Below are 72,089 nucleotides of genomic sequence, written 5' to 3' on the forward strand. Positions count from 1 at the left end.
ATATTTTACCTGGAGAAAATTAAAGCATGCTATAGAGTAAAAAGAGTGACATGTAGAATCAGAAGTCTTTCTCTTACTACCTTTGTGACTTAAGGAAATTTTTTGCCTTTCTGGGCCTTAGTCTTATAGATTGAGCTCTAATATAAATTTGTTTATCAAATCAGACCTTGATTTCATTCATTCATTTTTCAGTCATGTCTGACTCTATGTTACCTCATTGGAATTTTCTTGGCAAAGATACCAAAAAGATATATTTCTTTCTCAATCTCATTTTACAGATAAGGAAATTGAAGCAAACATGGTTAAGTGACTTGGCCAGGGTCATACAGCTAGTAAATGTCTGTGGCCAGATTTGAACTTAGGAAGGTAAGTCCCCCTGATCCCCGGCCCAGAATTCTATCAACTACACTATCTAGCTGCTCACTGATTTTGGATACACTTGATCAAGTTTTAAAAATTCAAAAAAAATTTACTCAACATGTATGTCCAATAAACTGTCATAGAAAGTAGGGGGAGTATAAACAGGAAGAAAAAAAAAACAATTGTTGCTATCAAGGAATTAAATGTAATAGAGGATAAAACATATATAGATAGATAGGTAGGATATAAGGGCAAAGAATAATTATGCTGGAAGAAATATAAGGAAGAAGATTTTTTTTTTTTAATCAAGAAAAGTGGGGAAAGTGGGAAAAAGAATCAGACTTGAAATCAGGAAGACCTGAATTTGAATTTCCACCTCAAACATTTACTCTCTGAATAAAAGCTGAGCAAGATTCTTAATATTGTCTAGCTTTTTCTCAGCTATAAAACAAGGATTATAATAGCACATACTTCACAAGGTTATTGTGAGGATCTAATAATATGTGTAAAACACTTTTAAAATCTCCAAACACTATATAAAAGTTAGCTAGTATGGATGAGGTAGCATTTAAGCTAGCCTTTTAAAAAGAAAATAATTTCTGTTGTTAGAGATGTGAGAAAAGTACATTCTGTTGTGATAAGTCTATATTATACCTTTAAAAGATCACACATCAATGGTCAATTGTGATGGACTTGCCAATTCCAATAGACTTGTTATGGAGAGAGCCATCTGAATCCAGAAAGAGGACTATGGGAACTGAATGTGGATCACAACATAGTATTTTCACTATTTTTGTTGTTGTTGTTGTTGTTTGCTTGCTTTTTTTCTTCTTTCTCATTTTTTCCTTTTTGATCTGATTTGTCTTATGCAGCCTGATAAATGTGGAAATATGTGCATATTTTGCACATATTTAACCTATATTGGATTACTTGCTGTCTAGAGGAGGAAGTTGGGAGGAAGGAAGGAAGAAAAATTTGGAACACAAGGTTTTTCAAGGGTGAAAATTGAAAGCTGAAAACCATCTTTGCATGTATTTTGAAAATAAAAAGTTATTATTAAAAAAAGAAAAAAACCACATATCTAATAAATGGCAGAGGGAGAATTCAAACCCATTTCCTCTTCCCACTAAGCAATGTTGATACAAGAATTCTCCTTGTATTTTTTAAAACAGTACATTATTAAAGATGTGCACTGTGCACTGGCTATCTTCCCAGAAACTTGTATACTAACGATATCATGAAGGAACAATTAAAACTTGCTTAATATTTGCCAGTAGAGTCATTTCTGCCTTTACTTATGAATAACTTATTGAATAAATGGCTTAGAGAACATTGTTCCAAGAAAACCAGCTGCAAATGCATCCACAGTAAAACTGTCTTTCTCTTTGGTAATGAACATCCAGTTCACTAAAACTAGTGATTCAAATTGCCAGGGACAGCTAGGTTACATAGTCAAGAAGAGCAGAATCCAAATCTTATCTCAGATGTTTTAACTAGGACAAGTCACATTATCTCAGTTTCTTTGTCTGTAAAATGCGGGTATTAAGAACACCTATTTTACAGAGTTGTTGAGCAGATCAAATTAGATTACATAGGTAAAATGCTTGGTCAACTTTAGCATGTTAAGTATATGTTAACTTTTATTACTGCTGTTTTAAGTCTCTTCCTCTCTTTAATTCCTGGTCTACTTATCTGTCAAATCAATCTTTCTAAATTTCAGGTCTAACCATGACACTCTTCTATTCAAATAAGTACCAGTAATTCCCCATGATCTTCAAGATCAGATATAAAATCCTGTTTGATTTTTAAATCTTTTCATAACCTGGCCCCTTCCTACCTCTCCAGTGTGTAGATAACAGTCTCCTTTCTGAATTCTATGATCTAGTGATATTGGTCTCCTCACTCTTCCTCTAATAAACTACTCCATGAACTTTCACTGGCTTTTCCTAAAGCTTGGAATCCTCTATATCCTGGCTTTCCTGGCTTCCTTTTACACAACTCTCTCTCTTTCTTTCCCAGTTGGGGTTAAGTGACACAGCCAGGAAGTAAGTAAGTGTCTGAGGCTAGATTTGAACTTAGGTCCTCCTGACTTCAAGGCTGGTGCTCTAACCACTGTACAAACTAGCTGCCCCCTCATAAATCCTTTCTTAGTACTCTTAATTCTAGTGCCTTTCAGATTCAAATATCTCCAATTTATTTATTCTTTATCTTATTTGTACATACAAAGACTGTCTTTTGCATTTCTTTGCATCCTCAATACTTAGCACAGAGCCTGACACATAGAAGACACTTAATAAACGCTTACTTATTTAGCTAAATTTGACCTAACTTTGTCAAAGGGGGTAGTAAACTGAAATTGCTTACTAGCCTAATTCAAAAGCTTTTACTAAGCAAGTGGGCTTAAAATTATGGTTCATGGTAACAATAACTGGGGAATATTTAGCACTTTACATATTTCTTCATATTCATTGTTATATATAATCCTCAAAATAACCCTATAAAGTAGTTAGGTCAAGTGTAATTATCCTTATTTTATAGTTTAATTATTTTAATTACTATTTATTAAGTAAATTGCTAGGTAATTAGGTACAAAAAATAAATAAGAAATGAATCCTACATGAACAGAAATTACAATATAGTAGAGAAAATAAAATGTATACAAAGACCTATAGTATAAAATAATATGTGATCAAGACTAGAATAGAAGTATATAGTGCTCTGAACATTCCAAGGGAGAGATGGCCACTTCTTATCAGAGTAGACTTCATAAAGGAGATTCCTTTAACATTGTGTATACAATGGAGGGTAAGAGCTCAAGAAATGTAGATAGTTGAGGTGAATCTAATACAGTCCATAGCTACTGTGATAAGACCTATAGAAAAAAAGAAATGAAACCAGTTCTTGAAATGGTGAGCCAGCCAGATTGACCAGACCATGGAATTGACAAAGTGTTAAGATGATAGAAATCAAGAAAACAAGTAGTATTAAAAAAAAAATGTATAGGAAAAGGAGTAAAATTTCAAATGCTATAGAGATATCAAGAAAATTGAGCAGTGGGAAAAATCCATTCCATTTATCAATGATAAACTTTGAAAGGGCTGATTCAGTGAGATTGTAGGAAATGGTGACAGATTACAATATTATGGAGTGAGTGGGTGGTGAAGAAATAAGGATACTGAACATAAATTATTCTTTCAGAAACTTTGACAAGGAAATAGAAGAGAGAAATAGGCTAGTACTATGAATAGGTAGAAGACTCAATGAGTTATTTTTAGGATAGGAAGACTGAAACATCTAGCAAACAAAGGGGAAAGAGTCAGGGGTAACAGAAAAGGATTGGAGATCCATGAAAGAATAACAGAAACCTAAAAGAGGTAGGTGTTTAAAAAATCAATCAATAAAGCCTTTATAAATTCCTATTACAAAAAAAATAAATAAATAAATTTCCTATTACACATAAGAGAGCAGAGAAGTGACACTGGACAGAGTATTAGACCTGGAGTCAGGAAGACTCATCTTCCTGAATTTAAATCTGGCCTCAGAAACTGCGTGACTCTGGAAAAGTCACTAACTCCTGTTTGCCTCAGTTTTTTTACCTGTAAAATGAGCAGAAGGAAACGACAAACTACTCTAGTATTTTTGCCAAGAAAGCCCAAATGAGATCCCAAAGAATCAGACACAACTGAAAAATGACTCAATAACAACAAATTATATACTAAGCATTGTGCTTGATATAGGGAATTCAAACACATAAATGAAATAATCCCTTCCCTCTAAACGCTTACAAGAAGCATTATTCTGATCAAGCCATTCTCCAATTGATAAATGGTCAAAGGTTATGAACAGACAATTTTCAGAGGATGAAATTGAAACTATTACCACTCATATGAAAGAGTGTTCCAAATCATTATTGATCAGAGAAATGCAAATTAAGACAACTCTGAGATACCACTACACACCTGTCAGATTGGCTAAGATGACAGGAAAAAATAATGATGAATGTTGGAGGGGATGCGGGAAAACTGGGACACTATTGCATTGTTGGTGGAGCTGTGAATGAATCCAACCATTCTGGCGAGCAATCTGGAATTATGCCCAAAAAATTATCAAATTGTGCATACCCTTTGATCCAGCAGTGTTTCTATTGGGCTTATATCCCAAAGAAATACTAAAGAAGGGAAAGGGACCTGTATGTGCCAAAATGTTTGTAGCAGCCCTATTTGTAGTGGCTAGAAACTGGAAAATGAATGGATGCCCATCAATTGGAGAATGGCTGGGTAAATTGTGGTATATGAATGTTATGGAATATTATTGTTCTGTAAGAAATGACCAGCAGGATGAATACAGAGAGGCTTGGAGAGACCTACATGGACTGATGCTAAGTGAGATGAGCAGAACCAGGAGATCATTATACACTTCGACAACGATATTGTATGAGGACATATTTTGATGGAAGTGGATTTCTTTGACAAAGAGACCTGAGTTTCAATTGATAAATGACGGACAAAAGCAGCTACACCCAAAGAAAGAACACTGGGAAACGAATGTGAACTATCTGCATTTTTGTTTTTCTTCCCGGGTTATTTATACCTTCTGAATCCAATTCTCCCTATGCAACAAGAGAACTGTTCGGTTCTGCAAACATATATTGTATCTAGGATATACTGCAACATATCCAACATATAAAGGACTGCTTGCCATCTAGGGGAGGGGGTGGAGGGAGGGAGGGAAAAAAAAATTGGAACGGAAACGAGTGTCAATATAAAGTAATTATTAAATAAAAATTTAAAAAAATATATAAAAAAAAGAAGCATTATTCTGAGCAAGAAGTAAGATCATCTCTTTATCTGAGATGAGGAAAAGGGAGGATGGTGAAAACAGAGAAGTTTTGAAATGTGAATGTGGGATTGAGGGAGGAAATTAAGTGAACGCTTGTCAAATGGCCTTGAAGTAGGAGACAAGATCATCTGATATAAGTTTAGTTATTAAAGATTCAAAGAGAGCTTGAGGAGAGAGAATTAGAGACTTTTTGAATCATAGATTTATAACTGAGACAGATTTTAGACATCACTTACTCCAATCCCCTACTTTTAGAGATAAGCAAATGTAAACCAGGGAAGTACATAGGAAATAAGGAATGACAGAACTAGGAGGAAAATTTTTCAACCATGATTGTAGAAAATATAAAAGAAAATCAATTAAATATGAATAAATAGATTGGTGAGCAGCACTCAAAGCCCAGCTGAGGTTAGGAAGCATTAATTTATAATTGAATTAATTCATCAAAATTTCATTACTTCTTCTAGCAATGTTTAGTTGCCTGAAAGCAAGAGTGAAAGCAAAGAAATTGGATGATGGGGAATTACTACATAGTGATAGTGGAATGTCAAAGACAACAAGGGATTATAAAATGATAGTTATTACTGAAGTGATTATAAGATACAAGTTTGGTAAGATCAATGAAGCTAAAAGGGAAGAGACAGGGGAAATGAAGGGAATAAGCATTTATATATGTGCCAGTCACAGTGCTAAGAACTTCAAAATTATTAATGCCTTTCATCCTAACAGCTTTTTGAGATAGATGCTATTATTATCCTCATTTTACAGTTGAGAAAGTAAGGCAAACAGAGGAGGTTAATAATTTGCCCAGGATCACACAGTCAGTATCTGAAGCTAGATTTGAATTCAGGTGTCCCAGGATCAATACTCTATCCATTATGCTACCTAACTATAAATGTAAGGAGAGGTTGAGGAACCAGAAGACACAATGATTAGTTAGAGAAGATTAAAAGGAAGTGAGAAACAAAACTGGTAAGAGGATAGGAGGCTATGAAAAGATATGTTAAGATCTTGGGAGGTGTATAGTGCCAAATGAGGGATAAGGTTCAAGGTATAGATATGATGGTGAGTGATTAAACTGAGATGGAAATGGAAGTTGTTGCAGTTATAAAGATTTAGAAATAGAAAGGTTTAAGATGATAGAAAGATCATTAACATGTATATTTTAGGCATAGAGAATGATGTCAGGGGAAGAGATAGAAAGGAAGTCTATGAACCAAATGGGTACAGTTAGTCTTGTGTTGATCCCAGATAAGATTCTGTCTCATATGTGTTGTAAACTTCTATGAATAATGAGAAACTACAGAATCTTAGTTAAAATACCTTCATTACAATTTTTTTTTTCTAGTGGAGAATGGGAAACAGAAAAATGGTTTGACACAATCTATTATGATGTGGCAATTTTTTTATCTGTGCATGTAAATATTATTTAAAAACTATAAGAACAAATGTTTGTGTTTCCAAATTTTTAATAACATTCAACAGTCTGTTGGAACAATGTGGAGAAGCTATTTAACATGGTGATGATTGTTGGTCTGAGTTAGAGCCTTGATTCACTTATAAAACCCTGAAGTCACTAGTTTCACTCTTGAAAACAGAGCCAAGGTAAAGTGACTGCTCAATTATATTTGTAAGGAAAAGACAAAAAGTCCCAGGATAGTAACAAATAACTAGCTAGCCACAGGGTCAAGTAGTTTTCATGTTTAAAGCCTTTAATTGCCAATGTATCTTGAAATTTCAAATAGCTATTTGTTATCTTACTGAGATCCACTCAGATGCCATCTCCTGAGAACCTACTAGAGCTAACTTACTTTATCAATAATATTTTATTTTTTCAAATACACATGTAGTTTTCCAAATTCATTTTTGTAAGGTTTTGTGTTCCAAATTTTTCTCCCTCCCTCCCTTACTATCCTCCTCCTCAAGACAGCAAGCAATCTGATATAGGTTAAACAAAGCTGACTTACTTTCAAAGAAATATTGGAATGTGATTTCATGTGAAACTTCCAAGGGATTCTAATAGTTAGCACTAGCCTTATCACTTATAAGATCTCTACCTTCCAGAAGACAGATTTGGCTCTACAGCTTTCAAAAATTACCAAATTGAAAAGGACCTCAGAGGTCTTTTAGTCCAACCTTTCCCTGGACAGAATACCTTTTACTATATTCCTGAGAAGGCATTTCTCTAATCCAATGGAGACACCTTCCCCTAAATCCCCCATGGAGCTGTGGAATGACTCCAAAGAGACCATAATATTATCCCAAAGGGCAAGTGATCATTCAATCAGAGGGTGGAAAATCAGGTCATAACCTATTCATACAGCCACAAATCTTGGGTTCGTTTCCAAAACCTACACTACTGCCTTTACACATTAAAGTTCAATACTCTCCCATTCAGCCTCTTCTCACTGCTGGCTTTCCAAGACCATCTTTGGCTCTTTGGAAAAGTTACAACCCAACCATCCCTCAGGCTTTAATAGCAGCTGGGTAGGTAAAATTCCTTTCCTTACTCCAAACATCCCCATTACCTCGATCACCTCATGGATGCCGCAAGTGCTCTTCAGTAATTGGTCTTTAGACTCTGGGGTAGTGACCAGTAAGAATCCTAACTCCCCTGTTTTGGTTTTGGGTGAAATGGAGTCAGTCAAATAATGAGTTATGATCTTTTTTAAAAATTTATTTTTACATTATACATGCGCATTCATTTTTTTACATATTTCTACATGAGTAATGTTAAGAAAGAAACTTCAGAACTTCAGGGTGAAGTCATAAGGAAAAAAATACAGGAGAAAAAAAAAAGTATAATATGATTCAATCTGCATTCAGTCTCCATAGTTCTCCAGATGCATATGGAATTTTCCATCCAAAGTTTATTGGAATTGCTTTAGATCACTGAATTGTTGAGAAGAACCAAGTCTATCATAGTTGATCATCACACAATCTTGTTGTTGCTGTGTACAGGTTTTCCTAGTTCTGCTTGCTTCCCTTGGTATCAGTTCATGTAAATATTTTTAAGCTTTTCTAAAATCAGTCTGTTGATTATTTCCTCATAGAAATCCCATTACTTTCATATACCATAAGTTATTCAGCCATTCCCAAAATGATAGGTATCCCCTCATTTTCCAGTTCTTTTCCAGTGGGTTATGATCTTTATTGAAGAATTCATTATATTATCTTCCCCCCCAAAAAAAAATTCTAGTTCTTTTCTAAACTTTCCTATCATGGTTGAAAGTATCACCATCCCTCCAAGTCTCCAGGTTCATAACTTTCAAGTATTCACTGTCCTTCACCTCACATATCCAACCAGATACCAAATTTTATTGATTTTACATCCCAACATCTCTGGCATGTTCCTTTCTCTTTACTTCCATGATCATGACCCAGGATCAGGACTTCATTCTCTCTTGCCTACACTGAAAATAGCCTTCTAAACAGTCTCTTTGGCTCAACTCTTCCACATAATTGTGAAAGTGATTTTCCTGAAGTGCAGGTCTAATCATGTCACTCCCATACTCAATAACGTCCAGTGGCTCTTCATTGACTTAAAAATGAAATAACATTTCACCTGTATCAAATCCTTTTTAAAAACTTCTAATTGTATATGTTTTATATAGTAAATAGCTTAAATACATGAATATATTATATAATTTATAAGTAAGTAAAACTTTTTTAAAAGTATAAACATAAGGGGAATATGTTATTTTTTTTTTTTACCAAAAAAGCATGTGATCAAAAAATTGTAGCTGCCTGGCATGATAAATTGTATCTGCCTGGAATGATAAAGATAGCACATTTATGTAGCTCTTCAGAGGTAAGAAATAATTTTCTTCACAACAATTCAAAGTCATGTATTTTACAAATATTATCCCCATTTTGCAAATTATTATACTGAAACTCAGAAAGGTTAAAAGCCTTAGCTATTGCCACCAGCATTTGAGAAGTTTGAACTTGCTAGGTTTAACACTCATGGAAAGAAGTTTCCTCCCTAAGAGAAGCAATCAATAAGGTACTCTTGAAATAGAGGAGAAAGGGAATTTACTCTTTCTTGAGGTACTTCATTCCACTTTTAAGGTAACTCTATATAGTTTTTCTTTATTAGCTAAAATCTGCCTCTTTGTAACTTTTGTCCATTGCTCTTCATTATATCCCAAAGAATGAAGTAGGAAAAGTCAAGTTCCTTTTCCATGCAATTTTCAATTGCTGCCTTCTTTCCATAGGGATGTTGAAAATTCACACACACACACACACACACACACACACACACCCTCCCCAGTCCTGTGGTCTAGTGCCATGATGGGAACTATTTGTAAGATGTTTTCATCATAGATGTCTTCAAAGCTAGTTTATGAAACATCAAGGGATTTCTCCCATTTTGGTTTGCATTTTAAATGGGCCTCTCTACATGATGGAGGAAGCCAAATTGATTCACCACCTACCTACATCATATAAAATATTTAGTTTCCATTAACTAACAAAGCTGTTTTGTGTTCTTTTGGCTCTCGTGATTACTGGAAAGAGATAGGCTGATTGTTATAAGTTACATTCTGCTTTCTAGAAGAATTACCTTATCTTTTTCCATAAAAAGAATTGTGACATAATTATGACCTCGGTATAAATAACAAAATGAGAGAAATATGGATTATGCATAGGAGATCTTTATTGCCTCATTCAGATTAAGCATTAACAAAAGTACCTTTGACAATAGAGCCATGAATTATATGAGTGTAGTTTCATTAATGTTTATGTTTTCAGTATGATGCCAGCACAAAAATCCTATGGAAATTGCACTTGTACAAGAAATGAGTGGTACAAAATGAATGTATGGGAATTTAGAAACCCTACTGACTTCACTTGTTTCAACACACTACATTAGGTGTTGAGCACACAAAGATGAATAACTAAAATCTTATCCCTGCCCTCAAGGATTTTATAATTATTAGTGGAAGCAAGAAAAGAACACCTATCAAAATAAAATAGAGATTCATAGAAAAACTACAAAGTGCTATTAGGGATTCAAAGAGAGAGACATAACTTCTATCCAGGGCAACAGGAGATCTTGGTATCTGATCTGAATCTTGAACAAAAGGAAGGAAGTCAACAGACTTCAATAACAGCTGGGAGCGGGAAGGGGAGAGGGAAATTGAAAGCTTCCACAATATTAAATCTGTGTTTTCTCTATAAATGCATTTTAGAACACACCATGACACTATAGCAACCACCTGATGACTTCATTGTAAATGTACCTGACAGGTATGCAGTAGAGAGCTTAACAAACAGATTGGAGGGCTTTCTGCAATGTAAATAAAGAGCTAAACTGCTTGGGGAAAATCCAAGTTTGAAATCATAAAAGTGGTGCCAAAGTTCTGCAGAGTAAATTAAATGAAGAGAGGTAGGACTGACATTTACATCTCCATTCTAGGTGCTATGCTGACACCAGAATGACTCACTAAATTCTTCCCATGGCTAGTTATGGTTATACAAAACAGTTCTTAAAGACAAACTATCTATTAAGCTTTCTGAACTCCCACCTCCACCTGCAGTCATGTAGAGATGAGTGCTCCCTGAATGAGCTCCATCAGTTATCCCTTCTATTATAACCATAGGATCCTACTTGTCATAGTTGTTCATTCTTCATTTTCAAAAAGGACCAATGACATCCTGTAGTAATATCTTGATTCCTTGGGAAATTGGATTAAAGTGAGGCAAATGGTCAGCCTCACTCTCTCTTCCTGAGTCATTGAAATCCAGTTGCAGAACAAAAGTCCTGACTACTGACAATGACCTGCCATGCAATGAATGACCTTGGTATCTTCATTGCTGACAAGCTCTCGGTATTTCCTAGTGCTTGCTTCAATCACGTCCATGGCCATTTAAATAAGTTGTCTTTATCTGCCTATTCCACCGGAGGAAGTTCTCACTTGCATGAGATAGACATCCCCCTAACTCACTAATGAATTTGAGACAGAGAAGTTATCCCCTACCTGGTTTATTCTGTCTGCCAAAAGGGTTTTACTGGGGATGTGACCACTGCACATGCTACAGCTTTTTGGAGCCACAGGTGAGAGGTAAGTGACAGGTGGACATCAAAGGTGGATGAGTAGCCATGAAAAAATGCTTGGCAGCCCTCACACCAGAGGTGTTAGTCCACTTCTAGGTGATCTATCTAAATGGGAAGTGGAAAGGCTCAGTACAGCTCTATAAAACATCAACATTTCCCACTGGTTTGGATTCAGAAGTGGACGGATTCCTAGAAGAAGCCTGGCTACTTTTATATCTCCATCCAGTCATCTTAACAGCTGATTTGAATCTCCATGAAGTCAATCTGACCCCACGGTAGTTAATGTGACTGAAAATTTGTTATCAATTACCCAGACTGATTTTTTCCCAACTTAAGTGTTCCCATTGATTGAGATTTTCAGGAGTTTGCAAAATACTTACCAGATATTTTCTAGTGGGATCTTCATAATAAGCCTATAAGGAAGTACTTTACTAAAGAGAAAACTAGAGCTAGTCACATTAAATCCATCCAGGAAGTATTTGAGGAGGCATTTGAATGCAGGTCTTTTTGACTTCTGGTATAATGTTACTCAGTTTTTCATTAGGAATGGCCTCAGTGTTGCTGTGTGATGGAAAGGAAAACTTCTTTAGATTTTACTTTTTTAAAAAAGATGAAAATTGTTTATTAGTTTATAGTTACAACCAAATACTTTTAAAAATAAATATCAAAACAGATTCTAACTAAATTTATTATCATTTGAACTGCTAATCTATGTGCAAAGAATGGAAAATTTACTTTTTAATTATAGAGCACTTGCAATTTCCCCCGTTCCTTTTTTTATAATAGATTTCTATTTTTCCAAATAAATGGAAAGATGTTTTCATCATTCACTTTTGCAAAACCTCGTGTTCCAAATTTTTTTCTCTCTCTATCCTATCCCCTCCCATAGGAACAAGCAATCCCATATAGGTTAAACATGTACAATTCTTCTAAATATATTTCTATATTCATCACACTGCACAAGAAAAATTAGAACAAAAAGAGAAAGGAAAAAAAACCAAGCAAACGACAAAAAAGGTGAAAATATTATGTTGGGATCCACATTTAGTCTCTATAATTCTCTCTCTGGATTCAGATGGCTCTTTTCATCACAAGTCTTTTGCAATTGCCTTGAATTTCCTCATTGTTGAAAAGAGACAAATTCATCATAGTTGATCATCACATACTTTTTTTTTAAATAACTTTTTATTGACAGAACCCATGCCAGGGTAATTTTTTACAATATTATCCCTTGCACTCACTTCTGTTCTGACTTTTCCCCTCCCTCCCTCCACCCTCTTCTCCAAATGGCAAGCAGGCCTTTACATGTTAAATAGGTTACAGTATATCCTAGATACAATATATGTGTGCAGAACCAAACAGTTCTCTTGTTGCACAGAGAGAATTGGATTCAGAAGGTATAAATAACCCGGGAAGAAAAACAAAGATGCAAGCAGTTTATATTCATTTCCCAGTGTTCTTTCTTTGGGTGTAGCTGCTTCTGTCCATCCTTGTTCAATTGAAACTGAATTAGCTCTCTTTATCGAAGAGATCCACTTCCATCAGAATACATCCTCAAACAGTATCGTTGTTGAGGTATATAATGTTTCTCCTGGTTCTGCTCATTTCACTTAGCATCAGTTCATGTAAGTCTTGCCAGTCCTCTCTGTATTCATCCTGCTGGTCATTCCTTACAGAACAATAATATTCCATAACGTTCATATATCACAATTTACTCAACCATTCTCCAATTGATGGGCATCCATTCATTTTCCAGCTTCTAGCCACTACAAACAGGGCTACCACAAACATTTTGGCACATGCAGGTCCCTTTCCCTCCTTTAGTATCTCTTTGGGATATAAGCCCAGTAGAAATACTGCTGGATCAAAGGGTATGCACAGTTGATCATCACCTACTCTTGTTGCTGTGTACAATGCTCTCTTGGTTCTACTCCCTCCACTTAGTATCAGTTCATGTCAGTCTCTCCAGACCTTAATGAAATCAGCCTGTTCATAATTTCTTAGAGAACAAAAATACTCTATTACTTTTATATACCATAACTTATTCAGCCATTCTCCAACCTGATGGGCGTCCACTTACTTTTCAGTTCCTTGCCACCACAAAAAAGGGCTGCTACAAACATTTTTGCACATGTGGGCCCTTTTCTCTTTTTATGATCTCTTTGGGATACAGACCCAACAGAGACACTGCTGGATCAAAGGATATACATAGTTTTATAGCCCTTTGCCCTCCAGAATAGTTGGGTAGATTCACAACTTGATCAGCAATGCATTAGTGTTTCAATTTTCCCACATCTCCATTATTTATCATTATCTTTTCCTGTCATCTTAGACAATCTGAAAGGTGTGAATAATTAGGTTTTATTTTGAACAGACACATTGAATCCATTTTTTTGGTTTTAAATATTATAAGGTATAGAGCTAGAGATGATTTAGAAATTATTTACAGATGAAGAAACTGGGTCCCAGAAAAGTTATCATTTGTCCAATGTAAGAATTAGCAGAGCTAAGATTTATAATCAAGTTACTTAATTGTAAATCAGAGTCAATAAGCATTTATAAAGTACTTACTAGGTTCTATGAACTGTGCTAATTAGGAAAGACATAAAAACAAGCCAACAGAAAGTCCCTGTCCACAAGCAACTTATATTCTAATGGGGAAAAGAGAACTTATAACCAATGTCGGGGAAGAGAAGTGAGGTGAGATTGGTACCTTTGCATAGTGGTAAAGTCCTAAGAGAATGAATAGGAATCTCTTCCTCAAAATGGGAGTTCAGAAAAGCAGTCACTGATAGGAAAAAGGGGTCATAGGACTGGAGGGAGAAGGGAGGTGAATTAGAATAGTGAAGTCCTCTTTCTTTTACGATGGAACTTTACCTGCTTCAATGCTTCTCCCCCCCCCCCCAATATCTCACCTCTGATAGATAGCAATTATTTGTTATACTTTTAAATCTTCAGTGGCTCCTCAAATGTAACTAGAATAAAATAAAAATTCCTTAATCTGGCATTTCCAATACTTAGGGATTTAGAGATCAAAGAAACCTAAAAGACCCAATCCCTTAGTTTTATAGAGGAAGAAACCACATATTAAAGAATTTAAGTGACTTGCCCATGGTGATATGGGTAATAAGGGACATAATAGGGACTTGAACCCTGATCTTTGTCTTAAATCCAAAGTCAGGCTTTATTCATACCATTTAAGGTCATTTTGTCCCTACCTATATTTCCAGCATTAATTTCTTACTAGTCCTCTTCATCTCACTCTTGATAATAGTAGTGTCTTTGTGGGACATACTTAAGTCACTTTGGGACAAAGTCAGGTGAAAGTATTTTTTAGTCTCCTTAAAAAGGTTTTTATACTTTCCATAAGTGACTTTTTAGTCCTTATCAGTACAAGTTACTTCAACTGTGGACCAATCTAGGATGAGAAAGTTGTTCTCAGGGATGAATTATTTCCAGAAAAGAGTCAGTAGGGAAAATAAATCTGCTTGGGAATTATCCTCAAAGTGAACTCTCCCAAGAATGGTGAAATAACTTTTTTTTTTAAGTCCTCTATATGGTTCACTGAAAAAGAATGAGCATTCATTGACTTCCTCTAATAATAATAATAATAATAATAATAAAAGCCTCACCCTAAACACCATTCAGAATTTGTTTATTTTCCAAAGAAAGAATTGCAACAGAAAAAGATTGAGTTTCATTTGCAAGTAACCTCTCAATTGAATGACTGTAGTAACAAATAAAGTCTTTAGGAGAAGCTAAGACAGGTGTTGGCCAGGAAAAAATGCTGAAAATGTCTATTTTGCATTTTGCTACTTTCAACTGCTTCATTCACAATTTTCAGTGAAAAGTAGAAAGGCAGAAAAGGAGCGTTATGGTTCATTGGATAGAGTGCTAAAAATGAAAGAAATGATCTGTGTATAAATCCTTATTTTACTTTTCATTATCTTTAAAAACCTGGAGCAATTTACAGATAGTCTTTGCATCTCAGGTTTATCTGTAAAACGAGAAGATTTCACTGAATGATGTTAGATTCCTTCCAAAATCAAATCCCATTATCTGATAAATGATCCAAATGTTATATGACAAATGATACTCAGAATAAGCATATTTTGCTTGGCATGTCACCATAGACAATGGTACAGATATTGTCTTGGGTACAGTGGGAAGAAGAAAGAAATTAAATAAATTAGGACTCTTTCAAAATACCTTTTTTAAAATGATTAAAAAATAAGAATTTATACTTTTAATTTTTCTTCCAAAATTTCTGGTCTTCTTTGGACTTGGCTTTATCATAACAATATGTTAACTTTCTTCCCAGCTTCATGCCAAAACTATAAATTTGTTAAGTGTTTTATGTATACCTTCACCTAAGTCATCAATTTAAAGTACTGAACTATGTTGTTTTTTCTTTATATTTGAAGAGAACCAATGACATCACAAAGGTGATATTTTGATTTGTTTGCAAATTTGATTTAAGTAAGGCAGAGCTGAGCAAAGTTTTCTTTTTTTTTTAATAATTTTTTATTGATAGAACGCATGCCAGGGTAATTTTTACAGCATTATCCCTTGCATTCATTTCTGTTCCGATTTTACCCCTCCCTCCCTCCACCCCTTCCCCGAGATGGCAAGAGTCCTTTACATGTTGAATGGGTTGCAGTATATCCTAGATACAATATATGTGTGCAGAACCAAACAGTTTTCTTGTTGCACAGGGAGAATTGGATTCAGAAGGTATAAATAACCGGGAGGAAAAACATAAATGCAAGCAGTTTATATTCATTTCCAGTGTTCTTTCTCTGGGTGTAGCTGCTTCTGTCCATCTTTGATCAATTAAGGCTCTCTTTATCGAAGAGGTCCACTTCCATCAGAATACATCCTCAAACAGTATCATTATTGAGGTATATAATGATCTCCTGGTTCTGCTCATTTCACTCAGCATCAGTTCATGTAAGTCTCGCCAGTCCTCTCTGTATTCATCCTGCTGGTCGTTCCTTACAGAACAATAATATTCCATAACGTTCATATACCACAATTTACTTAACCATTCTCCAATTGATGGACATCCTTTCATTTTCCAGCTTCTAGCCACTACAAACAGGGCTGCCACAAATATTTTGGCACATATAGGTCCCTTTCCTTTCTTTAGTATCTCTTTGGGGTATAAGCCCAGTAGAAACACTGCTGGATCAAAGGGTATGCACAGTTTGATAACTTTTTGAGCATAGTTCCAAATTGCTGAGCAAAGTTTTTAATCTCCCTCTTTCCCCAGTCATCAAAGCCCTAATTTAGAAAGTCTTAGGTGAGTACATTGAACTGTGTAAAGAGTCAAAAACAGAGCCCTATAACCATTAGCCACTTCATATAGTGGACATTGATTATTGAGTATGACCATTAAACCAGGTTTGAATATACCTAAATGTACTATTATAACCTCACGCATGTCTCAATTGGTTTTTAAAAGAATGACATGAAAGATTTTATTAAAATGTTCTGCTTAAATGTCTAGTTACTGTGTTCACAATGCCTTGGGTCTACAAATCTATCTAACCTGACAAAAATAAATGGCATTAACTTTCCATGGCCCATTTAAAAAATATATCTTTTCCCATTTGCATGTAAAGACAATTTCAAACAAAATGAGAGTGGATCAGTTCTGCCTTAGCATTCTCTTCTATACCATTCACTGTGTTTTTCCTGTTATGTTTTGTTTTTCTTTTTGAACCATAAATTCATTTGCCTAAGATCATTTGGGGTTAAGAGAATGAAGAGAAATCTCTTTCTCAAAATTGGGGCTGTAGTGCTCTTGAATTTACATTTTTTTTTGGATGGAACTTCTGTTGTTTTATTGGTATATGGACATTCTGATAGGAAACTCCTTTCATCAGAGGTACTGACATCTCTGCAATGTTGCCTGCACTCTTAGAATTTAAATAGCCTGCCAAAGGTCATGTATATGACAGGGGCAGAATTTTAACCTAGTTTTTCTTGACTCCAGAGAATTACACCAGATTACCTCTCACTAATCTTATTACTTTTATATTTTTTTTTATCCTCAATAATTTGGTCTTGCTGAAATCCTCATACATGGAATTTTAAAAAATGAGTTGGTCAGTGAACTTTTTATAGGACCACATTAGTCAACAGAGCCATTTTTATTAAAACGTGCTCTTAGTGATTTATCAGCTAAGTAATGCACCAGACAAAGATAGAAGACCAGGCCTGGAGTTAGGAAGACCTAAGTTCAAATTTGACTTAAGACATTCACTAGCTGTGTGATTAGGAGGCAAGTCATTTAACTTATTCAATTTCCTCATCTGTAAATCAAGAATAATAGTAGCACCTACTTCTCAGGGTTGTTCTGAGGATTAAATAAATGCAGTGCTTAGCACAGTGTCTAAGACAAAATAAGTACTAATAAATGTTAGTTATGATTATCATGAGTATTATTCCTCCTCATACAAATTATTTTGGTTTATCTTCAGAATTTCATTCTTGGGAATTTCTTCTCCCTCTTAGGCTTTCTACCCATGGAGTGCTGCAAGGCATTCTATCCTAATTTTTTTCTGAACGTATTTTGTAGCTTCCCCTCAAAATGAAGGTGAAATGTCCTATCACCCAAAATTTTTTTCTACTCTATAATAGATTTCAAGATGGAATGAACATTTCCCTCTTGATCTCATGGTTTCGCATCATTTTTAGTTCTTCAACCATCTGCTTCTTCTCATAGGCAAAAGATCAGTGACCCTAGTTGATTCTTTCATTTTTTTTTTTTTGGAGAAATGGAAAGATTAGTAGGACAGGTCAAGAATTTCTTAGCTGTTCTGCTGCCAGTGAATTTTTGTCTTTTCTGCATTGTTGGACATATCTCACTCAGCTGCAATTAGTGCATTCCTGCCAAGCATTAATGGAGAAAGATGTTCTCTAGGAATTCAATTACAATCAATGTTTGAATTAACTCTAATTACCCACATTTCTTCTTCTTCTTCTTCTTCTTCTTCTTCTTCTTCTTTCTTCTTCTTCTCCTCCTCCTCCTCCTCCTCCTCCTCCTCCTCCTCCTCCTTCTTCTTCTTCTCCTCCTCCTCTTCTTCTCTCTTTCTTCTCCTTCTTCTCCTCCTCCTCCTCCTTCTTTTTCTCCTTCTCCTTCCTCTTCTTCTCCTTCCTCTTTCTTCTTTCTTCTTCTTTCTTTTTTTCTTCTTTCTTCTTCTTCTTTCTTCTTCTTCTTCTTCTCTTCTTCTTTTCCGTTTCTTCTTTTTCTTCTTTTCTCCACTGAAGTTCAAATACCTCCTTGACTTTTCTAGAGTTTTAAACTGGGGATGAAGCTGATTTTATCCATTGCAGACTTCCTGTCTTTTCTCAGATATGTCACAGCTATCTTATTATGCTTCCTTAATCCAGTCTAGCGCTCAATTCCTCCTAACCTGTTATCAAGTTATTAGCAACTTAAACTAAAGACAAGATAATGGAGCATAAATTAAATACTTCTTGACAAATAATAAAGATTTTACAGTATTATTTTAACTATTTCACATAATCATTGGAATTTGAACTCTACATGGGTAGAAAGGGCCATTATTTTTTCTATAAGCATTCTAGAGGACAAAACACTAAATACCACTGGTTGGAAGCTGTCAGACTATTGAGATTTTTAAAGGAAAGAGTGAGAGAGATATATGACAATAAAAATAAAAATAAAAGATGGGAGGGCTCCCTCTTCCTAGAGATGGGGTCTGTTAGGTAGATAGCAATATTTTCTAAAGAGCTTCCAGTCCAAAGAAAAATATATCCTTAGAGATGGGGTCTGTTAGGTAGATAGCAATATTTTCTAAAGAGCTTCCAGTCCAAAGAAAAATATATCCTAAACTTTAGAACAAATGTTCTATGCAGAATTATGTTCCAGAATTATGTAACCCTCTTTTTATTCTGTGTTCATATTTCCTTATGTCTAGGATGTTATGTTCTATTCACATTAAATTTGCTAAGACGTAAGTTCACTGCAGTTTATGAAGTGTTTTATGTGTCAATTCATTTGATTACCACAACAATCCTTTGAAGTACATGATATTATCTTCATTTTTTATCAGATAAGGAAATTGAGTCACACAGACCTTAATTTGTCTTAATCCAAAGTTATATAGTTAATATTAAATGACTAAAGCAGTTTTGAACTGAGTTGGTTTTATTTGTTTTTGACTCAAAGTTCTTCACTCTATCTATTTGCACCACTTAGCTGCTTCATCATGATATGGTGATGACTCTGAAGTCTTTTTGTCTGTTGAACAGAAACAATTACTTCATTGGCAAAGAGAATTTTCAGTAAAGAAACATCTCTATTAATGCTGGTGGACTTCTTTTTTTCTTTTCCTTCCTTTTTCCTTTCTTTCTTTCTTCCTTTTCTTTCCTTCCTTTCTTCTTTTCTTTCTTCCTTCTTTCCTTTCTTTCTTTTTTTCCCTCTTTTCTTTCTTTCCTTTTTCTTTTTTTCTTTCTCTTTTTTTTCTGAAGCAACTGGGATTAAGTGACTTGCCCAGAGTCAAACAATTATTAAGTGTCTGAGGCCACATTTGAACTCAGTGCTCTGTCCACTGCACATCTAACCTCCCTCATTCTCTTCTGCAACTTATAGACTTAGAGAATTGCCTGGGTTGCTTTAGAGGTTCAGAGACTTGCTAAGGTTTTGGTATGTAACCACACTCTGGATTGTTTAAGGCTTTAACAAAAGACTATAAGCTCTCTCCAGCGGCATCATGAGAAAAGAATACTGGATCTAGAACTTCATCATCTAAGTTCAAATCCCAATTTTACTAACTCACTATCTGGGTGACCTTAGCAAGTCACTCTTTGCTCTGGCCTTCCTCTGGAGCCTTTGGAGAGAACCTGATCCTCTCTGAAGTCTTTTACAACTTGGAATCCTGTGATTATGATCCTTGTGATTCTCTGATCTTGCCAGCCTGCAAGGGCTTTAAGTACAGGCCTGTGTTCTCTAAAAAGCAACTTCCCTAAGTGTGTAGAGGTTTGTCTCCGGAGGACTTTCTACTAAGATGTGAAGGGAGTGTTAATTTGTTCTGGAGGAGTTAAGTTACCACACTAATAAAATTCTTCTAGGATTGAACTCATGCTATAAGGAACTAATGAGGTAACATATGTAAAGAGGCTTTGCAAATCTTATAATGCTATATCAATATTAATAGAAAAAATTTATGGCTTTGTATCACAATATATAAAGCATACCCAAGTCCAACCATAAAACTAAGTCTCTCCCCCAAACTAGACACATATGTGTATCCATATATACATACACACACAAGTACAGGTAAATAAACTTATACACATACATGCACACATGTATATATGTGTGTACCTGCAACTGAATACAGTGCATACATTCACAGTACACATATAAACCTGTGTATACATACACTTACTCTTGCAACACAAACATATATACATACAAATACAATACCTATACATGCACACATATATACATAAACACATGTGTGCATACACATGTACACATGCCAGGATGTAATGTCTTTGATGATTCCAAATAGACTTAAGGTTCTGTCTTTATAACTATTGTTATGTGGGTCTCATTGTTGTAGGGTGTTATAAACATTGAAGCTACTGAGAGCACAATAATCCTTCAAACCACATTCTCTTTCACTCCTTTCTCCCCCTCATCCTACATAATTCGTCATTTGTTAAACCTGACCATACTATCCCAGGAGCATCTCTTAATTTCTGTTTCCATTTACTCTCACACCCATCACATTAAATTCAGGCTTTCCTCACTTCTTGAATGGATTACTGAAATGGCTTCTTACTGTCTCATAAAGAAAGCAATAGTATGGCATAGTATGATTTGGAGTGAGGAAGATCTGGATGCAACTTCTGCTTCAGATATTTACTACCTTTGATATTTACCCTGAACAAGAGATTTACTCTCTCTTGGTTTCATTTATCTCATTTGTAAAAGGATTGGAGACAATGAGCTCAAAGTTCTCTTCTAGATCTATAACTAATCCTGTGAAATCTCATGTTATGTTAATTCAGCCTTCATGTAGCTACCAAAATGATTTTTTCTTAAGAAACATCAGTAACAACAAAAAAGAAACCCTTCTTTCACTTATAAAGCTAAATCTAAATGTCTGATACTATTTTTACTCTTGTTCTCAATTTATGGGATTTCAATCAAACAGTTCTCCTCTCCCCGCCCTTCCCCTTCCCCTTCCCTCCCCCGCCCCTGCCTAATATTCCATGATCTCTCTTTAGGAAAGATACCTGTAGGAGAGCAGTCTTTGCCCCAACTTTTCCCCATGTCTGGAATGAACTACCGCATAAAATCTCATTTTTTCAAGATTTCAGCTCACACCCTACTTTCCATATTGGCTCTTTTCTGCCGCTTCCTCTTCCCCCTCCCCAAAAAAACTTATATTTAACTACTATGTATTTTTTTTCCAATTTTTTTCCTTTTTAATTCTAGTACCCACTATGGTACTTGGCACATAGAAAGTATTTAACACTTGTTGAGTGACTGATTAACCCAACTGACCTTCTTATAGCATTCCACCTTTTTGAACTTTCCTAATCCCATCTCCATTAATTCCTTCTTCAATCCATCCATTTCCATTAACTCCTCCTTCCCCGTAGCCTTATACAATCCCTTACTTCCTTCAAGATTATTCTTAAGAACCACCTTCTACATGAAATTTTTACTTATGTCTTCAACTATTCAACCCTTCCTCCTTCCTAAACTACACTTTTTGACTCTGTATTCCCAAAACCTAGCAAGATAATTGACACATAGTAAGCATTTAATATTTTTTTGATGGGTTGATTGATAGATGATTGAGCTTGATTATTTTCTATACAGACTTCATATCTTTTTATAGAAATGGTAAATTTTAAAATACTTTATACTCATTTATTTGGGGGGCTGCCTATAACAAAGCACAGACTATATATACTACTGTATAGCACAAGTTCCTTGAGGAAATGTACTATCATTCTTTGTCTAGTGCTTTATACAACACAGTACTGAGCACATAACAAGAGCTTAATAAATATTCATTGCCTTGCTTTGCCTAAGAATCCTTCAATTTCAGGTCACTAAACTTTTCCTATACAGTCTACACTAATTTTTCCTTTATGCAGCTTTATTTACACTTATGGTCTGTACAACTAGTACAGTCAGTACTTTGTCCTACATATCATAGCACACAACTACCCAGATATAGAGTAAGAGAAGTATGCATGAATAGCAAGCAGTTCATAAGTAGAATGCTAAGGGTTTTAGTAGATTAAACACTCCCTGTGAATCAACTATATTACAAGATAGCCTCCTGTCCCCCAACCCCACAAAAAAGCAACAGCTATAAAACCTTGGATCACATTTATAGAAACAATATCATAGAGCACAAAGGAATTGTTCATCATACAGTATTTCACTCTAACCAGTTGTTTGTTATGTTCAATTCTTTATAACCCCATCTGGAGTTTTCTTGTTCAAGAAACTGTACATTTGCCTCTCCTGTTCACTCTCTACATATGGGAAAACTGAGGCAAACAGGACTTAATGACTTGTTAAGGTCACTCTGCTAGTAAATGTCTGAACTCAAATCTGAATTCAGGTTTTCTTGACTTCAGGTAAAGAGAGCTATTCACTGTGTCACCTAACTGCCCCATCCTAACTAGAATTCCCACCGTCCTAGAGACTTATCTTTTCTGTCCCAATTTGGCTGCTTGTTATGGTAAAAGATGAAATGGAAGGGAAAAGCTTTTTTTGTTTAATTTGCCATCTTCTGAACTTTACACAGAATATCCTATTTTTATTGTCCTATTATCCTGGGAAAGTAATTTCTATTATATTAAGTAATCTCTGAATATCTCATTGCTTTTAAACCAATTTAAACTGAATTAAGCCTAGCCCATGATATCAAACACCAGAAGAAAGAAAGAAGAAATATTTCATTTAATTTAATAGCTAGGCAGTTTGAGGTTTGCTATAAGGAATAACCTTCCTAATAATTTGAATTGTTCAAAACTGTAATGGGCTGCCTCCAGAAGTAACAAATTCTGTATCACTAAAAGTCTTCAAGTGAGAACAAGATAATCCCTTATCACTGATCTTGTCATAGGGATTCCTGCTCATATACAAATCAGGCAAAATGGTGAATCATGGGCTTTAGAACTGAAGGGGATCTTAGAAATTTCCATTGTCTAAACCGTCATTTCACAGATGAGATATAACTGAGGTGGCCTGAAAGGATTAAATTGTACAGGTTCTTGGATTACATGACCTATGAGGTCCTTTCCAACTCTGAGACTTTCCCATTACTTGAGAATACAAGTACATCATCTTCATCTCCTCTATATTAGAAAATCCCCTAAGGACAAGGCCAATGACTCTGTACATCACTGTCCTCCAGTATACATAAGTACCCAATATTTAAATAGCTGTTGTTCCACCATCACTGCATTCGTGACCATTTTATTTTTGCTTTCCAAAATCATTATAACTGCCTCACCAAGCAAATGCATTGGGTCTGTTACACTTTCATGAACCTTGGATTCATGGATGTGAATTGGATGGGAATATATTTAGGTTCTCTTTCTCTTCCTTTTGTCATAGTTATTTTTTCTGTGATTTTTTGTGCTTCCCTTCAAAGATAATAGGTATACTTCTTAATCTACCAAATAAAGTTTTATTGTAACATCTAAGTCGCAAAAAATTTCTCCTTTTTTACTCATAGGCCCAGATCATAAAGAAGATTATAAGCCAAAACATAATTATTTATTTTATTAGCCAACATATATCTAAAATACAATATGAATTTTTCTTTAAATTATGGTATATATCCTCTGAATGGAAATATAATCTGTATTTTAAATAACTATAATTAAAATGTTTTTCTAGATAATACTTAATTCAAAATTCACAAAAACATCATTTCTACAAACATATAAGAATTTGTAAAAATTATATTTCAACATCTTAAATGTAATCTCTTGGAATCATTATTATTAATTCTGCCTTCTCACACTTTATATTGATGCAATTTAATCACTTATTAGAGATTTGTCTTCAATTTTTCTGCTTTGCTATATTTTAAAACAGCGTAATAATGATTTACAGCTCTAGGCACTCATATGCCCTATCATAGGGGAGGAAGGAACAATTTTATGGGTTCTTGATAGAGAAAAAAGCATAGCTATCACTAAGCACCTTGCCAAGCATTGCACATAGATCTGCACTTGTAGGTTACTGGGGTTCACACATTAAGAACATCTTAACTTGGTCTACAACCTTTTTATATTTTATGAGATAGAAATTCCAGTACACATACAAAAGGATTGAGACTAGAATAGATGCTACCAGTGTACAGACAGATTTGTGCTTAGTTAGAGAGGGTCATTTTCTACAAAAATCAACTTTTGAAAGATCTTTTAATTATCCTGTCATTGAGGGGCTGAACAGGGCGCCAATTGCACATCATGTGTTTTGCAGGTTTTTCTCCCTCAGCAGTGAAGTAAAGGCAGTAAAATTCTTTCATCTGGAAAACAAAAAGAAAGCATTCATATTAACTTTCAAGCAGGTACTCATGATATAACTCAAGCTCAAACTGGGATACTATAGCTGGAATATCCAATTTCCATAGGCATCAAAACTTTTGCTTATAACTGCACAATCCCTACTATCTAGCACAGTACCTTGTACTTAACTTAATAAACGATTTTAAAAATTAAATTTAAAGAGCAATAACAAGACTTGCATTAAGAAATTGTGAAACTTTGGTTTAAAGAAATAGGCATATGTATGTATGTACAAGGTGGTAAACAAAACAATACCCTTTCTGTACTTTTTTTTTCTTTTATGCTTTATAAAAAATGCTTCATGGATACTCTTTTAAAAAAAAATGTCACTATGGACATAGTCCTCCCTTGTAATAAGGTATAGTAAAGCAAAATAAATAACATAGGTTATATCTGAGAATGTATCTCTCATTCTGAATTTTGAGGCCATTACCTATCTACCAAGATATATATTTCATTATCAACCTACTGAAGTCACTATTACTCTAGGTATTAATTTAAGAATAAATTGTATTTATTTTGAAGTTAAATGTTTCAGAAAATAGGAAAACAATGTGGCAGAAATTGGGCATAAACCAGTATCTTACACTATTTACCAAGATAAAGTCAAAATGAATATATGATCCATATATAAAGAGAGACATTACAAGAAAATTTGAAGAACATAAAACATATTTATCATACTTATAAACAAGAGATAGAGAGTAGTGAGGTGTAAAATGGATAATTTTGATTACACTAAATTTAAAAGGTTTTATACACATACATATAAGATCAGAAGGAAAGCATTTATGAATTTATTAAGTAACTATGATGTGAATGGCATTGTGTTAGCAAGGAGCATAGAAAGACAAAAAAGAATCAGCAGCTCCTACCCTCATGGAGCTTGTTTTCTCTCAGAGAAAACACTATGTGTATACAGATGTTTATACAAAGTAAGTACAAGATAACATTGGGATGGGAGGAGGACATCCTCCCTGGATGGATCAGAAACGGCTTTATATAATTAGCAACATTTGAACTGAGTTTTGGAGGAAATAAGGGATTCTAAGAGGAAGGAATTCCAAGAATAATAAGGAGTGAATCCAAGCAGATGGATGTGAAACAAGGCATAGAACAAGGAAGTAGATGCTTATAAAAGTTATTTGCCCCTAGCATAGAGGTTGTCCAGTTCAAATTGAAGAGATGGTAAGATTATCCAGAAGCTCTGTTTGCATATTGGGAGGATTACATCAAGCTCCAGAATATTGTTATATAAATCCTTAAAAGGATCAAATTCTATAACTATCTATACAAGACAAACCAAGGGGATGAGGAAGGACTATTATTGTTTAAGATTATGCTAGCTTAATATGATTTAAAATTGTCATCAGATAGCTGCAAGATTAGAAAATGAGATAGGTTAATCACACAGTAAGAGAACATGAAAACTAATGGGCAGATTCTGAGCAGACCCTCTAATGCACAGTTTGGGAGAAAATACGGACAAGGGTTAGATGTCTTTTCATCCAGGAACAGGTTATGATCTACTTTATCAACAAAATTATACTTCCTTGCAAGCTTAGAAATTAGAGTTTGGTTCATTCATGACATTTGTACCTCCAGCACTGAGCCTAGCCTTGACACATAGTAGGCACAGAATAAATAGATTTTGATTTTCTTTAAGACCATAGATTAATCAAAGCGTTTAAGTGTGACAAATCTTAACATTTTAAAAAATATGTTAATAAGATATTATAAAATGTTAGTAACATAGCTGCATCTCAGGAATACTATAGAAAGCTCAATCACTTTGTAATATTTAATATAGGACATGAGAAACAAAGATGTCTCAGGAACACAAAATTTTTAAAAAATTTCCAAAGAGTGAATGCTAAAAAATTAAATATATATTGTTCAAGATGATCTATTTGCAAACCAAAATCTAAACTAAAGAATTTTCTATAAAATATAAACTTCTATAAAATGACTGACATTCTATATTCTATACTCTGATTATGTGCTCTAATCCTAAAATGTATTTATATTTGCCTATGTATATACTTCCAAAATTATCTTAAAATCTGCATCACTTTTTTGTAATTTGCCAATCATAACATAACATATATATTTTTAAAATTCTTTTTGTAAGATGTTTCTTTAGATGAAAACTGTGAACTTTCTTAAGATTCATAGAGCACTATTTATCAATAAAACTACAGTTAACTCTTTTAAAATAAGCAAATCTATCAATAAGAAACATACCTGTGCAGGGCTCAGACAGATAGGCTCTTTTAAAACAATCCAGGTCACACATTCCAAGAGAGGAGGAACGGTCAATGAGCCAGGATAAGTATAATAATCCAAACACTCAGGAAGAAGACAAGCTGGGTTAAAGTTAGTGAAAGCTACATTTTCACCCTTAAACAAAACAAAACAAAACATTTAAAATATCATAGAAGGAGCATATCCATATGTATATATCTCTCTTTTAGCAATGATGCTCATTAAGGGAAGGATCCATATTTAGTAAAAAAACAAAAAACAATCAGCAACTCCTACCCTCATGGAGCTTGTTTTCTCTCAGAGAAAACACTATGTGTATACAGATGTTTATACAAAGTAAGTACAAGATAACATTGGGATGGGAGGAGGACATCCTCCCTGGATGGATCAGAAACGGCTTTATATAATTAGCAACATTTGAACTGAGTTTTGGAGGAAATAAGGGATTCTAAGAGGAAGGAATTCCAAGAATAATAAGGAGTGAATCCAAGTAGATGGATGTGAAACAAGCCATAGAACAAGGAAGTAGATGCTTATAAAAGTTATTTGCCCCTAGCATAGAGGTAGTCCAGTTCAAGCTCTGTTTGCATATTGGGGGGATTACATCAAGCTCCAGAACATTGTTATATAAATCCTTAAAAGGATCAAACTCTATAACTATCTATACATTACAAACCAAGGGGATGAGGAAGGACTATTATTGTTTAAGATTATGCTAGCTTAATATGATTAAAGATTGTCATCAGATAGCTGCAAGAGTAGAAAATGAGATAGGTTAATCACACAGTAAGAGAACATGAAAACTAATGGACAGATTCTGAGCAGACCCTCTAATGCACAGTTTGGGAGAAAATACGGACAAGGGTTAGATGTCTTCTCATCCAGGAACAGGTTATGATCTACTTTATCAACAAAATTATACTTCCTTGCAAGCTTAGAAATTAGAGTTTGGTTCATTCATGACATTTGTACCTCCAGCACTGAGCCTAGCCTTGACACATAGTAGGCACAGAATAAATAGATTTTGATTTTCTTTAAGACCATAGATTAATCAAAGCGTTTAAGTGTGACAAAGTCTTAACATTTTAAAAAACATGTTAATAAGTTGTTATAAAATGTTAGTAACATTGCTGCATCTCAGGAATACTATAGAAAGCTCAATCACTTTGTAATATTTAATATAGGATATGAGAAACAATAAGATGTCTCAGGAACACAAAATTTTTTAAAAATTTCCAAAGAGTGAGCACTAAAAAATTAAATATATATTGTTCCAGATGATCTATTTGCAAACCAAAATCTAAATTAATGAATTTTCTATAAAATATAAACTTCTATAAAATGGCTGACATTCTATATTCTATACTCTGATTATGTGCTCTAGTCCTAAAATGTATTTATATTTGCCTATGTATATACTTCCAAAATCATCTTAAAATCTGCATCACTTTTTTGTAATTTGCCAATCATAACATAACATATATATTTTTCAAATTCTTTTTGTAAGATTTTTTTTAGATGAAAACTGTGAACTTCCTTAAGATTCAGAGAGCACTATTTATCAATAAAACTACAGTTAACTCTTTTAAAATAAGCAAATCTATCAATAAGAAACATACCTGTGCATGGCTCAGACAGATAGGCTCTTTTAAAACAATCCAGGTCACACATTCCAAGAGAGGAGGAGTGGTCAATGAGCCAGGATAAGTATAATAATCCAAACACTCAGGAAGAAGACAAGCTGGGTTAAAGTTAGTGAAAGCTACATTTTCACCCTTAAACAAAACAAAACAAAACATTTAAAATATCATAGAAGGAGCATATCCATATGTATATATCTCTCTTTTAGCAATGATGCTCATTAAGGGAAGGATCCATATTTAGTAAAAAAACAAAAAACAAAAAACATAACGAAAATGAATAGTGTTGAAAAATAGGGATTAATTTTATTTAGAAAGTATGATTTACAAATATCTATTTCATATATTGTCCTCTAAAATAGCCTATTATTTTTCCATTGGGTTATCAATTACATTTTATGCAGTACCTACTCCTTAAGACATTTAAACACAGGAGACCCAAATAGTGAGGGAAATAACTTAAGATAGTATCAAAGCAGAATGAATCACAGTGGTGGATAGGAAATTTAAATACTTATTCATCCCTACTATGGATTAGAATCACACTAAAACATGAAAATAAAGGAACGTTGGTAACTGAATAATAGGAATTAAAGTTTACAAGTCTACACCTTTACTGTGATTGATCAAAATCCTGAATATTATATCTAAAACAGATACATAATTTGAGGATTTTTCTAAAATCAGATGGGGTAGAAAATAAAATCTAACATAGTACCAACAAATATTAAAGTGGCACCAAAAGATGATCATCTTACCTTTGTTCGAATGTTACTCATAGCATTAATGATTTTCTGAAGTTCTGGTTTGTCATGTCCCACCTATAATGTGATACATACAGAGAATATGGTTTGTACTATTACAGCTTTAACTTACCATACCCAATATAATAGAGTGGGAGGGATTAGATTCATAGAATATCAGACCTAATTGTTTTAACAGGAGTTTCGTGTTGCCTTTTATGAGCAAACAATTGTAGCTTGTATTTATATAATCCAAAGTAAAATAGAGATTGGTCAATTATGCAATTAAATTTAAGAATTTACTTTCCATCTTGAATTATCCACTTTGCTAATATATACTAATGAAATTATCTTTTCAACTTGACAAAACCTTTTCTACATTTTGGACTGTTTGGACACAAAAAAGAAGTTGTTGTTTGTCCTTAATTCTTAAAGAAAACCATGGCATCAGAGAGGGGATGCCATAACATGCAAGTGTATTGATTTTAAGTGAGGGAGGCTACCTGCCTCATTTTCTCCTTGAGAGCCATCTGGGTCCAGTGGCTAGCTATAGATCAGGATGACTGGAGATGGCACTGGAAGCAATAGGACACGTTGATAATTGAGGCAAAGGAGGCATATAATAACTAGTGTGAGTGAAGAAACCTTTGATTGCAGAAACACATGAGAAAATTCCCTCCTCCCATTCTAAGTCAGCCTCTCTAAGATTTGCAGAGAGGTGCCAACAGGTCTGAGAGAGGGTATTTGATTTTCCCTCCATCCCAGAGCCAGTATTTGGCAGAAGCTCTAAGCCCAAGCTCTCTCGTTTCTATGAAACTGAGACCAACTTCACTAACTCCAAACATCAGCAAAAAAATAAAAAGGATTCCCATGGTCTAATGGCTGTTTTAAAGTCTGAACTGCATATTCATTATACAGTTATCATCTATTGCTTGGATTCTATCAGGAGGTTAAGTTTAAATTTAATTGATAATTATGAGATTGGATTGAATATATGGTGAAGAAGAGAAAGGTATAAGAAGATTGAAGAAGTGAAACAGAAGAAAGGAGTAGATTAAGAAGGTTTTTGAAGGCTAAAGAGGATTTTGTATTGATTGTGGGCACAGTCAGAACTATACTTTTGAAAAATCTCTTTGGCAGTTGAATGGAGGATGAATTGAAATGGGGAAGAGAGGGCAGCTTGTTGGTGCAGGGGATAGAGCACCAACCCTGAAGTCAGGAAGACCTGAGTTCAAATCTGGCCTCAAATACGTAACACTTCCTAGCTATGTGACTCTGGGCAAGTAACTTAACCCCAATTGCCTCAGCAAAAACAGATAGATAGATAGATAGATAGATAGATAGATAAAAAGAAATGGGGAAAAGACTTGACACAGCAGGTAGACCAGCAGGCTCTGGCATTATTCCCAGTGTGGAATAATAAAAGTCTATATCAGAGTAGCGGTAGTCTTATAATAGAGAAGGGGATGTATTTGGGAATTCAGGATATCTTGGTAAGAGATTGTTTATGAGTAAAAAACAGTGAGAAATTGATATGAAGACCAGAGTTTTAAGCCTGGTTGACTGTGATAGTGATAGATTTCAGGAAGACTTCAGTTAGGACCAAAATATGTATGTTATTTGAGGGCAGATTTGGTTAATAATTATAACATATTTGCAGAGAATTTTTATGTTTACAAAGCATTTTATTCAAGACAGTCTTGTGAGATAATTTATTATACAGCATCCATTGCAGAATATATATTCTAGCATCCATCATACAGATGGATGCTAATGAAATCATAGATCTTTTAAAGTATTTGAAGGACATAATTGGGCACAATAGCTTTTAACATTTGAAGCATTTACTAAGAATTTTCATTGAATATTCTAACCTTTCCAATATGCTAATGTGAGATAACTTAGATGAGAGGAGGCCCAGTTATGCTAGAACATTCAAGAAAAACAAAACAACTAACCTCTAAAAAGATCCCAATAACAGCCAGTCCGTCATCTTTGGTCACAGCAACCTTGAAACTTTCATATTTTGTATTCCAATGAACCAAGTGAAGCTAAAATCACAAAAGAACATAAAAACACAGAGTAATAAAAATTCAAGAACAAGGTAATTTTATTCAATAGCATCTTTTACTATGATAGTACTTTCAAGTTATATGTAAAACAATATTTAAAGAAAGGAATGGTGTAGATAATAGATACATCTATTAAAATGTTTTGAAGTAGCCATTATGTTACAGGTCCTAAAGATAAAAACTCAATAGTTCTTACCACATAAGATACAAATAATATAGGGGGTGAGGAAGGGAGGAAAAGATAGATCCTATATATACATATAATTTAATTTAAAATATAACTAAGTAAATACAAAGTATCTCCAAAGAGGAGGGTGCAGTTAATTGGAGGAACAAAGGACTTTCTACTTCTTCTTTTATAAAAATAAACTTTATCAATAGTAATAATGAAGAGAAAATCACAACACTTTGGATGTAAACTACTTGTTTCTCTTTGATAATCATAGTTAAGAGCTGGGCAGAATATTTAATCAAAGAATCAATAAACCCTTATTAAATGTCTACTATGTGCTAAGTTGCTGGAGATATAAGAGACAGTCCCTGTCCTCAAGGAGGTTACAACTTAATAAGGGAGACAAGGTACAAACAAATAAATAAATAGTATACCATAATTAGGATAAATAGGAAAAAATTAACAGAAAGAAGGCGGAAAGGCTAGGTTACAAATGACTCTGAATGCCAACTGAGCATTTCATAGAATTGCTCCTGGATAAGTAATAGGAAACCACTGGATTTTATTGAGTAGGAGGGTTATGAGGTAAGATCTGTGCTTTAGAAAAATCACTTTAGGGCTGACTGGAGGATAGACTGGAGTAGGGAAAGATTAGAGGGCACAGAGACTCTAGGAATCCCTAGATCTTGACCCCAGAATGTTCTCTTCCCAAAAGACAAACTGTGTATCTAGCTAAGGAATATGGAGCAATAAACTTACCTGTCAATAGGATTTTGCTAAAATTCAGGACCTAGTAAGAACCTCCATCTTGTTTCCTTATCTGATTGGCATCCTGGGTCTTTACTTGTTTTTTGTTAAAGCCACATCCTTTCCCCACCTGGCCTTAATTTTTCTTTGTAAGAGCCATATCCTGACTTCTTTATCTGACACCTCCCCTCCCCCAGAAAAAGATTATATCCTGACTTCTTATGTTCAACCTCATTCTCCCATGTAGGCTGTTATCCTGCCAGATGAAATCCCCAAATTCCATCATATAAGCTCTCTCCTACTTTTCCTGTACTTTGCTGGAGTCTCCTAGAGACTAGTTGATCATTTTTGACTCCAAGAAAATCTCTTTGAATTCTTTCAAACTAGCTGAGAAACCATGACTCTGGGATACTTCAGACTCAGTGACAGCTAATAAAATAGTCCAGAAGTGAGGTGATATAGGCGTGTACTAAAGTGGGTGCAATATCTCAGGAAAAATGGTGACTTATTGGAGAAATGTTGCAAAAGTATAATCAACAGGCTTTGGCAACAGATTGGACTGGGGGAAGGTAGGGGAGAAAGAATGAATGACACATGGTAATTCCCAGGTTATAATCCTGAAAGACTAGGAAGATGGTATTGCCCTCAAGAGTAATAGGGAAGAGGGGGGGAGGAAGGTTTAAAAGGAAAGATAATTAATTCAGTCTTGTACAACTTGAATTTAAGATATTAGAAAAGTCAATCCCCTTCCTTTTGTGGATGAGCAAATGAAGGCACAGAGAAATTAGCATACTTGCTAATGGTCTCAGAGATAGTAAATAACAAGGATTCAAACAGGTCCACTAGCTGCCAATAGCTCCAATAGCTGGAGTTTATATGGTATTTTAATATTTACAAAGCACTTTAAGTTTTTCCCCTCTTCTATATCCTCATCTAGAAACTAATCAATATGGAATTTACTCAGGTCAAGATCTAATCAGAGAGTAAAAAAAAAAATTCTAATTTTAGACTAATAATTGCATTCCTGCCCATTGCTCTTACAGGTCTGGGAAACATCAATTCTCTCTTTTGTCAGTCAAGTGATATGGAAACTGATAATCTCCTTAAGTCAAGATTTGGTGGATCCAAGTCACCTATCCAAAGACCTTTAATATAGCCCAATTTCCATTATTAATATTCACTCTTGTTGACCAAAATTGAATTTCACAAAATTGATTGTACATCCCCTTTTTAAAAGACTTTATAAATATCAAATATAAATATCAAGAAGTTCAGTCTCTTTGGCTACCCTGGGGACAATCATCCTGTTTTTGTTGACTACTTTCAAGAAGTAGTTTAAAAAATTGATTTTAATTTACCCAGAAACTTGATCTCTCAGAACTTTTAAATTGTCATAAGGAGGAAGTCTCACTCTTCAAATGTTAAGGTCTTTTTGTAAGAGAAGATTTGGAAAAGTGGGGTTGGAATAAGTTATGAAACTAGTCATATATTGAAAATGATAGACAGTGGGTACTACACAGCTTTCTCCATAAAAACAAAAGACTTAAAGGAATTCCCTATCCCCTTCCATTCTCCAATTCCCCTAAACATTTGGCAAAGATGGCAAAGATCACAAAAGTATAGTAACAAGAGCTATACACAAATGACTTGAAGAGAAACCATTGGAGGCACTACATATATTAAGAAAATCATGGATGAAGCAAAGTATAGAAGTTTAAAGTTTTTAACAAGATTTTTCAAAACAGTCATTACCTGAATATGCATTGATAAAAAGAAAAAAAGACTTTCCTACCTCAGCTGCATATTGCTTTCCATCCAAAATATGCTCGGAGCCCTCAACATTAGTACTGCTGCCCCAGTGAAAATGAAATTGGATCAATCTGTACTTCCCAATCAGAGGTCCTCCAGATAGTACTGAAATTCAAAGAAATAATGTTACTGCCCATAATAAAATTCCCTCTGAATTATAATACAAGACTTTTGTTAGTAATGTTTCTACTCAGTGAACTAGAAATTCAAATTCAAATATATTCTACTATAATAAATGACTGCTTGGGTTTTAAAAGAAATTTTTAACTTTATTTTATTTTATCATATCAATGTCTCATAGAGTTTCTTTGTTCAATTTTATTTTTAAAAGAATTATTTTTAAAAAATTCTCCCTCTCTCTTTGCTTTCCTCCTTCATCCTAGACAGCAAATAACACAATGAGTTAAATGTGCAGTTCTTCTAAGCATATTTCCACATTTATCATGATGCACAAGGAAAAAAATCAGATCAAAAAAGAAAAAAAAATGAGAGGAAAAAGACAAACAAGCAAACAACAATGGTAAAAATGCTATGTTGTGATCCACATTCAGTACCCATGGTTCTCTCTGGATACACATGGCTCTTTCCATCACAAATCTACTGAAATTGGTCTGAAGCACTCCCTTTTTTGAAAAGAGCTAAGTCCATCACAACTGATCAACACATAATCTTGTTGCTGTATACAATATTCTCTTGGTTCTACTTATTTCACTTAGCATCAGTTCATGTAAATATCTCCAGGTCTTTCTGAAATCATCCTGCTGATCATTTTTTTTAACAGAACAATAATATTCCATAACATTCATATACCATAACTTATTCCAGCCATTCTCCAACTGATGAGCATCCACTCAGTTTCCAGTGTCTTGCCACTACAAAAAGAGCTGCCACAAACATTTTTTTGCACATGTTACATGTCATGTTTGCACATTTTCTCTTTTTATGATTTTTTTGGAATACAGACCTATAAAGACATTGCTGGATCAAAAGATATGCAGAATTCGATAGCCCTTTGAGCATAGTTACAAATTGCTCTCCAGAATGGTTGGATCAATTTACAACTCCACCAACAATGCAATTAAGGTCCCAGTTTTCCAATATCTCCTTCAACATATATCATTATCTTTTCCTGTCATTTAAGACAATCTGAGAGGTAAAAAAGTGGTACCTCAGAGTTGTTTTAATTTGTAATGATTTAAAAAAAAACAGAATCACTCAAAATGTTTTTATGTAGGATACTTAAAGGCATAACTCATAGCAGTATTTAGCTTAGCCTGTACTAAAAATGGAGTTAGTTGACCAAGTTTTCCCCTGTTGAATTATTAAATTAGTAAATAAAGTTAATTAGACTAATTTGGCATTCCCCCAATTCTGATTTTTGTTTTACAGATCTTTGGGAAGAATCCTACTAATTCCTCAAAGATGGTTGTAACAGAAAAAAGGGAAAAGAGATATGTTTGATCAATTCTGCAATGTTAACCCAGGATATATTTTAAAATATTTTTTCCTTGTTCTAAATTCCTTAAGAGTATTATCTGAAATTGCCATCTCAGAGGACATGGAAGTGGCTGAGGGGCCAATATCAGTTTGTACATCTTTATCTATGCCAGAAAATCACTTGTCTATAGATTTAATATTATATTAAATAAAACTTTGACAAACTGGTGCCTAAATATAGATTTTTTTTCTCTTCACCAACAGTAAGGATTATTCTTTGCAGATAACTAATTTATACGGCATATTAAGTCATCTCCAAACATTGAAAATAGTGATTAAATAAAACACTTTTTTGTAACATCTGCTTTAATAGAATTTTAAATATAAATTTTCACTGTTAGGAGAGCTTCTTGATCTGAATTGCTACAAAATAATACTCAGTCCTTCTAAGGACTGAATAATAAACCTTGAAAAATCAAATTTTATTGATTGAAAAAATACACTTAAGAAAATCCATAAAGCAAAAAATTAGATAGCATAAAAATTATTATTTTGGGGTAAAAATATAATTAAAATTTTGCATAGAGTGATATCCCTGGTCCTTCTAGCATGAAAGAATCAATGATTTCATCCTTATGGCTACTCTCTCACAGATGTAGATTCCCAAACTAGCTTTAAGAGCGGCTATGACGGAAAAATTCATCCCTGTGAAGCCAGTCTAATGAGGAGCCTTTCCAAACAGTCAAGTTGTGTCTTCTGTCAATGATTCCTACATTGCAAAATAGACTTGTAAATATAAAACACTACAGCTCAGAAAAAAACAATGTACACCAGGGCTGACTTTGAGGTGGCATTAAAACTGTCCTTGCCCCCAATGGGAAAAGATGAACAAATAGATTATTAGGAACACCATCAAACATAGAATAGTGGCCCCAGACCATGGTCTGTTTGGCTGAATGCACAGTTCAACATTTATTTAAGTTAAACTTGTTAAGAATAAGTCTCACAAAGTAAACATTCAAAACAAAATATAGCAAAGCTTTAGTGTGTGTAATTTCCCAGAGGGGAAAAAAGAAAGTAAATCCCAAGTAAAGAGATTTTTTGAACAATTTTCTTGAGGATATAGAGGACATATAAAAGTGGGCCTGGAAAATAGAAGAGAGGTAATTGATGAAGACAAAAATTTGGGAAGCCACAAAACAGAGCTAATAAGGAGTTGAAGCTTCCAGATGAATAAGATTGCCAAAGGAGATCTAATAGAATGGTAAGAGAAGAGGGCTTGGGGAACACCTGTTTTTCAAGGGTCAGAAAGAGGACAAAGCCAGCTAAGGAGGCAGAGAAAGCAGAGTAAGAAGGAAAAGCAGAAAATTATTTATCCAAAATTAAGGGAAGATCTGATGTACAGTTGCAGGGAGGTCAGGGAAGATGGGAAATTAAAAAAAAAAAAAAAAAGCACCTTGGAATGTTAGGTCACTAGAAGAAAAGGAAAGGAATTTGCATTTATTAGGTACCTGCTGTATGCACTGCACTGTACTAAATCCTTTCTAAATATTATCTCTTATGTCTCATTGGAGATTTTTCAAAGGGAACTTTCAAGGGTTGAGAAGATGACACAGAGATAGAAACACAGGGTAACATGTGGCAAACTTGAGGAGAGAAATGAGACAGAATAGAAGAGGATGGTTAAAAGGAAACTAATCTGGATTTTAAAAATCTAAGTGCTTTCGGGAAGGTATTGGATGAGCCAGAGTAATAGAGTTGAAAATTAATGGAGGAAGAAAGTCCTTAAGAAAGAGTAAGGAAGAGTAATCTGGGATTGGCCTAAGAGAGAAACTGAGATGTCTTTTCTGTGACCGGAGGGAAGAGGAGCTCTAGTGATTTTAAGGAACTGAATGGAATCTGAGTGTAAATCAAAGCAGGGCCAACCTAGAGCTACACTTTTAAATCCATACAACTTTGTCCTCTACCTGACCACCTCTTCTTGCCGTCTTCCCCCTAACACTCAGTCCTCAAGGTTTTCAGGTTCTCAATTTAGAAAACCTAAGTTTACATCTCACATCATCTTCTCTTATCATTGTCTCCCCAGTCAAAACTTACTCAATGCCTCTTTGTTCTGGGAGCCACAAATTTAGCTGTAGATTAGGCATTATTAGGTATTTAAAGGATAACTATTATTAGATGGCAAAACTTTAAGGGTCTTTTGCTTTTCTTTTTATACTTGGGGTTTAGCACAGGACCAGGCTGTACATGGTGCTTAAAAAATGTTCGTTAACTGAAGGGAGTGTTGAACTCCAAACTTTCTTCTGGGAAAACTTGAGTTTTAACTGGGAAAATTAATAATTGAAAGGAATTTTCCCACAAGGCTTCCTTAGTACTCTCCCAATGACCCCACTAGCCAATCTATTCTGTGTACAATGAGCTTTTGAATTATTTTTTAATAGGGAAAAAAGGATAAGATACAGAAGTAGATTGAATGTCCAGTCAGCCAGTCCAGGGCTCAAGTGTGATTTCAGCTACCTCCCAGAATAACACACACCTTCTCAGTCCCCCTCAAACCACTCTCTAAATCAGGAAATTGCCATTGTGATATAGAGCAAGTTTTTGAGATAGTAAAATAATATCTTACAAGAATGAAATCACCAATTCTGATAATCCCACTCTCACACCAATTGGGGGAAAATGTATCCTGACAGAGTTAACATGGCTTTTTATAAACATGGATTTGATTATGTACTGTACAAATTGTATCTTTCCAAACAAAACAACTATAAACAAAAATCTATTGTAATAGGATTGGCCTATAAAGGATGCATTATGCCTTTGCCTCAGCATCAGCTATTCTTCAAACTAAAAAACAAAAGACAATTATTTCATTAAAATGCAAGATAGTTTTTTTACTCAAAAGTTAATTTTCTGAAATATACAATGTATTAATAATCTGCTTTCAAACTAATGGACTGACAGGTATTTTATGGGAATTCTTTTTATAAGCATACATTACTCCCATGAAACTAACACACTTAGATGGCAGCTGATGTGTCAAAATAAATTAAATGAGACTATGTCAAGAAGCTGGCTCAATCAATCTTCTTTAATTCCTCTAAAGTTTATTTACCTCCCTGGATGAATCCTGTCAATTTTAAATTGTGAGTCAAATAAACCTTATTGCAGTTGTTTTTTGTAACCTTTGTGTATGTGATTTTCAAATCCTTGTCCATTTATAACATATTTTTAAGTAAATTAAAAAACAGAGACTATCAATTCAGAATTGATTATATTAATATTCCAAACTAATCAGGTTTCAATAATTAATTTTCTGCGTTTTTCTATTGTAACCAGGATTCATTTTCAAAATAAGTTGCTCTGGGTTGAAAAATTCTCTCCAAAACCCATATACAATTGCTTATATTTTATATATTTATTATATATGTAACATAATAACTGTATTATAAAATATAACATAATTACATTATATATAACATGATATATATGTTATAAAATACAATGTATAACTGGTGCAGGCATTTGCATTTCTGCTTTTTATTCAATTGATTGTTTCTTAGAAACTGTTTTTAAGTCTGGAAGTGAATTAAAAGCAGCCAGGGTAGCCAAAGCATGCCATGAATTCTTCTAAAAGTAAATTAATATTGATTCTCAAACTCACTTCCTTTCATTTAAAAAAGAGAAAAAGAAGGTTTTTGGGTTAAAGGCAACTGAGCACAAAGCACAGTTTAGTTCATTTATATGACTAAAAAATACTATTCTATCAACTTGAACATTTTCTAAACTTTTATCATTTCAGAGAAGAAAGATTTCCTGGGGGGGAGAGGAGAAGAGAAAACATAGAGACTCAAAGTTTATTTTTTAAAAAAATCTAGGGGCCTAATTAACACACACACACACACACACACACACACACACACACACACACACACACACACACACACCAAGACAGGGATACAAACTCCCTAGGAAGGATGTGGGGGAAAAAAAGATAAGATTTTCCACTTTACAAAGGAATGAGACACATCAAAACTTAATGCAAATTAAAATATCAGCACTTTAAAGCTCCAACTGACCTAAAACAATTAAGTATACTGTACATTTCAAATGTTCAACAAGAAAGCATATTGCTGAGTAATTTCTATATATAAAGAGTCTAATGTAGTAAAAAAAAAAAAAAAAAAAAAAAAAAAAGAAAGAAAGAAATTATATGCATTACATACCAACAATACAAATTAATATGTATATAGTATCTGATTTTTTAAATTAGGCCATCAATAAACAAAAAGTAAAAAGTTAACAGTTTTGTTTGTTTGTTTGCATTTTTTCTCCAGTTTTCTAGTACTTAAAAAGAAGAAATACCTTCTGGTACATATAAACTACACAAGAAAGTGAAAAAAAATTTTCAGAGGAAAAAAAAGAATTTCTGATTTGTAGAATCCATTGATAAAAGTTTTTTGTGCATATATATGTATATGCACATATATACAGCAATTAAAAATACATAGAATATTCTAATTATATTCTGTGGATAAAACAAATTTTATGTTTTAAATAATAAAGCCAATTAACAGAATTAACAGAAAATACAAGGTGTAAAGCTTTGTAAATAAAATTTATTTTTCATTATACTTATTAATGTTAACTTCTAAAGAATGATATAACAGAAGAGTGCTGAATTTAGAATAAAAGAATTAAGGCTCAAATCTAGGCTCTATTCATGAATGTGGACAATTCCCTTTAGCTTCTGGGCTCCCCAGTTTCCTTCTCTCTCCAATGAAGAAATATTAATTACCTCCAAATAAAGTTTATTCCAACTTTGAATCCAATACCCCTTTACCTATTTAAATTAATTAAATGAGATTCTAAAAGTGAAACTGGCTTCAAAAAAGACTTAGGCAATTCATATTATGCCTCCAAAGTCCAAAAGAGCCAAACTGAATTTCATTTTTATTTTTTCGATAGGTGCCAATATACAGGCAAGTGCACACATAATCAATAAGAGTATTTCTGTTGTCTTTCTAATCTCTTCTCAAAGTGCAATTTAATTCACTTCAGAATTAACTCACTTCCATTACATCAATTCTCTTCAAGCCTGTGCATGCATTTTTTCATGTATGGGGAAAAGGTATTCAAAGAGATTATAAAGGCCTCAGTGAATGCTAATTGTCCCTCAAATCCATCACTCAAAGAAAATTATCTTTGTAAATCATTAATTAAAAAATATTAAGAGAATTGTGACTTTCTACAAACAAATGGGCAATACTATGAAAAATATAAAGCTATACTTAATTATTAACCAAAAACAATGATTTTGGATTTGGTTAGTAATATTTAGGAATTATAAAAAACAAAATGCTTTTTGGATAGTAAGAGTAACTTTGTAAAATGAAAAGTTCAAAATAGAAGTCCTGTGTAAGGTGTCCTAATAGATAACAAGAAGAAGGTATATCAATTGGTGTTTGATATAGATAAATCTTTGACATTATGGATATGTTGCCATGTAGTAGTTAGGTGCTTAACATATGTATGTGAAATACCATTCATCTCCAAAGAAATGTGGGAGATATGTGTGTATATATGTATATGTATATGTTTATGTAAGCATAAACATAACTAATATGAGGTTTATATGGCTAATATGTGGGAGGGGTTTTTGGCAGATTGTAAATGTAGTGAGTTTTTTTAATTAAATTACTCAGAATAGGTAGTGATAGGAACAGACTATTTTTTAAAATATGTATTTGAAAAATGAAAATAAAAATAAAAAAGCATGTTAATGAATAAGGAGAACAACCATAATTTTTTTAAAAAGAAATGAAAACAGAACATAATTTAAACAAAGTGTTGTTAAATTCATGTATAAAGTCTTTGATATGGGCATAATGAACCATACAGGTAGGGCACCATGACAAATGATACAAATTATTGTAGTACACTACATGTCCCATATTAATGCTTGTACCTCAGATTTCAGGTATTCCAGGACCTTCTTTGTTTTTCCTTATTAAGGAAATTCAATATATTATTCAAATTAAATTCATTGGTTCAATCAGATATTTGGAAGGAAACAAACAATATAGAATAGGTTTGGAAGTGTACAATAGAAATTTGGTGCATTCACTAGTCTCTGATCTAGGAAGTGGAAAATAGTCTCTACTGTGAACATTACTTAAATTTATTTTTTTTCTTCCCCTTTAAAATACAAGTTACCTGACTAACATAATTAAAGTTTCTAAGCAAAGACATTCCAACCGAGACTATTAGAAATACATATTTTGATCCAACAAAATGGACAACAATGTGGAAAAAATCATTTTACAAGATTGCTTGCAATTAATGTGTTTTTACATTATTAATAAGCTATGTTCAAAATGTCTTAAAATCAAACTTTTAATAAAAGATCTCAAATCACTTGGAATCATTTAAGAATTTTTTAATAGTCATTATAAATGGATTAGCAATTTTTCATTAACTTGTTTAAAAGTTTATAAGATTACTGAGTAATAGTTTTAACCAAAACTTCTGATTAAAGCTTATTAATTCCACAGTTAAAAAGAAATATAGTAAGTTAAACCAATATAATAAAAGTGATTAAGAGTTCAGTTTTGTTTCAACTCTCAGTCATATTAGTTAGTTTTAGCCTCTGGCATTATAGTTATGTGATATTTACAGAATAAAAAAAAATTTGGAATCATTGAAAAGTTCCCTAAATTTGAAATGTTACTATGAAAATGAAGTGAGAAGATAGCATGATAAAAGGAAGCAAATGAAGTGGAGTTTCTAAATGCAGGAAATGAAGACTTACAGGAAATCTAAAAATGTTAACACACTATAAAAAAAAAATCCTCAACAAAAGGGATGTTTATAATGGGTTTATAACAAGAAAGAAAAGTCATGTCATCTGGTCAAAACAAAAATAAATTATTGAACCACTTTAAAACTTTGAAGTTTTAGTCATTCAATTGTCTAAGCATGCAAGTAAAGCAATAAATATTTTTTCTGACTTTTTGAGTCATTTGCTTATACACACAGCAGAAATAATTTTGAAAGGTTAAATAATTCTTTTTTTTAATTTAAGAACATTTTTCTTTAGTGTGAGAGACAAATGGAAACTTTTATTATGATTCAGATGAATCTACATAATGTCATCTTAATAACACCAATCCTTATTACCCAAGCATATTGCAATAATCCATTACTGGGACAGGAATTTGCTAAAGTCTCTAGAAGTACCACCCTATGAATTATGTCTAAAACATGATAGATTCTCAATTACAAACAATGTCTACCTCACATCTAAGAAACCACTCCATTTACCAGCATGATTGATTTTTACTTTGATGGACTTCAATTTCTGTTTTTACTTCTGATGCTCAGACATTTACTGTTTTTCCTTGTATATTTTTAGTGACATTTTTCCTAAATGGGATAGTCTAACATTGAACTCCGAGACACACCTGGTCTCATCTCCTAAGTGGAAGAACTACCCTAGAAAATATCACCACTGAATTATTAATTTTATAAAATAGTAAAATAAGCCACCTGCTAACATCTATTGTATTTATTTCAAAAAAATTCATGAGTTCTAAATTATAGTTATATAATATAATTATTGACTTAACTGCAGATACATAAACTTAGCAGAATGTTCTATATCTTACTGCTAATGTATATTAATATTAATAATAATAATATTATTTTAAGCATAAATTCTTTTAGATATCCAATAAGCCTAGCTCTGGATCACTTTATTATTATCATTGCTATTATTGTTGATGTAGTATACTGCTGGTAAGAAATTAATGTGTGTCAAGCAATTTTTTTGGAAAATGAAAAGACTTAAGAGTTTGCTTGAGCAACTGATAAGTTAAGTGCTTTCTCAGGGTCCTAAAGATATAAATGAAAAAAAGCAGGTGTACAGTGGAAAGAGGGGCAATCTTTGAGTCAAGAAGAACTTGACTTGCTCAAGTTCTTGTTCAAGTCTTGCTCCAGACATTATTTGACACCTGCATAAGTCAGTTAACTTCTCAGTGCACCCAAAACTATAAATTACTGCATACAAAAAGTTGGGAGCAACTAGGTAGCATAGTAGATAGAATCAGGACAACCATTCAATTATAGCTTCAGACACTTAGTAGTAGCTAGCTGTGTGACCCTGAAAAAGGCATTTAACCATGTTTATTTTGGTTATTCATCTGTAAAATGAGTTGGAGAAAGAAATAACAGGGTTTTTTCCCAGGGTCATATAAGTTAGTTAGTGTGTAAGGTTAGATTTGAATTCAGGAAGATGAGTCTTCCTGACTTCAAGACTGCACTGGGAGTTCTTAAATGTTCTGTGATCACTATTTATTGAATGTGTACAAAAGGTGTTGTTTTTTTTTTAAATAGCTTAAAAGATTTGCCAGATTACATTGTGGTGTTCTAAATTTATTGTTTTAAGTTACAATAATCCTAGAACAGTTAATAATCAACAAAGTAAATATTCAAAGGAAAAGACCATAGGCAAAAAAAATGGAATATATGAGGGGGTAAATCATCTAAAATCTAGGTACCAAAAAAAGTTGTATTTGTAGACAAAATTTTAAAGATATTAAATAATAATTTCATTTTAGTATTATAAATATTTTATAATTTATAGGATATGTAAAATGCAAAAAAAATCTCTTTGAAAAATTACTTTTGTTCCATCAGGTTTGGGAAAATGGCCAATAGCAAATAAAATATTTTTAAAATAATAGCCAAATTATGGACTCCATAGAGAAAAAGGATTCTGCAGTTAATTTTCAGCTATCTGGAATAAAAATAAGGAAATGATTTAACAACCTTAGAAACCTGATATTCCTTGACTGCTCAACACATGAGAAGACATTTCACACTTATTGTCATTAAAATTTCAACATGTGTGACTAGTTAAATAACTTCCTAACTCTGATCTTCAAGTGGTTGTCAAATATGGCTGTGAATCTATCAATAAAATGTGTCTTATCCATGTTAGATATGAATTACTAGACAATATACGCTATTACTAGAATGCTGATGGCATATTCACATTTGACAGATGTTTGAAGAATACAGTAAGAAATTAACTTATCTTTTAATACAGATATACCTAGAATTTATAGTAGAAAGGAATCTTGGAGGCTATCTAGAGATTATAAGTGAGATGACTTGTACAGCAGTAGAGGCAAATATAAATGCTAGCTATCATTATAATCCAAATACCTCATTTTACAAAGCTCAAAGAAATAAAATGATCTGCTTCTGATGTCACACAACTAGTAAGACTCAGAAGCTCAATTTGAATCCATGCATTCTGGTTTCTAATCGAATTCCTTTTCTACCAAATTGCTTTAGTATATTACAGAAAAACATGATGAATATGTAGGGATAGTTCAGGGCATCAGATGTGGGTGTGTTCGTATGTGCAAGCATTTAGCATGCAACCAATGAGTTTTATAGAGTTTTAGGAAACATTTCTATATTTATCTCTTGCCCTTTTTCAGGTGGAACAACTCAATTGCTTCACATTACAGGTATTATCTCTCAAAAAGTTACTTGAGACATGTCACAGTGCTTAAAGACAACATTTCCAGACAACTTAATCATGAAATTTCATAGTATGTTTTCTAAATCTGCACTTTCCCCCAAGGCCTCCAGCCTTGATGTAGACTTACACATCATATACTAATTGCAAAAATCTTCTTTACCTGATAGTAAAAATAGTCTATTCAAAATCCCTCAATTTTAATGGAAACACTAATCAATCAACTAAATGTAAAAATCCTGCAAAAAAACAGATTTTTTAAAAATCCAAAGAGCTTCTCATGGTTTATGAATGCTACTGAATATAAAATTTACCTACTAAAATAGTCTGACCATTAAACAGACAACAGACACTGAAGTACTAGCTAAAATCATTCAGGTTGTACCAACATACATGGGATACATTGGATATGTAGTGGAGGGGAATATATGTCTTTTCCCAATCTTCCTTCTTTGTCCTTTCCCTTCCCCAGCTTATTCACTTACAAAAAAAGATTTTAGGCACAGATAACTTATTTCCTGAAGTATTTGCAAGATGACAACACAAAAAAAAATTTAGGAAAATAAGGCACTGACAAGTTAAATCAGCCAGTAGCCAAATAAGGCTGCTACTGTCTCTAAATTCTTTCCCTGTTTCTACCAAAAAAAAAAAAGAAGAAGAAGAAGAAGAAGAAGAAGAAAAAACAGGAGAGGGGGAGGAAGAATAAGAAAGAAGAGGAAAGAAGGAAGAAAGGAAGGAAGGAAGGAAGGAAGGAAGGAAGGAAGGAAGGAAGGAAGGAAGGAAGGAAGGAAGGAAGGAAGGAAAGAAGGAAGGAAGGAAGGAAGGAAGGAAGGAAGGAAGGAAGGGGAGAGAGAAAATAAGAGAGGGAAAGGAAAGAGAGTATCCCATATAACAGCACAACTTTCAATTCAAGAGTAAAGAAACATTTATTAAGCATCTGTTTGTGTGCTGCTCTATATTTGGAAACTATAAGAAATACAAATTATAAGTTAAAATTATTCATTATGAGCAAATATCTGTTACAAAGAAAATGCAGTAACTATTTTATCAGTAACATCCAATATGTATGTATATTCCCATATATAAAAAATATCTAGGTTTATGTGCAAGTGATCTGGACAGATGATGGGTGTACTGCTACTTGTTATCAGCCAAGAACAGAAACCAGACATAAACAAAATGTTAATGTTTCCAAGAATTTTCAAATCTGCTAGATTGCCATTACCCTTTCTTCTTCTCACTGCTGGTTTGATAACAAGATTATCATACATTGTCAATATACTTTAAGATTATAGAATTTTTAAAAAACTCAATAGTTCTAAATATACATTTTCTACATTATACATATATACCCTATCATTAGTTTATATTTTGTGGTTATTTAGAAGGAATATAGTTTATCCATTTTACTTTGGGAGAAAACTTTTGCCAGAGGCCACAATTATCCAATCTAAAACAAGTATTTATCAATCCACCATCAAGTGCAAGTCTAATTTTGATAGAAGACAAAACAAGCAAACAAAATCAGTCTGCCCTCCATTAGTTTGCCCGGGATGAAACAAATCCACCCGAAAAGAAATATGTACTAACCCACCACGTTTAAAAGAATGAGAACACTAACTACTAAAGTAAATCAGCCAAACTATAGATAAAGCAGCATTTATTGGGTGCCTGGAGCTGTGCAGGCAAAATTAAAAGCTTCACTTTAGAGAAGGTACAAGAACGCACTTCTGGGGACTTTCAGCTGGCACATTTATTTGTTTGTAGTTTTTTTTAAGTTGTCTTAAATCTTTTTTGATAAAAATTAAGATAATTGAAGCTCTCACCTCCCTCTATTCTCCACTACTCCAATAAACTGAAAGTTCTATTATAGAGGGTGCTCATTTCAGAGACTAACCTACCTGATGTATCAGTGGAATCATCAAACTCGACGTTGAAAGAATGACCATTGTTGATGATCCTCTTAGCGTCACTGGGGTCATAGGTGATCTGCAGAGGTTTCAGAGAACCGTCATACAGTGTTTTAGAGAACTCAATTTCCACAGGAGACTGTCGTTTTCCACGGGCAATAGGAAAAGCCTCATGCCATTTTTCTGGTCCTATGGTGAAAAGAGAAACATGTGTATCTTTTAAGAGAAGAATGTACAAAGGCCAAACCTACCCGAGGAGAGCCCTTTATTAGAAAGTGCAACAGACAACAGGTCATTGCAACCAGATAGACAATGCTGACCGCCGGGCTGGAAGGCAGTTCTGTAGATCCTCCACTTACACGGTCTCTACTTCCTGCAGACATTTAAAAGTATTTAATTTGGTAACGATAGTATTCAGACTCTATATTTGCGTGCAACTCTAAAAAGGCATTTTTGTTATCAAGGCGTTTTCATATATTTTATTTATTTTAATTATGAATGAAATGGCGGGGTTAATGAGTGCAAGAATCGGGTTTTGATTCTTTTATGGATTTGGAGACAAACTGCCCTCCTCTCCACATTCCTTTCTGCCCTTTTCAAAGCTTCAGAAAACCTAAAGTTATGTACCAATTCATTCGGATTCCTAATGAATCCTTCAATTACAAGGTGGTAGACTAGAAAGGAAAACTCTCAGAAACACAGCATAACGGAAATAAAACAGCCAGTAGGAAGCTGCTCTCCTACACGGAGGAATGGGACAGTCCTTGGGAAAAGATCTGTGAGTCACAGACAGCTTGGAGGACGTGCGGGCTGTGTCTTTGCCTTTCGGCTAAAAACAATGCCCAACGTTCTTTTAGATGAGTATTTTGGATCTCAAAATTCCCTAAAGGTACTTTGAGCCATATCTCTCTCTCCTTTAAAGGGGGGATGAGGGGAGAAGAGGGATCAGGGTTTAGGGAGATCTCCCTGTCCTACCTCCTCCTGCCCTGCTTGCCAAAGGCAGGGAGCAGGATCATTGATTCCTCGACAGTACCTACCCGGTTGCCCAGCGACCCAAAGGGAAACGTAATAGTGGATAAGGGGACCAGTCCCATGCCTCAGCTGGGAACCCAAGACAGAAGAGAGGCTTGGGAAGCGGGGCGCGCCCGGGAGATCCCCATGTGCACCTGAGCCTCAAGCTTGCAAAGCTGAAGCTGCAGTAAACAGCAGGTGCAGTGCGGAGGAGCCACGCTCCAGCCATCACCATCTTCTCTGGCTCGTCGTGGGCAATTGGGGATTTGGGGCAGAGGACAGTTGAAGGGGAAGGAAGAGGGAAGGAAGTCGTCCCTTCTTTCCGTACGCTTTCACTCACCGTTCACGCCTGGCTCATATCCCCAGTGGTGTTGGGACATGGTCTTGCAAGCTGGTCAGGGTTTAGTAATTAGCTCTTGAATTGCACCTCTGCACTGGTTACTGCAAGTCTGTCCCCGGCTCTTTCTATGATGGGCTTTTATAGGCTCCCGCCAACCCCCTTTGCGACCGGGGAGGTGGGGGGAGAAAGGGAGGAGATGGTTAAGGGTGGGGGTAGGAGACACTGGTTGGACTTGGGGGAGGGAGGGCAGTAGTTGGGATGTTATCTCGGAAGGCTGAGCCCGGTCAGGGCGGGCTGGAAGAAGGCGTGGAAAACTCCCCTATATAATCTCTGGGCCGCTCTCCCGCGCCTTCCTCTCCTCCTGGCTGGAAGGCTCCCTAGTTATTTGGGTGCGCTGACATTTCCCTTGCACAGAGCAGCAGGTCCAGGTTAAGGTGGAGAGAACAGAACCAGGATCTCCCGGCCCAGCCTCAAGCACCCGAAGCGCTGCTGTAGAAGCAGCCCGGGAGCTTAGCAGGAAAGCGTCTAGATGCACCCCATCCCCCTCCCTGCGGTGGTTCTCTCGGCTCCAGACCCGATACACTCTATCCTTTACTTTCCCCCATTTAGATTGCCGTGGTGACATCGTCCAGGGTCAAGGAGCTTCTTGGCCAAGATGCACTACTTCCCAGAGTCCGGAGAGCCTCCGCGGGGAGGGTGGACGCATTATTTCCGTGGCCCTGGGGCTAGAGCTGTAGGAGCAGTGTGACCTTGGGGCATGTGGGGATACTGTTCCTGGTACATTGAGAAGAGCTGCGCTGCCTGCCTGCCTGGGGCTGGGAGCAATGTAAGTTGGCGCTGCCCCCTCCTGGGTGATCCTGGAAATTCTGAGGGGGAAGGAGGCACTTTTTTTCCCCTGTACACCGCACACATTCTTCTCTAGGCACTCAGAAAGATTCATTTTTTGGCATTTGAATCCAGCAGAATTTCACACAATGTCTTCTTTTTTAAAATTACTTTGTTGAAAACCCTACCCACTTTGGGTAATTCTTGCCGCCTCCTTCAGTTTGACCCTCGCCTATATTTTCGTCAATTTATATAGAACTTGTATAATCTTTATTCTCTCCCACCACCACTACGAGACTGCAAACTCCTTGACAGCAGGCTCTCTCTGTTGAAGCTTGCACACTTTTTTGCACCTTGCACACTTTTTTTGCACCTTGCACTCTTTTTTTGTTTTTTTGTTGTTTTTGTTCATTTGCTCAAATCTACCATTTCATAGGTGTAGATTGCTCCCAGAGAGGACATTTATCCTTGCATGTGCAAATAGAGTTTCTTTGTCTTGCACCGGAAAGGGTTACCTGACTTGAGAAGGTCACGCAGTCACTACAGGTGTCAGAGGAGGCAAGTGAACCAAAGTTTTTTCTGACTCCCAGAACAGTTCTTTAGACTATGCAATATTGATTTGCACATTGTATCATTTAATTAATTTTTGTTACACTCAAGGAAATGCACTGACAAAAGAGATATGAATATTTTGATCTCTTGTTTTTAGTACTTAAAACAGATTCCTACAGATATATAAATATTTTGATTTCTTGTTTTTAATAGTTAAAACAGATTCGTACAGATATATAAGAGGAATCTAAATTAATTTCCCAGAATATGAGGCTAAAAGAATGAGATTATCTTGAAAAGAGAAAATAGATGTTTCCCTCAAGAATTTGGTATGAGTCAAATTAGTATAAGTTTTTAAAAAAACACAAGTGAGAAAAAATTCTTTTTCGCCAAGTCTTGAATCTAGTTTAATATTTGCTTCTGCAAAGTATAATTTAAAACAACCATTTAGGGACATAGTTTTTAATGTTGAAATGTACCTCCTTAAAAACATGTAACTACATAAAAGTGTAAGAATAACACGGCACATTAATCTATCAATAAATCTAAAGCCTCACAACCTTGGCAAACTAAAGCAACAAGACAGTTTATCAAAACAAACCACTTATCTAGGCCTCAATACCTCATTTATAAAATAATAGAATAAAATAGCTTTTAAGATGCCTTTAAGTTCTAAATATATAAATTGATAAGTCCTATCAATTCTATTTGTCACTTTAAATAAAGTGCATTAAGATTTAGGGTCAATTTTGGTTCTACTTTCTATGCCTCTCCAAAACAGTATGTGTTTCTTGCTATATTTTGAAAATTTGTTGTTTTCTGATGTCATAATAAAGCAAGTAATTAATCACACACTTAATATATACTTATCACATGGTCAGCACTGAATTAGGGAGGGAGAAAGATTGAAGGACTGAGGAAATTGGAAAGCAAACATTAGGTAGATAATTCTCTCTTGGAGTTTACAATAGGGGACCCTGCAGAATAAATGAAACGACTTATATAATCTTAAAATTATCCTGAAATCATGAATAAATAGCATTAATTCACTCTTACTCAAGTTCAAAATATTGTTTTCTTATGTTTTGGTGTAGTAGTATGCATAGGAAGTGTCTATGTATGCTTTTAAAAATTAATATTTTATTTTTTTTCCCAATTTTATATATACTTTCACAATTTCCATAGTGTCTGCACTCTTGGGCCAGGGTGAAATCCTTATATCTTTATTTCTGTGGAACCGGAGAATAAATGGAATTTTAAGCTTAATGAACTCTTCATGTTCATCTATAAATATTCATTCATTCAAAGAACTGTCTAAGAACATTCTGCACCACCTCCCAATTAAATCTCTGCAAGGCAGTTTGCCTAACTACTGAAAAAGTAGTTCCCCAAATGAATATCTAACCAGAAAAACTTTTTCACTGTTTGTTTATTTCCCTCTCCCATTCAATTTCTTCAAACTAAATTCTAGATATAATGTAGATTCCTCCCAGAACAAAAATATTAATAGGAATCACATGTTCTTAGCAGAGGAGAAAACTTGGCTCAAGCCTGGGTGTTCCAGGAGGAGTAAAAGACTGTTCAATGATTGTTTTTTTTGTTTGTTTGTTTTTTGTTTTTTTAATGTATTGGGCTTACTTTGTTTTGGAATTTTCCTGGATTAGATTTCATAATGCTCTTTGCATAATGCACACAAACATCAGATGAGACTATCTTTATTTTACTAGAAGCATATTAAAATTCATTTTTTCTCAACTAATGGGTTCTAAGGAACTTAATTCTTATTTCTAAAGCATGAAGAGGCATCTTTGTTGTTGTTGTTGTTGTTTTTTTCAGAACAGTGGTTATTAACTTTTTGTGTGACGTATTAGGAAAAAAGCACACTGTGAAATAAAAAAAATTTTTTTAATTCCATTCCATAAAGCCTTGCCCTGATTGCAGTATGGTTATCCTGAATTTAAAAAGTTTGCCAGATGAACTTTAGTTTTGTCAGATTCTGCCAATCTGGAAAGACTGAGAATATGGCTTGATAACAAACTGAGCCTTCTGTATGAAACCAGGCAATTTAAGTTCAGACAACATTTACAGATTGTCCACAAGGTTATGACATCTTTAAATTCTGTAATTTATAAAGCAAATTATAATAGAAAATGATCTTCAATCCTGTATGGTCTCTTCCTCTATCATAAGAAGAATATTGAAGTGCTATGAGAAAAAGAATTTTGGAGAGCCACAAATCATAACACTTTAGACCACCCACAAGCATCAGATTGTTATTCCTCTAAATATGAGCTATTATATATAATGACAGTTGGCACTCTAAGGGCCCAACTAAACCACATGTATAAAGACATATCGTAATGAAATCAAAACACATAAGGATGCTGTAGTCCAATGGAAGGATAGATCACAAGTTCTCAGTTGTGAATGAATGAGATGGTTTCATTATATGTACTCAAGTTCAATAAATAACATCATTTTGTAAAGGAATCATTAACTATCTCACTTTGATGCCAAGGGAATCATCATACATCAATTGTTGCCAAGGATAAATGAAGATAATTACATAAACTAATCTGCAAAATATTATGGGGTAAGAGAAGGTTATCAATAACATTACGAATTGGCTTTAAAAATATCAGGAAAGGGGCAGCTACATGGCACACTGAATAGAGCATTGGCCCTGGAGTCAGGAGTTTGAATTTGGCCTCAAATACTTAACACCTCCTAGCTGTGAGACCTTGGGTAAGTCATTTAACCCCAATTTCTACCTCTTCCTCCCTCGGTTTAAAGAAGAAGAAAAAAATGTCAGGAAAACAAATTTACAAGATTATTTGAACAGCATGAGTGCAACATAGATGAAACTAAAATAATTGGATACTTAAATAAGATTTATAAAAAATGTTTACATGTGAAAAAGTGGTTGACTTATTAACCAACTATGTAAAATAGATTTTAAAATAATAGCTTTTTATTTTCAAAATACCTGCAAAGATAGTTTTCAGCACTTACCCTTGAAAAACCTTGAATTCCAGATAAAATAGTTTTTTTTTTTAAAGAAAAGGAACTACACTGTGTAATAGCTTAAAGTTAGAAGGAAGCTCAGAGATCGTTTTCTCCAACCACATCATTTTAGAAATCAGGAAATATGAGTGCAAGGAGGTTTAGTTCTCTTTACAGTCATTCTAGAGGATTTGGAAATAACTTTTTCCCAATCACACAATGATATATTTAATTATACATGAAGATGGATAAGGTAAAGATTATTTGAGTATTATCAAATGTGTGTAGGGAAAAGTTTCCTATACAAAATGATTCATGCTTTTAGAATAAATTCCACTAATGGAGCATCAGCAATCATGAAATTTATTAGATACTAGACATAAAAATGTTCTATAGTGAGAATTGTTTACTACGCAGAAAGGTGGCTACATAAAAAAATGTGCCAAAATCTCCCCAAAGTACCTTCTACCTCTAGAATATCCTATCTTTAAGCCAGGACAGATTGAAGGATCTGAAGTAAAGAATTTAAGACATTTTCAAGAATGTAAATTGAGAAAGAAGCAATAAAGATATATCCAATCTATTTTAGATGAATGTGATCAGATGTCTGGAAGGTACCATAGTTAAATGGAAAAGAGCATGTATATGGAAACAGGACCTGGTTTCAAATCCAGGATCAGTTATTACCTGAGAGATTTAAAAGAGCAGCAATAGCTGACATTTCTATATGGGCAGGCATTATTTTAAGTGCTTAAAGATATCTCATTACATGAGTAAATGTCCATCAGTTGAAGAATGGCTGAATAAGCTGTGCTATATGAAGGTAATGGAATATTATTGCTCTATAAAAAATGATGAACAAGCTGATTTTAGAAAGACCTGGAAAGATTTATATGAACTGATGCTGGGTGAAACAAACAGAACCAGGAATTACATTGTACACAGTAACAGCAAGAAAATGTCATGATCAACTTTGAAAGACTTGGTTCTTCTCAGTAATATAAAGCAAACCCAATAGACTTTGGACAGAAAATACCTTTGGCATGCAGGAAAAGAACTCTGAAGATTGAATGTAAATCAACACATACTATGTTCATCCCTTTTTTGTTTTTTTTGTTTTTTCCCTCTCCTATATTTTTTTTCTTTTGTTCTGATTTTTCTCTCCCAACATGATTCATAAAACAATGTGTTTAATTAAAAACAAAAAATATCTCATTACAGCCTCATAATAACACTGGAAAGTAGTTGCTATTATTTCCCCCATTGTACAGTTGGGGGAATGAGGTAGAATTGCCCTCATTTACACTATACTGCTACACTCATTTACAAAGTATCTGAGGCTGGATTTGAACTCACTTGTCACTGACTTCAGACTCAGACACAGTTCTATCCATTGGGCCACCTAGCTATCACAATAATAAATAGAAGAATCTCCTGAGAAAAGTTGACGATGAGCTATGTGACCAAGAAATAGAAAATCTAGAGCCAGAATGGTAAGCAAAGCACACCAAAGAGTAAGGAAAAATTTTTAACTCTCTGTAAGCAGATTCTACATGCAATTAAGATATAGAGAGGATGGCCAGCAGAAAATCTAGAGCAAAGAAAGGCAAGATGTTCTGGACTGACCTGATTCAGTCCAATCCCCTGGTAGTTTGTGTTAGATAGTAGAATAGTAGAAGAAAAAAACCTAGAAGTATCTGGGTCATTCAATACTTAAGAAAAGGAGATTTTAGTTATAGTAGGAGTAGGTTATTTAAAATAACATTCAAGCTTACCAAAACTCACTTGGCTGGATTGCCCATCATTTTTGCCAACCACCACCAGCAAGTGCCTGAAGCAGCTCATGGATTTTTACTCGTGTCCAGAAAGTGATGGGGAAAGCCCTGATTCAATCAAGACTCAAGAATAAATTAAATACATTATGAGGGAACTAATCTACCTTATATGAGAAAGGGCTTAGGATATGGCTTCCCCCACACATGAGCTGACAAATATGGTTGTAAATCCTACAACAGCCCATTAAAGAACATGAGTAAAGCCTAGATGCTATTAATGTAACAAGACTATGTACCTGTTACTTCATCTAATCTCTATATGAATAAGATATATTTTTTGAATAGAGACTTTAAAATTTAATTTCTACTTTAGCAAAATATATTTTTAAAATAAAGAAATAAACAGTGGGATTTTATAATCTTTCTGCTTTTTAGTTATATAGTGGTGAAGATGTGATCTGTTGTAGAAAATCACTTGTGAAAGTATAACTATTCTGCACTTATACTTTAATGAATGATACCTTTGTTTGAATGCATGAAATATTAATTATCATTACCATTTCCTAAATGTTCTCTTCTTAAGATATCTTGAAGATATATCCCTCAGTGCTTATATAAATATGCAATCTCTAGGAGAGATTTCAGTACTATGTATTCAATTGATTTATTCATTCTGCCTGACTATACTTTCTAAACTGCTTCTGCTGTCTCCTTCATTAGTGCATTGGACATGGAGGGCATGGACATGATAGAGCCCAGATGTGGTACTATTATTGCTAATGAGTATTGAAATATTAACCCACCTGTTCTGTTTCTCATCTTCTAGTTGTCCCTTTTCAAGTTTTATCAATACTTTTGAGATGAGCTTGCTTAGCCAGTTAAATTTTGTTCAGTAGTTTTTTCAATCATCTGTGACTCTTCATGACCCCATTTGGAGTTTTCTTGGCAAAGATATTGGAGTGGTATTTGCCATTTTCTCTTCTAGCTTTTTGTTTTTTTAACAGATGAGAAACTGAGGCAAAAAGGGTTAAATGGCTTACTCAGGATTACATAGCTAGTAAGTATCTGATACTATTTTTGAGTTGAGAAAGACCAATCTTCCTGATTTCAGGCCCAGTACTCTATCCATTGCACTATCTAACAGCATTAGGATTTTGTAACATTAGGATTTCTTAAATTTTGTTATAATTTATCTTGAATTTAGATGAGCATTCTTTTGTCAGAGTACTTTACTGGAAATTTACAAAGATCTGACTTGATTTCTTTATGCAATATTATCTGGTACGCAGTATAGTGTGGCAGGAGGCATCCTAGATTTAAAGTCAAAGGACAGAATTTAGAATTCTCTGATGACTAGAAACCTATGCAATGTCAGTCAAATTCTCTGGGCCTCCATTTCCTCAGTTGTAAAGGTAAGGCATTGGGATTAGATGATTTTAAAAGTCCCATCTAGCTCTGCATCTTTAGTTTTATAATTCCTCAAACTGATGAAAATGAGAATGCTTTATATGAGCTGAGAGATCAAGGAAGACTTCTTGGAAGGACACACTGGAGTAAAACTCTAAAACATGGAGAAGAACAATAAGCAAAGAAGGAGGAAGCTGACCTTTCCAAATGTACCTTTCAAAAATAATTCCTTACAGAATAAAATGCTTGCAGTACTAAAATTGCATTAATCAGAATGCTGGGGGGGGAGGGGGGGGAAGGGGAGAGGGAGGAGAAGGGGATATTTACTAACATAAATCAAATTAATTGTTTGAAGAATTATAGTTAATATAAAAAAGTCTGTGTTTCCATGAATGAGAGCCAGAAATCATCAGTGCCATATAAAGAAGGCAGCAATATTTTTTTCCTGAAAGGTACATGTTGCTATAAGCATTTTCAGTTACAACTGACAATTCATGACCCCTTTGGGGTTTTGGTTTTTGTTTTTGTCAAAGATTCTGTAGTGATTTGCCATTTCCTTCCCTTAGCTCATTTTACAGATGAGGAAACTGAGGCAAACGGGGTTAAGTGATTTGCTCAGAGTCACACAGATAGTTCTTAGTTTCAAAGGTTTTAGTATAGCAGTGAAAAGCAAAATTAGGTAGGCTGAAGAGGGACTTGGGGACAACTGTATTCTAAGACATTGCTTTTTCAGCTTTTTACACTTGTGACCTCTTTTTGCCCAAATTCTTACACTCTATCCCATCTCAAATTTGAGATAATTAATGTGTTTCTGGCAGTGTCTATGTTTGCACAGTGCAAAGTATGCGTGTGATGTGTTCAGCATCAAGGTTGCAGTGAACTTGTGAGGTACAATATGGGTAAACACTGTTAGAAATATCTTGGATTCATTATGTATTTGATTTCCAATTAATTTTTGGTCATTGTATTCAGAAATCTTTGCCAAATTTTTCATGACCCTCCATATTCAGTTACACAACCTCATATGGAGTTACTACCCACATTTTAAGAAGCTTAAAAACTCTAAAATGGGGTCATGAAAAGTTGTATGTGACTGAACAGTAACAATATAATTATGTAGATGCATGAATTTTAGATTAATCTGCATTTTTAACATTTTCTCCCTCACTTTTAATGTAACAAAATAAGGCTAATGTTGATATCTAGTCAATATTTAGTTGATATCTAAGTCAATATCTACCAGCGGGAATACTCATGTAGAGCTTAATGGTCCATTTGAATTTGACCCCATTGATCTAAAATATCAACAAAACAATAAATCAAGCCCCGATTTGTTGCATTTGCTTATTTCTAAGGCATAAATGCTCACATGAAAATTTGACAATGAATTGAGTTGTTTCCAGCTGGGTTCAGTATTGTCTGCATCAGTTCTTTCATTTTACATGAGTGTACTCCCTTACTGGATTTGCGAGTTGCTGAAGGACTGCCTTTTGCTTTCAGTTTATCAACTGACTGACCTATAGAATTATCTTGTCAAGATTAAAAAACAGAGCCTTCCTTTCTTTTAATAGTAAATAATAAAAACTAACACTTTCATGTTCAACTATTCATACCTATTTTAGACAGTTTTGATGAACTATTTGGGAGAATTATATTTTGAGAGAGTTTTTTGAGAGGGGGCTAATTTGTTTCATTAAGACAAAATTTGGCCCCCCAAGAAAAATGGAAAGTATCATTTTTAATCATGGAACTAATACAATCTCTAATGGCAATTTTTTTTCTTTCTTGACTCATCAGGCACATATGAAGACCTGATGCATCAAATGTATTACTATATTTTGCATGACTACATATATAACCTTTATCAAATTGTTTTTCCTTTAAAGAGGGACAAGAGGATGAATCGTGGGAGAGAAGTTGAAACTCAAAATTGTAAAAAAAAAAAAAAAAGTGTTAAAATTGTTTTTACATGTAATTATATATATACATATATAATACATATATGTATATATAATAATAATGAACCTCTATTGTGTTTTCTACTTCTTTGTTTTCATGTCTTATATCATGCTCTGACATTTCCCTCTAGCATAGGGTTGAGTGAGAGTTCTCAGAGACTTTTGTGGTAAAGCACAGAATCTGTCAGATCCTATCAAGTTCAAAGAAATTTAAGTCTAGACCCAGAGACAATGTTTGTCATCCAAGAAGCAGCTAAGCTAAAATTCATGAATTAGATTTCAATATGATCACTTTTTAAACAATCTTACCACCTCTATTGAGCCAAAAGGATCATGGGATCACAGATGGAGAGATGGAAACAACTTCAGAGGCCATTTAGTCCACTCCCTATACCTAGCCCCCACTTTACAAGGAGAAACCAAGGTCTAGGGAGAAAGAATGTAATCTGAGTGAATTCACAAGCACTATGTCAATAGCTCTTCTATTACACTATGAATCTGAATGTAAAGATAAAGTTTTTTTTTTCATTTTCACAATCAATGGACATTTATTTCTTTGTTGGACGATTGGGAATGAGCTCTAAGAAATTAACTTTCAAATTTAAAATGCATTATCTTTTCATTTCTTCCTAATTTGTCCCCATGAGAAGACTTATATCAAAGGTTATATTCAGAATATATAGGCTCAAGTACAAGAATGCTAGAAACCAGTAATGAAACAATAAGTGGTTCTAGTATTTTCATTTAATCTTTTTATAAAGGCAGAGAGTTTGTGCTGGCCCAGCTATATTAATATCCATCTATGGAATAACTTTTAATTAATTAAGAACTAGATGTATGGTCTAACCTTTCCCCCTGTTACTAATTTTTTTCTTATCTGTGCATATTTCTCCCCAGACTGTAAACTCCTTAAGAACAGGGCCCATTTTCATTTTTGACCTTTTGTCTCCAGCACCAAGCACAGTATCTGTCATATCAGAGTTGTTTAATAAAGTCAGTAAGTGATTTTATTAAATCAAATATAATTGAGCCACAAGGGGATCTAGTCCATGACCTTAACCTGGCAATCCATTGCTCTACCTACACTAACTAATGCTAACTGTAACTGACACAGAGCACAGATATAATTCTCACATTCTAAACAATAGTTTGTATTTTTTTCTGTCTCTTGTTCCTCCTTTTCTGCCTTAGTACATAAATATTATCTTAAATATCCGTGTTGTAGTACTAAGTACTGTGCTTGAATTCAATAATCTTTCACCTTCAACAGGCAGAGCCAAAGTCATGAACAATTTCTCTTGAATTATGTATTGGAATATTTTCTTTCTGTCTCTTTGTTACATCTAATCCTTTTCTTATTTTTGTTGGTGTTCAATTATCAACATGTAAACATTTTGACCAAGCTCAATAGTTCTACTGTCAGACTTCATGTATTTCTTTAAATTTAATTATCAACTCCCCAACATGCTTTTTGTCCATCTCAAGCCAGGAGCAGAGCTCTGCTTGCAAATATCCTCCTGTAAACTTAGTGGTTATTTCATAATTCCTCTGAAACTCTCCATCCCTCAGAAGGCCTAATCAATGTTTCATATCAATTAAGGTGTTAAGAGACTTTTTGTACCTCCCCAACATAACAACAAGATCTTTGTTAGAGCAAACAAATTAGAGGTGGGGGAGAAATGATCATTCTTCCTGACAAAATAATCTTTAAAAATAAAATTTGAAGGAAACTATCAGCAATAGGAAACTGGGAATATTTCATACTGAGTGCTTATAAATTGCCATGAAATTCTTCAAATAAATAAGGCCTCAATTTAATTTTGGAAGTATTCACTATCCCCTAGTGAAACACTCTGTGGATGTTTTTCAAATAAATTCTTATCACTACCAGCCTAAGTTCAGCTCCAGATAATTGAGGTGCAAGGAAAAGGAAGAGAACATAGAGAGACAGTAAGAGATAGAGGAGAAAAAGAGAGAGAAAGAGAGAGGAGAGATAAGAGAGAGGAGAGGAGGAGAGGAGGAAGAACAGAGACTGAGACAGACAAAATTTTTATTGAATCATGCAGACTATATTAAAAGTTGGCATTAATAGAGCACTTTAAAGTTTGCAAAGTAAATTATATGTACAATTACATATTACAAGCATATTACCTCATCTGAGCCTCACAAGAACTTTGTAGGGTAGATGCTATTATCCCTATTTTACAAATTAATAAACATACTTAAAAAGAAATTAAGATGATGAGACAGCTACTGAAAAAAAAAAAAAAAAAAGATGGGATTAAAGCAATAAAGGAAAGAACTGAATTATCCAGATTTACTATTCATTCACTTAGCTCAAAGACCCAAGATCATTGACAAGTTTCTACTATATAAGTATACATGGTGGCAAATGAAAGGTAAAATTAAGAATAGAAGCATTCTTCTATGGATTTAAAAAAAATTGTAATAGCCCTCAAATGCATTGCTATGACATGGAGGTAAATCTGTCCTTTTAAAGGATAAGCCAGCAGAACACAGGCCCAGGTTAGGAAAGCTTCAAGGAAGTTCCTAGTGATGAGTTTTATGTCTATCAACCAACCCTTGCACAACGAAAATTCACAAAACTTTATAGGTACAGGATTGTCCACCAGGAAACCAATGACTATTTCTGGGAACCCCCAGATAAGTGAATGATTCATTTGTTTACCATATCTTAAGATGAGCTGCTTGATACGCCTGATGTCCTGCAAAATTCAATGCAAGCACTATTTTCTACATGAAGTCTTTTTTTGATATCCCCAACTGCTCTTATTTCACTCACCAAATTATCATTCATTTTGAAGACATGTTGTATTTATACATCCATGTAATCTCCATTAAAATAGTCTCCTTAAGAGAAAGACTTTCACTTTTTCTTCATATTGCCAATGTTAAGCACAGTACCCTGTTGATAGGCAGTTTGATTGATTAACATTTACTCCCTAGACAGCATTACCACTGGCAGTTTGAGTCCCCAGAAGCATCCTTATTATTACATTTAAGATTTTAGAATAACACTGTTGTTATTACCCTCCTAATATATAGTACAAAAGCCCCCATTAGTGTGCTCCCTTTTAACAATCAGTTAGGAGACTCAGTTCTATAGAAAGGCATTTACTCAAATGGTATAGCAGTAATTAAAAATTTCTTTTAGAAAGGCAAGAATAGTAGTTACAAATCATTTCTCCCCAAAATCTTAGTCATTTTCTTTTACAAATACGGAAAGTATCCATGGAGAAAAGAATAGGTAAAAACTTAGTATATGATAGTGAGGGACTTGGTAGGCTACAACTAATTTCAGAAATACAGAAATACAGAAATACAATCCCTTTTCTTTCTCAATAGGGAGAGAGGGCATCCTTATAAAGTTGGCTTTGGAGATAGATGATTTATAATGTGCTTAAATGGGCTGGCTCCTTTATAGAGTATATCATCTCTGTTGGACATGAAGCTCAGGGTTGCTTTTCATAGGCTGCCAAATTTTACGGAATGGGTCAAAATGCTGCTGGGCTAGGTCATTAAGGTCTCTTGGTTTCTGAATTGATCCCCTGCACAGCTTGTGCTGTGATGAAACCCAGTTCTGTTTTTCCTCTGGGCAGCTACTGATGGATTAAATCAGGCAGATTACTTAGTCACAGGGCTGTGGCTTCCCAGGCTGAGAAAGGTGGGTTGCAAAGGCACTGAATGATTTTTTAACATATGATGTCTTTTCTGGATCAGTCAGCCCACTGGACTCCTTGAGCTCAGTCTTTGATGTATTATCGAAGTCTTTCACCTAATTCAGCCACTGGACAAGCTTATGCTCTCTTCAGCTGTAGTACTACTGTGCAGTTTTCATCTGGAGTACTGCTGTGGTCCTATGGGATCAAAAACTGGGCTTAGAGTTTTGATTTCTTCCATTTGGCCATTTAATTTTTAAGTTCAGGTAGTAGAATCACTGCACTCCAGAAGTTTAAGCCACAGTGTCCTTGAAGCCCAACAGAAAAATGCAAACCAGATTTCCTGTCAGCCTAGTAGGAAAGTCCTGAGAAGCTAGAGTTCCAGAACCAGAATGTGGTAAAGGATGAGGCTTGTAATTGAGAGGGATTATGCCTTGTAGGGACTGAGTTAAGCCATGAAATTAATTTCCTCCCAGCCCACCCTTCACCTAGGTCTATGATGACAATTCTAAAATTTACTTCTTTAACTCTATTCTCTCTACTGACTTTCAGTGTCACATTTCCAACCACCTATTGGACATCTTAAATGCAACATTGTCTTCTCCCCTAAATCTTCCCCTTTTCTTAATTTCTCTATTAATTGGTGGTATCTTTAGCCTTCCATTCACCCAGGGCCACAACCCTAGATATAATTGTCTCTCATTTCTGCATATTCAATCTGCTGCCAAAGCCTGCCAATTTTATTATGAAAACATCTCTTGCATATAATCACTTTCTTCTCTGACACTGATACTGACATTTGGTGATAGTTAAAACTCCCATCGCCTGATGTCTGGATTATTGAAGTAGCCTATTGGTTAATCTTTCCACCAGAAGGGTCTCCTCACTCAGGCCAAAATGACCTTCTAAAAGCACAGATCCCACCATATTACAATTTTCTACTCAGTAAATGCCTGTGGTATCCTATCCCTCGGGATCAAATATAAGGCTTCTATTTGGTATTCAGCCTACCCCCATCACCTCTTCATTTTTCTTACACCTTACAGGCACTGGATTTTGGATCATTTTCACTGAACATGCTTAATACCTTGAATGTTCTCCCTCCTTACCTGTCTCCTGCATTCCTTATCTTCCTCAAAATTCCAGCTAAAATCCTACCTTCTACAAGAAGCCATTCCTTATTCCTTTTACCTCAGGTGCCTTCCCTCTGCTAATTATTTTTAATTTATACTTTATGTGACTTATTTTGCATATAATTATTAGAATGTTTTTCCCCTATTATAAACTGTCTTTTCATGCTTCTTTATATCTCTAGTGCATAATATACTTCTTGACATATAATAGGTGCTTAATAAATGTTCATTGTACTATGCTCTTTCAACAAGGACAATGACCTTTAGCTTAGGATCAGTTGTGACATTTGTCACCTTGAAGCAGGAATAGAAAGAAGTCCAAACCCTCTTGTTCAACAATCCTCCCTGATTTTTGATCCTGTTTACTTAGTAAACAACCATATCTTTGCTGATTGTGGTGATTCCTGATATAACCAAATACAATCTAAAACAACCAAAATATCTTTCCCAGGTACTTGCTAGAATCTTATATAAATGAGGGGACAAAATTATGAATATAGTCTGTGTGCTAGAGGGAAGTCCTCCATCTCACTTATCCTTTCTCAAGCAATTGAATTATCCTAGTCCTTCTCCTCCTTCCCCTTTCTGAAATGTGCATTTCTAATTTATAGTCTTCTTATACTAAAAGGATTTCCTTTTCCAGTATTTGTTTTTATCACTTCCAATCTCAGCTTAACTAAGTTTCAGCAGATAGATTCATATCTGGCTGGTTGAATAGGAGAAGCTTTGAAACTTTCATAGCCAACTTGACTGGAAGACTGGCTGGAATTTCCAGTAGATTCTCTTTCACTGCCATATCTATATCTACACCCATCGCTGAAGTGTTCTTGTTGAGCTAGCTTCTGATGTCTGTACATGATCTATTTTGCTTCTTGTTTAAAGCATATTGCCCTTCCCATAGTAATTCTCCAAGCCTTAGAAATCTCTTTCAGTATTGCTGTTCTATAAGAAGCGATCAGATGGATAATTTTAGAGAAGCCTGGAGAGACTTACATGAACTGATACTAAGTAAAATTAGGAGAACCAGGAGATCATTGTAAACAGCAACAAGAGGAATATACAATGATCAATTCTAATAGACATGGCTCTCTTCAACAGGGAGATGATTTAGACCAGTTCCAATGATCTTGTGATGAAGAGAGCCATCTATACTCCAAGAGAAGACTGTGGGAATTGAGGGTGGATCACAATATAACATTTTCACTCTTTTTATTGTTGTTGTATTGCATTTTATTTTCTTTCTCATTTTTTCCTATTTGATTTGATTTTTCTTGTGCAATAAGATAATTGTATAAAGATGTATGCATATATTGGATTTAACATACATTTTCACCATGTTTAACATATATTGAATTACTTGTTATCTAGGGTAGAGGGTTGGGGAAAGAAGGAGAGGAATTGGAACACAAGGTTTTGCAAAGGTTAATGTTGAAAAGTTATCCATGCATATGTTTTGAAAATAAAAACTTTAATAAAAAAAAAGAAATCTCTTTCAAGTAATAAGAGGGATTCTTCTGCTCTCTCAACAATTATGGTTTTGATAGCCTATTAGTAAGTTTCCCCTAGGCAATTTTCTATCACCTGTTGAACTAAGGACTGAAAGATATTTTTTTCAAGGTTCTGGTTTTTGGCTCTGCATACTCTTCTGTCTTTTGCAAACTTTTGAGTGCTATACAAACTAGAATTTTATAGAAAAGAAGTAACTTGTCCAAAGTCACACATATATACCCAAGATTGCTACACATCTGTGTACATGGAATTTAGATCTGGAAGGGACCATAGTAGTCTTCTACTCTACTTTGTCACTGTACAGATAAGGAAATAGTCCCAGAAAGGGTAAATGATTTGCAAAGTATAATATAATTCCTTAGTAGCAAAGCCAAGAGGAGAGTTTATAAATTAAGGTACTGCTGATTCATGTTATTTTCCAACACTTATTTGTCTCCTAATTTCTTAGGCACTCAGGTGCCCTTAGGGGAACAATTGCACTTGAACAAATGCCCTTGAATGCATCCAAACTCCAAGTGAGTTGAATGGACATGAAAGAAATTAGTGGGCATGTTGGTACAGAGTATATCAAAACTTAATGGCCTGAAAGGGTCTCCCTGAGTGGTGAGTTTGCTACCACTGAGTGACTTAGGCACTGGGTTAAAGCCAAATTCATTCTTTCTTGGCAAAATTTATGTTGTGTTTCACCATGATGCACTGCTCTGCTGAAACTTTGGTCTCTTGTGACTTCCATTTGCAATCAGCATTTACTCTTGATTATGCCAGGTGAATAGCCAAAATCCTACAGGTTCTAGAATTAGTATGCCTACCAGAGTGGAGTGGAAGAAAACTGGATGAAGCTTCTAGGACTTGGGTTCATGGAGTCATAAATTTGGAGAGAGAAGAGAAAATCAAGTCCATCAAGTCAGATTTTGAATGAGATAAACCAGAAGTGTGTTCATCCTTTGTTCTCCAAATGAACTGATGTTGTCATCAGAGTAATGTCTTCACTTGCAAGTAAATTGTATTTGAATGAGTCAGAGCTGCACAATTCATCAATTTTAATCTCTCCTTTAGTCATTGTAGGCCAGTGGCAAGGCATAAGTCAAGGTGACTAGTGATGATCCAGAGATGTCAGAATGGACAAAAGAGATGAACCATTTCAAACAAAGGCAAATATATTTATGAGATATCCTTGTACATAGAGAAGGAATTCAAGTTTTCCTAAAGGAAGAAACATGATTCTGTTTGAAAGAAAAAACATAGGAATATAGACTGAGTTAGAAATAACCTTAGTAGTTTTCAGTTTGAAAGAAAGAAGAGTATAGATTGAGAGTTACAAATAACCTTAGAAGTTAGCTATTAAGATTCCCTCATTTTACAGATGAGAAAAATGAAGTACAGGGTAATGACTTGCCTGGGATTTTATACCTAGTAAGTGACTGAGACAGGATTTGAATTCATGTCTTCCTAATCCTATCTTTAGTGTCCTATCTATTAGGCCATGCTGCCCAAGACACTACTAGTATAAGCCAGAATCAGTCTTTCATGAATAAATATGAGAAAAAATATTAAGTACTCCCTCTGTGCCAAATCCTCTGCTATTACTGGAAATAGAAATATGAAAGCAATATAGTCTTTGCCCTCAAGGAGTTTATATTCTAACCAATTCTTTCTGGATCTGTTTCCTCATTTGTAAAATGAAAAGCTAATAGGCAGTTACCTCTATATCTCTAAGATTCCCTCTAATTCTAAATCTATATACTTGTTCCTTATTTACATCCTGGTCTTTTAAACTGGGCGGTCACTTCCCTTCTTTTGGAAAACTTGAGTGGGGCTCTCTCACCCAATAGGAGGACTGTCTCACATGCCATTTGTCTCTGTGTCAAACGTCTCTTTTTCCTCTGCCTATTCTTACCTATCTCATTCAAGAATAAGCTCTCAAGACAGATCTAGTCAAGTTCCAAACTAGTCTCATGATAGAAAGCCTTCTGCATCAGAATTTACAGTTTTTATAGGTTTTACATTTCACATGGTAAGAGATCCCAGTGATTTTGTTATGATAATGATTAGGAGCTGATAAAACAGAATATGAGTATTTACATTCCTTTTGTCCTTCTCAATTTACCCAGTTTGTGAATGGGTTGGCTGAGGTAGAATGGTAAGTGTTATGATCTATTATTTTATGATCTATTCTTTCCCTTCAAATAAAGTTCTGTAGCACTTATCTATCTTACAGAATGAGAGCTCCCATTTCAGCTTAAAGAACAGGAGGAGATTTTGTGTATATTTTGGGAAAGTGTATTCTCTTTTTGACTCAAGAAGAAAGAATTCTGGCTTTCAGAGTTCAAAAGGACTTTGAAGGATCACTACCTGTAGTAGAATTTCTTCTACAACATTCCTGACATGTAGTCCCCCAGTCTCTACATGAAGTTATCGGGGACATGAGATGTTCCAAGATAGCTCTGCCCAATCAACTTTTAAATCTTTCTCATTTTGAAGGCAGTTTTTTTTCACATATCAAGCCAAAATCTGTCCTTGTAATTTCCACCCATTGTTCCTGCTTCTGTGGCATACAAAGACCTTAATTGTAGCATACAAAATACCATATTTAGCCAAGAGCCATAAAAATATGCATAGAGTTCAGAACTGGAAGAGATTTTAAAACTCATTTGATCCAACTCTTTTGCTTTACAGATAAGAAAATTGAGGCCCAGAGAGAGGAGGTCGCTTTTCAAAGGTTACTAGCAATAAATAGCAAAAAAAAAAAAAAAAAAAAAGGCTTTGAAATGATGTCTTCTGATTGCATATCCATACTATTCATACACTTCATTTCCTGTCTGTTTTCTCTATTTATAGTCTTCCTTGAAATTGGATTACATGAAATTTATGATAATTAAGCCTCATTAAGTATGTTCTTTAACTACTTCTCATTTGGGGTTAATGATACTAGTTTAATATTTACAAAGTGCTTTAAAGTTTACAAAGCACTTTACAGACTTTATGTCATTTGATCCTAACAGCATCCTTGTGAAGATGCTACTATTATCATCCTCATTTTCATATGAAAAAACTGAGGCAGTCAGAAATTGTGACTTGTTTGGGGTCACACAGCTAATTAAGCTTATGAAGTAGGATTTGAACTCTGATCTTCCTGACCCTTGAATCAAGCACTATAAACTGTGTCACTTAACTGCTTTCTAATAATTGTAAGGAATAGAATATCATATGCTTAAATGGAGGGAAAAGGATGTTAATTTTAAATAGAACTACAATCATAGACCCTCAGATTTGGAGGTTCAGATTTCAAGGTCATCTGTTTTAACCCAGGTCTAGGTAGAAATTCTAGAGGGCACAACATGCCCAAACAAGTAGCTATCCAAGCTCCACTCAAAGGTCTACAATGACAGGTAACCTAGCAGGTTGTGAGATATTTCATTCTGTTCAAAGTATTTGAAGTTTTTGTGATAACTTGGTATTTTGATCAATCCTTGATTTCATTGATATGGGAAAAGGCTCACAACCTTTCCATGTCTATTTATTTTTGTAATATTTGTCTAGGACTTCCATAGAACCTTTTTAAAGGAGCTAACCAACTCAGTAATAGCCTTCTTCTAGGGAATACTTAAACAATTGTTTGTTTATTTGTTAATTTTAATACATGGCATTATATTGATCCCTATTAAATTTAACCTTATCAGATTAATTTATTCATTGATATAGGAATAGCTCATAATGTTTCTTGTCCAGTCCTTCCATAGTGTCTTTCTTAAAGGATCTAAACAATACGAAGAAGATAGCCTTCTTCTAGGTAATACTTAAACAATTGTTTGTTTGATTTTTTAATCTGAATATATAGCATTCTGTTTATCCCAATTATATTTGACCTTAATTAAATTTATAGATGCAGTGTATCATAGTGGGTAGAATTAACTTCAACTTTAGAACTTGGGTTCAAGTCCATATTATGATACATAGTAGTCCTTACCTCTTAGTACTCTGAGCAACTCTAAGATGCCAATGCGCATTGGTAAAGGAAATTTCCCTACCTGGGAGTTTCCCCCACACCTATCTATTCTTTTCCTTATCAGACTTTGTGCACTACCTTATCTCTGTATAAATTATCTTGGATCTCAATTCTGACATGTAATGTGTCACCTATCCCTCCCAATTTAATGTCAGCCATATGTTTAACCAGCAAGATATATATACACACACATACATGTCTTCACTGAAACCATTGAGACAAATGCCAAATAACTAGCCAGTCAACTAGCATTTATTAGTCCTTACAACGCACCAAGTACTGTGCTAAACAGAGGAAAGTAAAGTTTCCTCTTTACAAGGAAAGGTAAGTGATCCTGCTCTCAAGGAACTCACTCACAATTCTGTAGGTAAAACATGGAAACAATGTGCAAACCAGATCTATATAGAATAGATATTGGGGCAGACTCAAAGGTAAAGCATGAAGATTAAGTAGGATTAAGGAAAAAATTTGATAAATTAATGGACTTTAGCTGAGACTTGAGGAAAATTAGGAAAGCCAAGAGAGGAAGATGAAAAAAGAATTACAGAGCAGGGGACAACCAGTGAAAATGTTCCGTCAGAAGAAAAGAGTGCTTTGTGTAAAGAGCAAAAAGGAGGCTGCCAAATTATAGTAGGGAATAAGAGCCAAGAACTTTGTATTTGATGCTAGTGGCAATGCTGACTGACTGACCTAATTTCATTTGCTGTGCCATGGATTCCTTATCTGTAAAATGAGTATAATATCTGTACTATGAACAAAGTTGCACCGAGGATAGAATCCTGAGTCATACTCATTTCAAACTTCTCTCCAGTTTGATAAAGATCTATTAATCAACATTGTTTGTTCAACCAATTGTGAATATACCTAACAGTATTTTCCTTGACTACAACAATATCATGAGAGCTTTTGTTAGATGTTTTCCTGAAAGCTATGTATAAAAAGACTTGTCTAAGATCACATAGTCACAAAATAGGAGGTAGAACTTGCATTCAGGTCTTCTGTTTCTAAATTCAGTGTTCTTTTTACTTCATCATGCTTCCTGTTTGATTTCCCTTTTCCCAATTGTTTTCCTCCACTAACCTTTGAACTTTCCCGGATCTGCCAAGTCTAATAATCCTATCAAGAAATGAAATGAGATTAGACTGGCATTTTTTATTCTTGATGAAGTCTTAGTCACACTAGCTCAAATATCTTTTCTTTAAAAAAAAAAAAAAAAAAAAAGGAAGAAGGAGAGAAAGGTGAAATTATTTTTCCTGCTTGGGTCCTGCAACACCTCTCCTACTCACCATGATCTTTCAAAAAAGAAAAAAAAAAAAAAAAAAAAAGGAAGAAGGAGAGAAAGGTGAAATTATTTTTCCTGCTTGGGTCCTGCAACACCTCTCCTACTCACCATGATCTTTCAAAAAAGAAAAAAAAAAAAAAAAAGCTAAGCAATCATATGGTTCCGTTCTCTAAGTAAGTTGGAATGTAATTAGTCTAAAAGTGGCAACTTGAACTCATCAAAAACAGCTGGGGCCTAGAAGGCCTTCGGGAGAAACCTCAGGAACCTTCTCATCCATATTCCTCATTTTATAGACTAGATATAAACCTCAAGATATCTTAGATTTCTTTCTTATGATCAGACCTTAAATACAAACCAATCTGGTTCTAATTGGCCACTAATAGGCCAACCCCCATTTGGTCATAGTTTGGGTTCTGGTTGACTCAGATTAAATGTAAATAGCTGTCAATAGGAGTGTCTTAAGAATTTGGTTATCACTAACCCACAGCATTCTTAGGTCAAAAGGCCTCAAGATCATAGATTCCAAAGCCAAAAGATGTAGAATTACTGACTTAATGTTAGAACAGAAGTCCCCTAATGTCTGGGGACCCTAAAATTATTGCTATCTCCCCTACAAGCTATATTTGGCATCAACTACCTGATGTCTCAGTCCATTTCAGGAAGAAGGGACAACCACCAACAAAAGATAAGAACAGGAGGCCTCCCAAGGTTGAGTGATTTGCCTAAGATTATGCAAGTAAGTAATAAGAGCAAAGTTAGAAATTCAACTGAGGTCTTCTGGGGCCAGAGTTAATAATTCTTTCCACTTTTCAAGTTGAAACCTTGAGTTTCAACTGTTTGTTATGCAATTTTATTCTAATACTTCCCAGGTTATGAGCACTCTTCTGACAAAGAAAATGGAAGAAAAGATGATCTTGAAAGTTCCTTCTATGATCCTATAATCGGAAGCTCCTAAAGGGAGTTTTCCTTTGATAATATCCCATCTATCCTGAAGGAGCATGCCTTGGATATTTCTCTCATCACCAACAAACGTTAATAAAAAATAAATAAAAAACCTCAAGACAATTCCAATAAACTTGGGATGTACAATGTCATCTAAATCTAGAGAGAGAATTATGGAAACTGTGAATTGAAACACAGTGAGAGAAATGTATGGACATCTGTTTGGTTTCCACCAATTGGAGAATTTAATTGGAGAAATAAAACTTGAATTAGAAAACTGAAGCACAAGGACATCAAGGAATAAATCAAGGGTGGAGGTTACCTTCCCCCAAAAGAATGTAAACTCCTTGTGGTCAGGGATTGACTTTTGTAATCTGGGATCATGGCCAGAGATTTGAAAAGAATCTTTTGTTCTTTGTCCTTAGATCTCTGTAACCTCCTCCATTCTAGAATATAAGCTCCTTTGAGGCAAGAACTGGCTATGTAGTGAGTAGTGGAGATTCAATTTGGGTAATTCTGCTAAACATCCATTTAATGAGGAATCAGAAGAGGGACTTTGAGGCTTCAGAATAGGAAATAAAATGCTGCCTTTGAAGTTTCAAAGGTGTGTCTATTCATCTAGCCAGCCAGCCTTGCCAGAATGTAAATTAAATCTTTCCTGCATTTATCAGTGAGTCAATGGAGTTCTTGATGTGATACTTTGTTTCTAACAACAGTATTTTCACCTTTTTTAGTTTGTTTTCTTTCTCATGATTTCTTTCCCTTTTTGGTCTTATTTTTCTTGCACAACATGACAAATGTGAAATATATTTAAAAGAATTGCACATATCAGAACTTGTATCAGAATCATTACTGTCTTGAGATGGGGAGAAGAGGGGGAAGGGAAATGAAGGGAGAAAAATTTGGGACATAAAGTTTCACAAAAATGAATGTTGAAAATTATCTTTATATGTGTTGAAAAAATAAAATACTATTGAAAATAATTTCTTTAAAAAGTAAAAAAAAAAAAAAAAAAAAAAAAAAGAGGCATTATATGGACTCAAGAAAATCGAGATCAAATCTGGCCAGATATTTACTAGCTGAGTGACCCAGGGCAAATTATTCAAGTTCTGTCTCCTACAGTTTCTACATCCATAAAATATAAGATAACAGCACTCAGTTCTCAAGGTGTTTGTAAGGATCAAGTGAGATAATATTTTAAAGCACTTGGTTTTTAAAGTACTATATAAGTTCTGTACCACTTCGCACCCTCCGCCTTCTCTGGCTCCCTATGTTTGGCGTCCCTTTCTCTGCCGCGGCTATAAACGGGCAACTCAGTGGCTTCAATGAGACCTTCATCAAGAAAAGTACTTTCCTCTTCACTTCGGAATCTATGGGGGAAGGGCACCTTGATAAAATTTGTGACCAGATTCGTGATGCGGTCCTTGATGCTAAAGTTGCTTGTGCATCAGCTGCTAAGGGTGGAATATTTGCT

At 34.5% G+C, this 72,089-nt stretch overlaps 1 protein-coding gene, 2 long non-coding RNA genes and 1 pseudogene across 4 annotated transcripts; 3 read left to right on the top strand and 1 right to left on the bottom strand.

The window, feature by feature from the left end:
• Positions 1-18,483: 18,483 nt before the first annotated feature.
• On the top strand, positions 18,484-20,442 carry LOC127543706 (uncharacterized). The gene is made up of 2 exons (XR_007949283.1): positions 18,484-18,994; positions 19,066-20,442. It is a non-coding gene; the product is annotated as an uncharacterized LOC127543706 (long non-coding RNA).
• A 3,596-nt stretch (positions 20,443-24,038) lies between these two features.
• On the bottom strand, positions 24,039-49,134 carry LOC127543703 (carbonic anhydrase 2-like). Of its 2 annotated transcripts, none has more exons than XM_051969954.1 (7): positions 48,544-49,134; positions 47,184-47,381; positions 34,279-34,400; positions 31,454-31,546; positions 29,511-29,573; positions 28,732-28,887; positions 24,039-24,807 (listed from the first exon to the last, which is right to left on the bottom strand). In XM_051969954.1, the coding sequence occupies exons 1-7, from the start codon at positions 48,581-48,583 to the stop codon at positions 24,682-24,684; spliced, it is 798 nt and encodes a 265-aa protein (XP_051825914.1). In that variant the 5' UTR covers positions 48,584-49,134; the 3' UTR covers positions 24,039-24,681. The 2 variants fall into 2 exon arrangements, with proteins under 2 accessions (XP_051825914.1, XP_051825913.1); XM_051969953.1 differs by lacking the exon at positions 28,732-28,887 and adding an exon at positions 27,092-27,247 and having other exon boundaries at positions 48,544-49,118.
• On the top strand, positions 47,388-49,615 carry LOC127543705 (uncharacterized). The gene is made up of 2 exons (XR_007949282.1): positions 47,388-48,401; positions 49,153-49,615. It is a non-coding gene; the product is annotated as an uncharacterized LOC127543705 (long non-coding RNA).
• Positions 49,616-71,885: 22,270 nt separating this feature from the next.
• LOC127546424 (S-adenosylmethionine synthase-like) overlaps positions 71,886-72,089 on the top strand; it is a 986-nt pseudogene continuing 782 nt past the window's right edge.

Source organism: Antechinus flavipes, chromosome 1 (assembly GCF_016432865.1).
Source record: "Antechinus flavipes isolate AdamAnt ecotype Samford, QLD, Australia chromosome 1, AdamAnt_v2, whole genome shotgun sequence".
In the NCBI taxonomy this organism is placed as follows: Eukaryota; Metazoa; Chordata; class Mammalia; order Dasyuromorphia; family Dasyuridae; genus Antechinus; species Antechinus flavipes.

What these genes read in the sequence shown, in the direction of transcription:
- LOC127543703 (XM_051969954.1), bottom strand. Translation starts at nt 48,583, where the DNA reads ATGTCCCAACACCACTGGGGATATGAGCCAGGCGTGAACG. An exon ending in GAAAGCAATATGCAGCTGAG is followed by an intron (nt 31,547 to 34,278) that starts GTAGGAAAGTCT and finishes TTGTGATTTTAG; the next exon opens with CTTCACTTGGTTCATTGGAA. An exon ending in TTATTGGGATCTTTTTAGAG is followed by an intron (nt 29,574 to 31,453) that starts GTTAGTTGTTTT and finishes ATCACATTATAG; the next exon opens with GTGGGACATGACAAACCAGA.